The sequence below is a fragment of the Eublepharis macularius genome, chromosome 15, assembly GCF_028583425.1.
Source record: "Eublepharis macularius isolate TG4126 chromosome 15, MPM_Emac_v1.0, whole genome shotgun sequence".
In the NCBI taxonomy this organism is placed as follows: Eukaryota; Metazoa; Chordata; class Lepidosauria; order Squamata; family Eublepharidae; genus Eublepharis; species Eublepharis macularius.
The window spans coordinates 36,758,553-36,830,641 of NC_072804.1; the positions used below are offsets into that span (position 1 = coordinate 36,758,553).

General features: G+C 45.9%; 1 protein-coding gene across 1 annotated transcript; it reads right to left on the reverse strand.

Moving 5' to 3' along the window:
- Window positions 1–16,583: 16,583 nt before the first annotated feature.
- LOC129342916 (SPOC domain-containing protein 1-like) lies at window positions 16,584–43,266 on the reverse strand. The gene is made up of 6 exons (XM_054998876.1): window positions 43,247–43,266; window positions 40,230–40,383; window positions 39,071–39,160; window positions 36,987–37,173; window positions 31,929–32,371; window positions 16,584–16,721 (listed from the first exon to the last, which is right to left on the reverse strand). The coding sequence occupies exons 2-6, from the start codon at window positions 40,296–40,298 to the stop codon at window positions 16,584–16,586; spliced, it is 927 nt and encodes a 308-aa protein (XP_054854851.1). The 5' UTR covers window positions 40,299–40,383; window positions 43,247–43,266.
- Window positions 43,267–72,089: the final 28,823 nt, after the last annotated feature.

Genomic DNA, 72,089 nt, shown 5'->3' on the forward strand with positions numbered 1-72,089 from the left:
TGTATTTTTGGACTTTTTCCTGCAATCTGTATGCGGTTATTGATTTTTACCTGGAATTTGCAAGTGTATGTACTACTATTTATTTACAAGACCAAAATTGTTACTTATTACTCTATATGCTTATGAATTAATAACATTTCTTGATGAAATTGAATTGTGAGCATGTTCATAAGTTGGCTCTGTATGGTTGTTGTAATTATTTTGGATATTGGCTTGAGTTGTATTAGTTAGGCTGTTACGGTGCGGTTCCTTTGTTAATTAGTGCAGGAGGTTTCAAGCCGCCTGGCAAATACCCACCACCATAATAGATCCAGAGGAGTTAGCCATATTAGTCTGTAGTCGCAAAATAGTAAAGAGTCCAGTAGCACCTTTAAGACTAACCAGATTTATTGTAGCATAAGCTTTCGAGAACCACAATTCTCTTCGTCAGATGCATGGAAGGTATGAAGAAACTGGCCAGAGATATATAGGTGATGAGTATTTGGGAGGCTAAAGTACCCACCAAATGAGGCGAGGAAACAAATTGACAGGGCCAGACTAGTACCCAGAAATGGCCTGCTCCAGGACAAACCAAAAAGAACCAACAAGAGAACACCACTAGCTGTCACCTATAGTTTCCAGCTCAAACCTATCCAACGTATCATCAGCGATGTACAGCCCATCCCGGAAAACAATGCCTCTCTCTCACAAGCCCTGGGTGGAAGACCTCTCCGTGCCTACGTACAGACAGCCCCTCAACCTTAAACAACTTCTCACTAACAACCATGAACCAGCTAACAGAGTCACCCACACAGGGACCAGACCCTGCAACAGACCCAGATGCCAACTCTGCCCACATATCTACCCAGAAAATACAATTACAGGACCCAATGGCGTCAACTACACAATCTTTGGCTCTTATAGCTGCTCATCCTCCAATGTGATATATGCCCTTATGTGCCAACAATGCCCCTCTACTCTGTACATAGGACAAAACAGCAAACCTCTGCACAAAAGAATAAAAAGATACAAATCTGACATCAAAAATGGCAATATCCAGAAACCAGCAGGAGAACACTTTAATCTACCAGGATACTCCATCAAGGACTTAAAGGTCACCATAGTTCAACAGAAACATTTCAAAAGCAGAATCTAATGGGAAGCTGCTGAATTGGAATTCATATGTAAATTTGACTCAATCAGACTTGGATTGAATCAAGACTCTGGATGGTTATCTCATTATCAGAAGTAACTGCCTTTCAGGTATTCCATTCAGATTCAGCTATGGAGGGGAGGGGTCACACTCAGCCTATATTGTGCACTCCACCTCTTTCATGACTTTTGCAACTGATTTGCATCTACTCCCCCCCTCTTCTCACCACCTATTCTTCATACCTTCCATGCATCTGATGAAGAGAGCTGTGGTTCTCAAAAGCTTAGGCTACAATAAAGTTGGTTAGTCTTAAAGGTGCTACTCGACTCTTTACTATTTTGCCACCACCAGCAGGCACCCCAGGCACAAGGACAGCGCACACACTCCTAGCAAACGGGACGACGTCACTTCCTGAAGTGATGTCATTGTGCTGACCATGGGAGTGCTCCCATATTTTGCTTAGGGCTGATTTTGGCCCCAAAGGGGCTGATTCTCCAAGAATCGGCCCATGCAAAGCACAGGAGAATTTTTGCAGGAGGCACGATGATGTCATTTCCGGGAGGGTATACATAATAGGACAGCTATAAAGACCTGGCAACTCTATTTCAAGGCATATTTCATCCAGTCTCCCCAGGGAGAGTTAAATTCTGGAAAAAGGAGAAGTCCAGCTTGAAATACCCAGAGGCAAGATCTTTGGCAGAAGAAATGTGGCAATAACACCGTCATGTAAGTCAATGGAAGCTACCAGTCCATAAAGTTACATGTTGCCCCACAGAACTATGCTCGTTATTGATGGGGGAAACCTAAGTTTTAGAAAATATTCCTGTTCAAAAACACAGAGGCCAAGTGAATGACTTCTTACTGAGCAAATTGTCACCTTTTAATGGAGCTTAACAGAAGCTCAAGATCTTCTGCTTCCTAACTGAGGCTCTTGCTAATTGGTCAGGGGTCCCAATCGGAGGCTGCAAGTGTGGATCTCTGAAATCTGCTTTTCTAAGCTCAACATACAAGCTGTGAAGGGAAGGCAGCATGGTATAGCCCCATCTCATTAGATCCCAGAAACAAAGCATGGTTGGTACTCAGATGGGGGACTAACCACCAAGGAAGACTCTGCAGAGAAGAGCCAGTGGCAAACCACCTCTGCTTTTCAGTTGCCTTGAAAGCTCCTTGCTGGTGTCACCATAAGTTGGTTGCGATTTGACAACACAAACATACACATATACAAGCTGCAACATCACCAAAGAGTTTGTACCTGGCTCTAACCATAGAGCCCTGGGGCTAGAAGGGGTCTCATGAGCCATCTAGCGAAACCCCTTGCCCAGGGCAGGAAATGCAAAGTTAGAACATATAAATTTATCCAGCTTGAAATGTACAGCTACATGATGGATCCAGCCATGTTTCCTCAAAATGATCTCCTGGAGATGCCAGATCATCCATGCAATGGGTACCTAAAGCTGCATGATCCCAAAGTCCCCAGCATCTACGATGTGGACATTGCAGTATTCAAGGAGGGAGGGAGGGAGGAACAGAGACCTCTTAGAGAGGTTTACCTCAAGAGCTTCCTGTGGCAACCACCACTGTTGCTGCCAAGTTAGGGAGAAGAAGCAGTGGGGCAGGATATGGGTTTCAGTGGGGTTAGACATTTTCAGACCTCATCATGTTTCTGATTGTGTCACCTAGGAGCTTAGTGGGGTCAGAATTCTGAGTTTAGGCTTAGGCAAAGCAATTTCCTGATTTGCTGGGAAATAATTCCATCTGCTGAGCCTGGTTGCAATGTCACCAAAAGGTCTGCATGCACCTGGCTCAGAGCTGAAAGGAGTTTAGTTATCTCAACCTGCATGCCCATCCACCACTTGGAACTGCAGAAAAACTGGATTGCATTTGTTTCCGCTGCTGCAAAATTACCCCTTTTTGCAACATCTGTTTGGATGTTCATTTCCCAACTAAAACTCAAAAGTGAACTGAAACAGAATCCACCTCTTGCCTTTTTATCCTGCCATTTCTCCAAAGATCTCAGGGTGGCATTCATGGATCTCCTCCATTTTATCCTCTCAAGAATCCTGTGAGGTGGGTTAGGCTGAGAGCCACTGGTCCCAGATTTTCCAATGTGCTTCATGGCTCTCCCCCACACCTACCCTTATACTCAAACCACTTCCTGGATTTAATAAGAATGAATTGCTTTTTGAGCTTCCACATTATACATCATCTGAAATCAATAAAAAGATGGCTAAAAATCCAAGTCCCTTCTCCATGAAGCACTTGTTCTAGGAAATTTTGAAAACTGAGACAGAAAGCTCATGGTTCGCTATTGCAGTCAGTGTGGTGTAGTGGTTAGAGTGTCACAATAGGATCTGAGAGATCCAGGTTCAAATCTGCACTCTCCCATGGATGCTTCCCAGGTGATATCGGGTCAGTCACACACTCACAGCTTAGCCTGCCTCACAGGGTTGTTCAGAGGATAACATGGAGGAGAGGAGAACAACGTAAGCCTCTTCAGGTCCCCCCACTGGGGAGAAAGACAGTATAAATGAAATATATATAAAATAAATGTGTAAGTGTATAGAGAAGCCTTCGATTCTTTCTGCCCGTTTCTTGAATCAAGAGAGTACCTATTTAAGATTCAATTCATGTGAGTCAAAGAACATCTGCCATTCCTCCATGGTGTCAGACTTCCTGGAGAGATGTCAGTTATCCAACACAGCATGTGTTTCCCAGGCTAAGAAAAGAGAGTCCCTTGGGGAAGCAGGTTCTGGAAAGGTTGGCCAGTACAAGTGAAGGCTGCCCGAGCATTATGGTGGTGGTGGTGGTGGTGTGTTTGTGAGTCCCACAGCTTAGCTAGTAGACAATTGTCTCTAGAGAGGAGCCTGTGAACTTGACAGGAAGCCCAGACGAGAGAGCATACGCCTAGGACTTGACCCATGAGCAGAATACAAAGGCCATAAGAACAGTTATAAGGGCTTTGGCTTTGCTCGGTTTCAGGATCAACAGCAGAATTTTTTTGCTTAAAAAGAGGGCCTGTCAATTTCCCCTCTCTACAGAGCTGGCAAAGATGGTTGCTCAGAGGGTTTGTTAATTTCCTCATCCCCTAGAAGGCTCTGTCAATTTCACCGCAAAGAAGAAATTAACAAACCCTCTGAGCAGCTATCTTTGCCAGCTCTGTAGAGAGGGGAAATTGACAGAGCCTTCGCCTCTGCCTTTTTAAACCAAGCTTCCCAGCTAACAGTGCATCTCTCTACACTTGAGCGTCCTCGTGTAAGATATCTTCTGTAGAGAGACTCCCAAGTTTTGACTGGATATTATTTTAAACTGTCCTCTCTCTGTAACATCCCCCTTGCCGCTCCCTTTGTTTTCTGCAGTTCTAAATATAAATACTTCTTCCTAATGGATGAAAACTCCCGTGCACCTGAGGAAGCAAGCCTTGACCCACAAAAGATTCTGCCAGAATAAATTTTGTTAGTCTTGAAGGTACTGCAAGACTCCATTTCTGTTTTAAGAAACAATGAGTTTTGAGCTGGGGTCTGAAGGTGGATAGAGAGGTGGAAGCATGCCGTGTCATGTTCTGAGCAGGCCTAAAGGACAGCAAGGGAGAATTGATGAGGCCATTTTTTAGACCTCCTGGTGGCCAAGCTGGAGGAGCAAGGTAAAGATATACAAGGGTAGAGAAATAGAACCAAGTGTCATTGCAAAAAAGTTGCCCCACTGAGACACAGCATCCCTCTTCTGAGGATGGGCATGTCTGTCTTCTCCATCTCCACCCTTTCCCCATCACAGGCCTTCCAACAGCCTCTTCATCAGAGTTTGGTGCTCTGGACTTACACGTTCTGTCTCGGTTACCCATGGCCCATCTTGATGCATGCTCTCATTTCTTGCTTTCTGTTTTGTTAATTTTGTGCTCCTTTTGGAAACTTCAATTTCACTTTGTTTTTTTTTTTTGTTTGGTCCCTGCAGTCTCTTCTGCCAGATCTTGACGTTCTCCGAAGAACAAAAGATGCCTTTTTCTTCCCCCTAATGTTTCCTTTCTTTGATGAAGGCACGCTTACCCAAATCAGACCCGGCAAGGCCTATAATTACCTGCCTGCTTCCGAGAGCTCTCTCTGCTCCTTTGTTTCCATCAAATTGTCTCTTTGGAAGGGGGGGGAGGGGAAAAAAAGAAAAAATGCAGGGCATTCTTTCTCCTCCCCTCTTTATATTTTCAAATCCATTATTGAGACGTTGGCGAACAATCTCCTGTGCCATCCCCTTCCACTCCTCTAAACAAATTCATCGAGGCGGCTTGTGCGCACGCAGTCCTTTCTTCCTCCTGCACAGAAATCCCCGGGTAACCCAGTTCAGTTGCAGTTCTTCTACAGAGATCACACTGCCTTCAGATCTCATTCTTGGGCAAGATGCAGTTGGGGGGTGGCGGCAGAGGGAGGGTGCTCTTTTGAAAACATTATTGTTTCAAATATTGTGATCCTACCCACCAGCTTTGGGGAGGGGGACAGAAATAGTATTAGATGAGAACTGACAATGTACTCACACACATACACAGAGAAGGAGATGTCAGGCAAAGAAGGTTTCGCTGGCTTGCTTTCTCCTACAGTATGCAGCGGCATGCAACATTGAGAGTGGTGGGAGCAATTTGGAATCAGGGTCACATTGCTCCATTAAGACTTACCTTTTGTTTCCCCAGGGTCAAGTTTGAAGTTTGCAGCAGACGTCAGACTTGGATTGGCCAATGAGGCTCTACCCAAGTGCTGGTGCTTGCCAGCCTCTGGCACCTGTGCCTGCCCCAGGTAGCTGCTCAGTAGCTGCCCTGGGTTGCAATGGCATACTCACAACCAAGAGACTTTGCCTCCTTCTGGAGGCAAATGAAAACATGCTTGTTCCAACAGGACTTTGGAGGCCTGGCCCTGGGGAAGTAAATTGGAAATCTGATCCTCCACTGCTGGTTTTCTACTGTCAGTTGATTAGTGGTTGGATTTTAATTGAATGGACTTATCTGGTTTATTTTTGTCTTCTTTGTGAATTGCTTTGGAAATGTATTATAAGGCAGAACAGAAGGAAGGGGGGAGGATAGATCCATCAGTGACAACCAGCCACAATGACCATGTTCAGAGGCAGCCAGCCTCTGAATCTCATTCCCACTGCTAAAATGCAACACCGGGAGAAGAAGACTTTGACCGCTGTGTCCCATTATTGGGCCGCCAGGGCAACTGGTTGGCTGCTGGGCAAACCAGGATGTTGGACCTGATGGGCCACTAGTCAGATGCAGCGGAGGTCTTATGTTCTTATAACAATAGCAATTAAGAATATTTATCCCTGCTAGCATGCCTCACTGTGTTTCCAGTGTCAAAATGTTGGCTGTAACTGTTGGTCGGAGGAGCAATGTACCTTTAAGCATTTCTGTTTGCAGTTGCACATTAGTATTTATTGGGGTTGGGGGGAGGATCCCCCAAGACCATCTCCATAGTGCGTTGAATTCTTGCACATGAATATATTTGGTCCCATTATGGGTAAGCGATTAAGATGGCATAAAGATGGAGTCTTTGATAGCAAACTTATTCATAATAATGTTTGTAATTTATAATTGGCATTATTATTCTGTTTTTAGAACTTTATGACTGTTTTGGTGGTACAAGAGCGGCCCCTGATGAAGTGGACGTGTTGTGAAACAAGCTGAACGATCAAGCCGGCAGCTTATAGGGCCAGGGGAAGCCCGTTGGGGTCTCCCCCCCCCTTTTTTCTTCTTGACCTCCACCTATATTGAGAAGAACAGAAGATCATTAGTCAGTTTCCTTTTGGCTACTACGCCGTACGTACCTGCAGTTTGCTACTTGGGAACCTCCTCATTGCACATCGGGTTCCCTTGTTCATCTGTACCTGCTTTGGATAAGGAAAGTCTTGAGCTCTTCAAGCAAGAATGCACGCTATTGAAGGACTTATAGAGCTCTCAGGGACTACCTCAAAGGGACGTTGTTGACGTTGATATTATGTTTTGTTATTCAACATTGTATTTCTTGTACATTATTGTGCAAGGCACACTTTGGCACTGAGCACTTTAAAAATTTTGATAGACTTACAATAATTGTGTGTTATTTATAGCCGCAAGTGCTATTGTTCGGATAACCTCCAGGTAGGGCCTGGAGCTCTCCCGGAATTATAACTGATCCCCAGGTGACAGAGATCGGTTCCCCTGGAGAAAATGGCTGCTTTGGAGTATGAACTGTATGTAGTTGGAATTCCAGGAGATCTCCAGGCTCCAACTGGAGGTTAGCAACCTAGAAACCTGAGATTCCCACTGCATTGAGTTTCAATTTCTCTTCCCTCTCTCCCCTCCTCCTGAGTGCAGGAAACCGTTGTGCGCCTTTTTGTCATTGCCACAAAAAACGAAGACGTGATGTTTCAAGCGGGCAGAAACTTGGGCTCTGCCATCGTGCCATCTCTTGCACGCATCCATCTTAAAAGCAAGGGCTGCAAAATTTTCCCAGCAAACTCAGACCTAGAGGAAATGCCAGCATCCCTCGAGTGCCGAAATGTTTTCTTTCCCCCTGCTGATGGCTCAATTATCAGCATTCAGCTCCTGTTTGCCCGCAGATCCCATAATCAACGTCTGCGTGTGTATTCTGGCAAAATTAATCATAATTGCTGAAAGCAAGACACATCACACTTGTAACTTTGGTCCTTTAATTAGGATTCCGTAATTGGATACAGCACTCCCTGTAAATCCAATTACTCAAGATTAAAAAAACGGCAACCGGTCGGACAGGAGCTGGCTGAGGATGGGCAATTCTCTGGCTTGGAGGGCTTGGAACCTAGAAGCCCATCCACCAGGGCCAATGGGAGCCCTCCCAGAACTCTGACCTGGACTGCGCATTCTCCAAGCCAAGCACCCTGCAAGTAAGAGTTGGAACCCAGGGCTGGTTCAAGGCCCCAAGCTTTGTTGTCCTAAGCAAGGCACTTCCTTCGGGAGGGGCCGGAGCCATGGCTCAGCGGTAGAGCAACTGCTCGGCATGCAGAAATGGCCACCTGGGTTGCAAGCTTGCACGGGTAAACTGTTTAATAGCTAAGAATATGGATCAGCATCAGGAAAGACTTAATTCGAGGTTTTTTGATGACAGCTAAATCATTAATAGCTACCAAATGGAAATCGTCAAAAATCTCCACAATTGAAAACTGAATGCTGAAAGTATGGGATCACTAGGTTCAAGAGAAAATCTATGACAGCTTGTATCAATCACAACACTACCCAAAAGAAACTGGGGTTTTTTTCCCTAAATGGTATCCGTTTTTTGAATATTTAACACTCGATCTTCATCCCCCCAAGCGCCTTTCTTATGTATCTTTAAACTAAAAGAAATTGTTGCACTGTAATCACCGTTGTTTCATCTGCTGTTAGACATTACGATCTTGTTGCACCGTCTCTTATCTTGTAGATTATACTAGTGTTAATGTAAGCTTTAGATTCATATTTATAAATAATTTTTCCCCTTAGTCGATGTTAATATTATAACATGATTCACAATATTGTATCTTATAGCTTCTTTGTATTCGTAATGTATATAAAATTAAAAAATACATTAAAAAAACCCAATCTGGATCAGAAAATCCTAGGCTTGAACCTTCTCTCTGCCATTCATGCAAAAAGGAGCCACTCATTCTCAGCAACAACCCACCCCTGTCACAATCAGGGGGGGTCATAATGCTAACCACAGAGGGTTGAATTGGGAGGGGGATTTCAGGCTAGAACAGGAGATGTGCTCGGAACCAGAAAACTTCCCCTGTTTGAATCTTATCTCTGCCCTAAGCTCTATAGATGAACCATTCTGCCTTTTAAAAAACCCAGCTGCAATGGTGGGGATGAGGAGTTAAAACTGGTGAGATGGCTGTTGAAAAAATTACGAATCGATGTACATCATAGATCAATTGAATGAGTTCTGCCCGGTTCTCCTTTTGGTCCAATTCCCTGGCCCAGCTCACATACTACTGAAGTTTGCCAGGACTTATGGGAAGGCATCAACATTCCCTGCCATGCAACAACACTCGCACTCCCCCCACCTGCCAGTTATAAAAATTAAATTGAGGGTTTTTCTAAGCCTATGCACTTTTAAAAAACTACAACGAACAATCTTTTTTTTTTTAATATCCAAAGATAAAAAGCGTAATTGTTTTAAATGAGCGCTAGGTAATTTGGAGTACGTTATATGGGGTTTTGGACTATAAAGTGCTGCTCCTGCTGAAATCTCTTGGCAACGTGTTCGGAAGGCTGGTATGGGGTTGAGGGAGGGTTTGCTTTTATTTAACATTATGTTGGGAGATGGGAAGCACTTGCGTTCTTAATTTATAACATCCGGAGGGTTTATTTTGCTTGCTCTCAATTACTTCCCACTAATTTAAAAAGAGCAGAGGGAGGAAACTTGTTTCATAAATGCCACACTTCTAAGAAAGCGGCAGTGAGCTTCCAGGTTCAAGACAGCATCCCCAAAGCATGCAATAATACTCTGCCAGTGTTTGGCAGACCGGCTAGTTTGACCTCTTGGGTTATCAGATTACTGTTATCAATGTTCTGCTACCACCCCAATATAAGTGGTGCCTTATTATTGGTTTCATGGTTATTTCATTTGAATTGTTATGAAACACTTATCCCCTCACTGTGGATTTCTGAAACAATCAGAAAAGCAGCTCAAGCTTGCAAGATGAGCACTGCAAGAGCTGAGCTGCATCCAGTCAGTTATTACAAGAGCTCATCTGCCAGAAAGACTTTGCAAGAGATAAGCAGCCCGGTTAAATTTTGTACATATACAGCACAGTAGCCAAGCACACCCTACTTCAGACAGCATGACAGGCTTACTCTTTTGAAATCTCATTTGATTTTCAAAATTTGATTCCATTCAGTATTTCAGGGCACTTCTGCTCTAAAAAAGAAAGCCCAACGTAATCTAGTTTAACCGTCATGGCTTCCCACAAAGAATCCTTGGAACTGCAGTTCGGTGAAAGTACAAAATGCAACTTTTTCCCCAACTCCAGCAAAGAACTAGTTTTCAAAGTTCCTAAATGGGGATCCATGACATTTCTATTTATTCATAGCCTCCCCATTGCAAAGTCTCACCGCTGGTAGCAAAACAGGAGAAAATAGAAAAAGATAACAATCTTTACTCAAACAAAAACTATCCTCAGGATTCCTCCCCATCAATTTCACCTGTTTAGGAGCTAGCGACATGTTTGCCTTCGTCACGTGAAAAGAGGTCCCGTGTCCTTCAGCCTCTGACTGTTGAGGAGTCCCGAAGCGCCCCTGGAGACAGGCAGAGATAGCTGCAGGGGGTTGTATGCAAACTCTCATTCCTTGGTTGCCTGCCTTTCTGCCTCTGCTTAGCTTGTCTCCCTTTCAGTAGCTAAGCAGAGCGCAACAAAGGTGGGTGCGGCTTCTCCTTATGATCCCTTCAAGCTTGTCTGCTAGCTCTAGTGGGAGCATCAAAATCAGAAACTGGCTTCTGCTTTAGGTACAATTAGTGTAACAGGAAGCCAAGTTCCTTATTTACTTTATTTATCAGGGCTTTTTTTCTGGGAAAAGAGGTGGTAGAACTCAGAGATTGCCCTCAGAGAAAATGGTCACATGGCTGGTGGCCCCGCCCCCTGATCTCCAGCCAGTGGCACGGAGGGCAATCTAAACTCCCCTCTGTCTGGAGATCAGGGGGCGGGGCCACCAGCCATGTGACCATTTTCAAGAGGTTCCGGAACTCCATTCCCTCACGTTCCCCCTGAAAAAAAGCCCTGTTATTTATACCCCACCTTTTCCCCCAGTGGAGACCCAATGTGGCTTACATCATTCTCCTCTCCTACATTTTATCCTGACAACAACCCTGGGAGGTAGGTTAGGCTGAGAGCGTGTGACTTGCCCAAAGTCACGCATTGAGCTTCCATGGCATAGTAGGATTCAAACCTGGTTCTCTCAGATCCTAGTCCAGCACTCTAACCACTACACAATACTGGCCTTGAGCCTCAAAGAACAGCCTCATCAAGGAGCTCTTATAGTGTTTCCAAGACATGTTCAACAACATGAGTATTCAGGGTGCCAGAGTTTCATGACTTAGGCACAACTTCCAAGAGTGCCCTTCTTTTCAGCAGGTTCGAAGCTTTTCAAAATGTGTGTGGCAGACACTCCCTTGGTCCTAAATTGTATGTCACAGGGAGACATACAGGGGGGGCCTCCTCAAAGGGACCCTCCGCCCCCTCTTGATTGCCTGTGCAATCTACCCTTGGTGTGCCACAATATCAGGAAAGCAGGCTTATTCACACTAAATTGGGTGGCTGTTCTCAAGATAACTCTCTTCAAACAGCCAGGCCCTTTTAGATGGCCATGTGTCATTCTCAAATCAACTTTCCATATCAACATGTCAGTCTCAGCCACCCTAGAATTGCCAACTCTAGGTTGAGAAATATCTGGAGATTTGGGGAAGGATCCAGAGGTGGACAGGATTTAGTGAGGCAAAGGGACCTCAGCAGGTATAATGGCATACTGATCTTGGTAATCTGGAGATCAGCTGTAATTCTGGAGGATCTCCAGGTCCCACCTGGAGGCTGGTGACCCGACAGCCACCAAAGATAATGATCCTGCTTTACTAGAATGATCACCAAATCCTGGGTGAAACAGGGGGTCCGTCAAAAGTCTCTGGAAATGGAGGGAAGTGAGGTAGGTGGATTCCCTGCCTGTCTGACCCCACCACCACCACCAGCACCCTTGACTACATCACAAAAAAGATACTGACATGAGTTATGGGGTTATTTTAAGATTGTGTAAAGAAGCTCGAAGGCGCTGGCAGAACAGATTCTCTAGATTGAACAAAGTCATGGAAGAGAGATCGATCGTTGCCCACAGGAACTACACACGCCTTCAATTTCACAGGCAATATACCTCTGATGACCAAGTGGTAGGATTAAATGGGAAGGACTGGTCCTTTAACTCACAGGGTGGGTCGCTGCCCTGGAGGTTCATTGACAGCCAGGGTGAAGCTAAGTGGCCTTTGTGCTCATATAGCTGTTGTTGCTGCAGCCCCTGCAGAGGTGGTTCACCTTGCTCTAGAGTTGTTTCATTGTCCCAAAGCATGCATGGGGTAAACCCACAGAGATGGTTATGATTGTTATGCTGCCCTTGAAGCTTCCCAGGAGATAGCTCACAGGTAGTGTATGTGCTTTGCACACAGAAGGTCCCAGGTTTGATCCCTGGAATTTCCACTGTAAAAGATTGAGGGTTATCCAACTAGAAAAGACTTTTGTCTGGAGGTCTTCTGCCAGATGTAGGTGGGCAAACATCCTCACATGCACATGAATGCACATGGAGCTGCATTATACTGAATCAGACCCTTGGTCCATCAAGATCAGTATTATCTGCTCAGACTGGCAGCAGCTCTCCAAGGTCTCAGGTGGAGGTCTTTCCCATCACCTACTGCCTGGTCCTTAAACTGGAGAAACTGGGAATTGAAACTGGGACCTCCTGCATGCCAAGCAGATGTTCTACCACTGAGCCACAGCTCAGCCTGAGCCCTCCTCACTCAGCACAAGGAAGCTCATAAGAATATTTGGCTAGCACCATTTGGGAAAAGAATGCTAGGCAAGAGAGTGTGCTCCAACAACGTGCTTTCTCATACAGTTAGAAAGCTCCAGCAAGTGAGCCAAGCTCTATATTCCAGGCCAGGCAAGATCCCAGAAAAGCACTGATAGAGCATCTCTCTTCCTCCTCTCTCAAGTTAGCCTCTCAGCAGGATATGCCACTCTGTCTCCCTCCCCACAGCCACCTCCCTCTCAAGCAGTTATGGATGTCCTCTGCTGCGGGATAATGATTTTGACATTTACATTTTCAAGGGAGGAAGGGAAGCTGGGGCCGCCTTCTGCTCGTGAAGGATTTGTTTCACATTTTCATGATGAGACAGGACTGCCATTTGCTGAATGCAGAGGAAAGGGGGGGGCTCTCCTCTCTCGTTCTGCTCCCAGCAAAGCACAGCTTCACATGGAGCTGCCCCAATCAGGGAGGAAGAGAAGGGGCAGATGTCCACCCTGCCCCAGCAGTATCTCTTTTCCCAGAATGCTTTTCTCGTGGTCAAGCTCCCAGATTGGCAGTGACCTCGGCGGGGCGAAAATGATTCAGTAGGAAGTGGCAGGGGAGAAAGTGATCGTTCCCAGGGGTGGAGGGGTGCACTGTTCATTCTGTCGCCTTTTTTGGTGTTCAGATCAGGCACACACACACACACACACACACACACACCAGCTCCTTCTTTCCATATGATCGGGGCAGTTCCATTTTCAGCACACAGAACAGCCAACATTCTGTCTAGCTAGGCTCTTGGACTGAGCAGCGGCTCAGGCACTTCACCACTTTTGAATACCAGGGCCCAGGCTAAGTATCTGAACCACTCGAGTTTCTGAGCATAGGCAGAGTATCCTGGCAGTGTCTTGGGGAACATACACCCTGCAAAGTGAGCCAGTAATGTTCTTGGTGGATTTGCATTCATAGTGTGAATGATAAGAGGCATCCAAATTCCAGTTTCCCTGGTTTAGGGCTGGGGAGTATGGGATGGTTGGACTCATAGCTCAGCTTGGAGGGTGCAGTCTCCACCTTTTAGTTTCTTTAGCCAAGCACTTGAGCTGGTGAACCTGGAGGCAGAAGGGAGTCTGATGTCAGATGCCACCATCCCCTGCCATCCAGAGGCTTCCTCCCCTCTACCAATCATAGGGGTCAGTGTTATGCATGCACACACATACACACATCCCTGTTCCTAAGGCCTGGACTCACTATGCCAGGTTCCAGCTCCAGACTCTGAAGCTCAAGTCCTGGACCATGGAAGCCATGGGACAAAGCTAAACGTTAGGGAGAACTTCCTGACAGAGCAGTCCCTCAGTGCAATAGGCTTCCTCGGGAGGTGGTGAGCTCTTCTTCTTTGGAGGTTTTTAAGCAGAGGCTAGATGGCCATCTGACAGCAATGCTGATTCTGTGAACCCAGGCAGATCATAAGAGGGAAGGCAAGAAGGGTTACATCAGTGCTTAGTTCTCGTGGCTCCTTCTTACATGCCCAGGATAATGCCAATCACCACTTTCAGATCAGGAAGCAATTTTCCCCAGGCTAGTTTGGCTAAGGATCCTGACAGTGTTTTGCCATCTTCTGGACATGCAGTAGGGGTCAATGGGGGTGTGGGAGGGGAGGTAGTGAATTTCCTACATTGTGCAGGGGTTGGACTAGATGACCCTGGAGGTACCTTCCAACTCTATGATTCTATGATGCTGGGCATTCTCTAAACATGCAAAAGCAGCTCCAGGAAGGGGGGGGGAGTAGAATAGAGCCCCTGCACTATTGCACAATTCTGCCATTACTAATTCCATCCCCAGGCTGTTTTTAAGCCACTGGCAGAGAGATCTGTTTCCAGCAGTACAATGTAGACAACTGCCTTTTTCACCCTACCAAAGCTAAAAAGTAAACCAGGGCAGCAGGGTATGTGTGTAGATTTTCAATCAAGGAAATGGAGCAAAAGTGAAGAACTGGCCCCCCTTTTCCCAAATAGCAGGGCTCCAATCCATGCCCCACACCCCAGCAGCGCCTGGCTGTTGCAACCAAATTCTCAGCAGAGATCCCAAATGTCACCTGTGCTTTGGCCTTAGTCAACACAAGGCATGGGGATTTTGATCTGATGTTTTCATTAGGCTAAACAAATTTTTAACACAGGTTCATTCCAGATTAGCTCACCAGAGATCACCTTCACCTTCCTCGTTGAAGGATAGTTTATTCCAGGGCCAAGTGACAGACTGCCAGCAGGAGATGAGAAAGGTCTTAAGCCCACCTGATTACTTTCAGGGGCAGAACATGGCAGAAGGCCTTACCAGGCAACCCAGAAGGGCAACACAAAAAGAGAAAGGGGTTTTTAGAGAAAGGATAGGCAGCTAATACCCCAGAGGCTCAATCTAGCCTCCCCAGTTTTCCCATCCGCCCCCTAGCAAAGCTGCCTGATGCAAAGAAACCCCTTCCCAATAAGAAGGGTTGCCAATTTCCAGGTGGGAAAGTACAAAACCTACCTCAACTTCCAGGTGGGGCCCGGAGATCCCCCAGAATTAGAACTGATCTCCAGACTACCAAGATCAACTGCCTTGGAGAAAATAGCTGCTTTGCAGAGTGGACTCTAGGGCATTACATCCCTGCTAATGTACCTCCTCTCCACAAGCCCCCCTCTCCAGGCTCCACCTCCCAAATCTCCAGGAATTTCCCCACCCAGAGTTGGCAATCCTACCAGTAAGTGGCTGATATTTTTTTCCCCTCTCACATAATAAGACAGCAAATTAGTGAGAATTCATGCTTCCAAGAGCCATTTCCCTGAGCCTGGGTTCTAGTCTATATATTTAAAATATCAGGTGATAAAGCCTACCTGTACTACTGAGGGCGGGGCGGGGGGAGGTTGCATGTTTGACCTGGAATCAAATCTCCTCTTAGTCATGAAATTCACTGAATGACTCTCCCTCTCAACCTAACCTACCTCACAGAATTGTTGTGAAGAAAAACAGAAGAGAGATCCAAGAACCTCACCGCCATAAGTATCCAAAGATGGTGGCACCATTATAGATACAGCCACACATCCACTCCTCGCCTACCAACCACCAGAAATCTCTCAGGCTACTGACTGCCATCTCTGGGAAGGGCAGTGCCTCCCCCTTACTAGCCACTGCAGGATTCTTTTGGCATGATGATTTTAATCACACAAAGGTGACCTAAAGAACCTACCCATGCACCCTTTCTTGCCATTGCACACACCTTAACTGAAAGGTTGTTTTGTGAAGCTCATTTTTGCAGGGGTGGGTCTTTTCTGTCTCTTGCTCAGAGCAGGCAACCATGCAGTTTGCCTGGTCAGAAAAAGGGTCTCTTTCCTTACCTCACTTCACCCCTAGGATTGGTAGCAGCCTATTCATTTGACACACCTTTCAGTCTCTTGCCCCCTCCCTCCCTGTACGTTGCACCCTCAGAAACCAAGCCATGCCATTTATCTGCTCCTAACTGGATGCCATTTGGCCTGCATGCCCGGGAGGTTGCCTGCCCATGTACTGCACAGCGCCCAAGAACACAGAAAAATCTAAACAAAGGGCTAGGCAAGCCTTCTCCCTCACATTGTAGTTTTGAAAGAGTCAACACAGATCACCAGACTTGCACCTAAGTAGGGCCACTCAGCACCAGGTACATCCTAAGAGGTGGCGGGCTGGCCATGTGTTGCCATCCAAGAAGTGGAGGGCATGGCTGGAGGGAATCTGCTTTGAGATCCCCATCCACCAGCAGGGAAGTGAGTGACAAGAAGTGGCTGGTCAAATCTCTCTGCAAGAGCCCCCTCCCACCCCCTGGCACTCACCTCCAGTCAAGAGAAACAATTAGCAGGCACCCTATTGACATCCCACTCACCTGCTCTGATTCTCATATAATGACTCTTCCAGACTCTTCACCAGCCATTAAGTGCGGTTCAATGACTGTAACTGGCTGCCACTTGGGCGCTGTCCAAGGTGCTGATTAAAGGCTACCCGAAAGCTGCGAATTGTTCCCGGTGGTAGATCGGGCTCTGAGAGGGTCACCACCTCTCCGCTCCGGAGCTGGAGGGAGGGGAGGCACAAGGGCCAAAGAGCTCAGGTCCAGGAATGGTGTTTGCAGCTCAAAGGGCTCTTGTGCTGCAAACGCAAGCTGAAGTTGACCTGTGGGTCCCGAAGTAAAATCCTTCAAACTAGAACAGGCTCCACTTAAGACCATTTAAAATGGCCATCAAGTCACAGCTGACTTATGGTGATCCAGTAGGGTTTTCAAGACTGGAGAGGAAAGGAGGTGGTTTTCAAGGCAAGAGAAGTTCAGAGAATGCTTTACCATTTCCTGCCTCTAACTTTGGACTTGGTGGTATCCCATCTACATACTAACCAGGGCCAACCAGGCTTAGCTTCCAAGGTCTGACAAGACCAGTGATAGTCCAGTGATGGTCCAGCAATATCCAGCCATATCCTCAGAAGCTGCAGAGTAGTAGTCTTGGCCTCTTAAACTGTGGAGTCCAGAACAGGACACAGGACTCTAGATGTGGTCTCACTAGCACAGAATATTGTGTCCCATGACTTGGGTACAATGTTTCTGTTAACACAACCTCAAATCACATCAGCCGTTTATGCAGCTGCATCACACTGCTGACTCATAGTCAACTGGTGATTGACTACAGTCCCAGGATCCTTTTCATTCACCCTCTTTAAAGAGACAGCAGTGATAGCCCTTCTCCCTCTTTTAATATCCCCCTTTCTATGCCTTCTTTACTTCATGTATACCTTCTTCCCCACTGGAGACCCAAAGCAGCTTCCATTGTTCTCCTCTCTTCCATTTTATCTTAACCACCACCCTGTGAAGTGGTTTAGGCTGAGAGTGTGCAACTGGCCAAAGGTCACCCAACTAACTTCCAGGGAAGAGTGGAGATTCAAACTTGGGTCTTCCAGATCCTAGTCAGACACTCTCACTGCTACAACACATTGGTTTTAATACTAGCCAAATACATGCAGAAATTAAGCCCTCTCTTTTCCAGCCATTTATTACCAGAAAAATGTGTTTAGTGTCAAGGTGTCTGATTGCTGTTAAAGGCGTGTGTGTGTTGTCAAGCTGCAGCTGACTTACAACAAACCCTGGTTGGGTTTTCAAAGCAAGAGATGAACAGAGGTGGCTTGCCATTGCTTGCCCCTGCATAGCAACCCTAGACCTCCTTGGTGGTCTCCCACGCAAGTACTAACTAGAGCCATCCCTGCTTAGCTTTTGAGATCCAATGAGATCAGGCTACACTATGCCACCTTCCCTACGGGCACAAAAGTAGGACCAGTGTAAAAAAAACAATGAAGATAACCTGCTCTAAATCTGTCCTTGTACAATAAACCCAGAAAAGACTGCAAGGCCCAGGCTAACCCAAATCCTTTTGCACATGGCCAACACCACAATAGTTTGACATGCAAATTTACCTAGAGTCCCAGAGAAGCATTTCAAGGTGAAGGGAGTTTCTTTACCATTAGTTGAGCTGGCATATATAGTATGTAAAGGTGGGGAACATGAAATACAAAGGGAGACAGGAAGATTCCAAGTGAACACACGCCCGTTCCTCGGTCAAAGCACCTGAGGTAATACAGGAAGGAGAGGCCAATGCACCACTAGGTTACACTAGGCCTCTGCTCAACTTCTCCTCCTCCTTCCCTTTAAAAAATGAGGAAACCCATTTTCTTTTTTCCCCGCTGTTATCTGAAAAAGTGAGCTCTGACTCACAAAAGTACTGCTTTGTATGTAGTTCATCTTTTAAGGCACCACTGGATTTGTTTTGTTTTGCTATGACAGACTAACATGGCTACCCTGGTAGAATCAGCTCCCTCTCAGTCATCAGTGGCACATCAGGGGAGCGGCATCTCCTCCAGCGCCCATCTTCCCAGCAGCAGGGTTCAAGCAAAGACCCTTGAATGACTTTTGCCCAAACAGGCTCCGGTCATTTCATGGGCAGTCTTCAGGGTTGGCTGAATTGTTTCCAGTGAAGTTTAGATTGGCTTCAGTTTCTCGTCTGGGCGGCGAGATTATTCTGATCACGTCTTCACAGGCCAAAAGATTTATTGACCAGTCTCTTCTCCATCAAAATCCAGGCAGAATTTCTCCCCAAGTTTCTCGGCACAAAAATGGCAGGAAAGAAGAGAGACGAGGCAAAAGAGGGAGAGAGAAAGAGACACCTTCAATTGTCTCATAATTAAGTGTCTGGAATTGGCCTGGACTCTGTGCAGCATAAATGGGGGCATCAGAGAGCATGAAAAGGAATGGATTTTGTGCAGGTTTTTGTCTGGAGGCTACACAGAGTGAGCAGACCTATTGTAACACCCCACCTGCTCCTCCCACCTTCTTGTCTCTGGGATGGCAATCAAAGGGCAAGCAACATCAATTGTGGGCAGATATGTCCCTGGGGACTACCGGTGGTTGATCCTTGTGCATACCATTTTGCCAAGATCAGATACTTCCAAAAGCATCTAGGTAAGAATTATTACCCTACAGAATCTGCTTCCCCTCAAAGATTTACCCAACCTGGAGCCTCGACTAGGAGAGCTGCAAAACATTTCTATTTGGTAGACAGGGCGGAAATTTTAACGGCATCATTTTGTTTTGCTTGGTTTTATTTTGACTGTGGTTTTCTTCCCCTAGCAATTAATTGCTGAGAGCAGATTTGCCAGGGAGCCACATTCTTACCTGGAAAGTTCGTTACACCCTGGGTCACGATGCTGGGGGGGGGGGGAATGCCCTGGGCATCTGTTCCTCTTTTTATTCCTAGAGACGGTATGGCTTTCTAAAATGCCTTCCCTTGCACATGTGCCTCTATACCTGAGATCTAGGCCCAGTTCCTGCATCTCCAGCTGTAAGATCATGGACAAGAAAGGACATGGGAGTTGCTACCTGCCAGAGTAGACAGTAGCAGGTTTGAGAGACCCAACTCTCAGCAGGGGGCAGCTGCCCAAGGGCCTTCAGGGAGCTTCATCGTTCAGAGACAAAGCGCATGCTTTGCGCATACTCTGTTCAGGTTCAGCCTCTGGCTTTAAAGGACCTCAGTAAACAGGCCTAGGAAAAAGAAATGCTGCCATTCAGCACCAACACCACAGGCCTTGCCAGAGCAAATACTACTAGGTAAAATATGGCAAAACGACATACCCTTAAAATATCCTGTGCTGAGGAATCAAGCCTACTTAGTTATCTCTGCCAGGCTGTCGGCGCTATAAATTCCATGTGAATTGCCGGCACTGCTGGCCCCTTGTCCTCCTGTATGTTCCATTCTTTCAGTCCTGCTTAGCTACAGGAGTTTAGCCCCAAGGTTTCCAGGGCTTAAGCTCTGTGCTCAAATTAAGTAGCATAAATAAACCTTTCCAAAAGGCTGTGTGCAAAGAGACCCAAATAGGCTTTTTTTTTTGGCCCACCATCTGCAACAATCACAAATGCAGTGTTATCTTCCCGTAAGGCACCAGGCAGTTGGATTTTAAAGGAAACAAGATTCAAGGACTCCGGGTAGGTTAGCTCTTTATTCTGGAGAATTCACTGTCTACAAATCTCCCCCGGGATTGCTTTACATTTTGAGCTTTGGAACCGGGAGGTGGCCGGGGTGGGGGAGGGAAGGCCTGCCTGGTACACCTTAAAATGTTTGTTTTCTTGCCCTACACCCACCACCTACAGAAAAAGTGCTCTAGATTTGCAAGCTCTTCCACCAGTTCCAGGCCCTTTGCTGGACCGGTGCTGCCCCCTGCTGTTGTGAAGAAGGAAAGACACATGGATTTCAAAATAAAAATCCTAGACACCTAGATAGAGCTCATCATGAGAGCTGCTGCTTCAATAACGCTGTTAACCTTTAAGGTGCCACAAGACTCCTTTGTGGGTGCTGCAATAAAAAAAACGGCCACTCTGCTGGGATTTGTGTTCATTAACAAACAAGCATGCTACAGTGAGCGATTAGCTACGACCACCATGGCCTGTGATTTGGGTTGGTAACCTCAAGTATGGTTGCTCATTTTATCAAGGAATTTGAAGAAATAAACTTGCCTGTGACACTGAGAGATCTCTGACTTTTGGTGCTACACCTCTGAAGATGCCAGTCACAGCTGCTGGCAAAACGTCAGGAACTACAATGCCAAGACCACGGCAATACAGCCTGGAAAACCCACAACAACCATCGTTCTCCGGCCGTAAAAGCCTTCGACAATACAAACTTGCTCCCACTAAGTCCCAGGGGGAACAGCCCAGTAGATTGCTGCCCCCAGCCCACCCCCAGGATCAGATCTGCCTGTCCTCTCTTCAAATCACCAAGTGCTGCATCTGTGACGGTTCTAGGGAAATCCAGCAAGGGCCAGGGGCCAATGGGAGGTTCCTCCTGCTCAAGCCCCATTGAAAGCAACAAGAGAAACTGCTCGGATGACGTCCTTAACTGGGAACGATGCCTTTCAGCCTCCAGCCACCCCTCTTTCCATTGGCATTAATCACAGATACAGTTCCCTCCATGGCAGCTGCCAGATGCATTAACATAATTAATTATATTAGGGGCTGGTAGATTAGCTAATTATGAATGTGCCGATGTTTTGATTTTCCTTTAATTAATTTGTTTTGTTTACAATGAAGCAACATCTGCCTCTAGGCCCCACTGGACTGTACCAGGAATAAGACAGAATGTGTCCCTGGGGGGGAATGGGGAAATCTTCCACAAGAAGGAAGCATCTTTTAAATCCATCTCTCTTTTTTTGCCCTGGTGTTTAAATAGAGATTTGGAAGGACCCAGCAGCTCTGGGATGCACCATCTCTCTCTTCTACCCATCACTACATCCATCTTATTTTCTATCCTAAGAAAGCGAGTCAGCAACAAACGTTGCTTTAAGCTGCTGTCCATGAAATCCATTAACGCAGCTGAGAGGCTAGAGTACTCTGCAGTCAAAAAAGACTGTATGTTCTCCATAGTCTCAGTAAGGTCAGGGCAACACCAAAGCTGATGATGGAGAGGGGAGGGCAGGTTGAAAGAGGAGTGGGCCTGCCCCACCGCAGCTTTGGAAAACAACGGTGTACCCTTGGCCCAGCAGCAACACAAACATACATATAATTCCTGTGCTTTTCACCACTGTGCTTTCACAAAAAAGGTAAAACAGGATTGCACCTACTTGTAACTGTTGTTCATCAAGTGTTCTTCTGCGCAGACACACATGGGAATTGTGCATGCGCAAGCCAGCCTACACATGCACAGTTCCCCATGTGGGTTCTTACAGAAGACGTGATGATGAACAACGGTGATTGTGCTGTCTAGAATCCCTCACCCTTTCCTCTCATTTTCCCTTTCAATACAGAGCTAAGGCAGCCACTCCCCCCCCCCACACACACACAGAGTTTCCCCTGGGACTGTTACCTTACAGGACAAAAACCCCACCCAGCTCCACCCACTTGCTAAAAACACTGGTTGGGAGCCAGGAAAGGTGTTGGCAACCACCATGGTGTCCACAGTCAACCCGCTGGGGATCCTCGATCTAAGTTATGACAAATATTGTGATATGATTGGTATATATAAATCAACTAGTAAGAAAGCCTGTTGTGTGTGTGGGAATACAACGGGCTCTAGAAAGGGCAGGACAGGCATTGCTGCCTCTGTTGTGCCCCAATCTGGTTGGAGGGAGGGCAAGGTGGCCAGGCCTGGCATTGCCCCCTCCCCAGTGCCATGATGTGGGAGCAGGCGCTATGGCAGGTGCCTGGTTCTGGCAGTGGCCTGTTCCAACCCTGTTGGGGATGGATTGGGCTGCCACAGGTGGGGAGCATCACCAGAGAGGCAGTGCTAGGTGCCCTGGAGGGCTCCTGTGCCCAGCAGTGGGCCATTCCGACCCCGTTGGCACTGGATCAGGCCACCCCAGGCTGGGAGAGCCGCTGGGGGGGGCGAGATGCCCTGGTGGGCTCCTGTGCCCAGCAGCAGCCCATTCCGGCCCTGTTGGAGCTGGATCGGGCCACTGCAAGCAAGGAATGCTGCAGGGAGGTGTTGCACTAATATAGATAAAAGCACATGACAATAATCAATACTGAGCAATACTAGGCCAAGCTCTTGTATTCTCTAGATGAACTTTCAGACTTTGCATGAACCGTCTGTGTGTTTTTTTCTCTGTGTTAGGTAATTCTAACAGGTGTGCTTTAATTTTTTGACAGTTAATTAAAATAGTGGACTCTATCGAGATTAATGTTCCTCTATCAGAGATTCAACCAATGGTGATCTCTCGACTTAACTTTTTCTGGCACTTCTCAGAGATTTATAGTTTTGCTTTGTAAGTTTGAGTATAACGTAATTTTTTACTAATTGGAAGGTTGTACAATAGAAACTATGAATATTCAATGAAGCATCAGACCAATCATTGTTTGTGCTATCATGTGAATAGACCTTAAATATTTGCATATGATGATGTATAAAATTGCAAACTCAGATAGAATGGCAGAGCTCTGATGGAAGAAATCTCTTGAGAGAATTTTAGGTGAGAACTTATTTTTACCTATGCATTTCATAGAAACTTGGAATTTATTAAGAAATGTTAGCAAACTTATTTCTTATTGCCTTCCTGTGTTCTGTTTTTATAGGATTTATATTAATAATCATTTATATTTTGATTACTTGCTTCATTAAAAAACTAGGGTGTATTTTCAATAAAGTGAAATAAACTCTAGACAGGTGTCTGTGTGTTTGATAAAGTGTTGCAAAGCAAGATTGAACCCTATATAAATAAATGTACTGATAAACAGGTGGTTCAAAGAACTTATCTGTTTGACAGGTCTGAGAACTAATAGCTGAAAGCTTTCCAGGAGAAAGATACATCTTTCTTTTGGCTAGTAGAAGCTTAGTTTCAGACACGGGCAAAAGCTCGTTACAGAGGCACCAGGCGCCCTGGAGGGCTCCTGCTTCCTAGCAGAAAGGAGCAGATAGACTGCAGCCAGGGGAGTGAACAGAATCAAATTTCTAGTGTAAGCAGTTCTAGAACCAACATTTAAAAGTTCCAAAGGTACATGAATTTTTTTAAAAAATATATTAAAGTGACTGAGTGCAGAAATATATAAATGTAAGTGCAAATATACAGCAGACAATTCCAAACATCAGACAATAAATATACAATAAATATGCCAATAAATATGTATCCAAAATATATCCTTAATGCACTACTTAATCAATGTGGGCCGCAACAACACTATATATACTGCCCAGCACATAATAAAACAGTCCTTTTTCCCCCTTATTGGTCAGTTCAAGAGTGCTGGGCACCAAAGCTCCAGGGAGAACCAAATTCAAGGGGAGTAGATAGTAAGACAGATCGTGACATGAGTTCTGATCTCTAATAACCGTTTCCTTTTTTCTTTTGCAGGTGGAAAAATGGACAAGCCAGATGTGAAAGTCACAAGCCGCCGAGCCCTACAGGGGGCTGGCTAACAATCCACGAGTTTAATCTGCTGACTTCTTCAGGGGCATGACTTCGATCTCACTATATTTCAAAAATAACCAAGGAGTTACAAATTTCCCACAAAGCGGTGGACGGCCGTAGCTTGTGGTGGGTAGGTGTGGGGCATGCGCCCCACTGCTTTCTCCCCTCCCCACTCCCCCACACACACCCGCTGCTTTCTCCCCTCTCCCCACAGTGCCCGCACGCCCTGCACCTGCCAGCTGCCCAGTTTCCAAACAGCTGGCAGGTGTGGACGCACACCCCGTTGCCCCTGGTGGGGTTTTCATGGCAAGAGACTAACAGAGGTGGTTTGCCATTTACTGCCTCTGCAACCCTGGCCTTCCTTGGAGGTCTCCCATTCAATTACTAACCAAGGCCGATCCTGCTTAGCTTCTGAGATCTGATGAGATCAGGTTCACCTAGGCTGTCCAGGTCAGGAGGCATCCAAGGAGAGAGCCATATGGATTAACTGCTCCAAATAGAACTTCACACCCTTTGACAGCCATAAAAACTTGGGATTATTCTGTGCATTATGTTGCTCTTCATCCAAGGAGCGTTGTTCTCCTCTCCTACATCTTACCCTCACAGTAAGTCTGTAAGATAAGAGATTGAAACTGGCCCAGAGTCACCCAATGCCCTTCTTGGCTAAGTGGAAACTTGACCCCTCCACAGAGAAGGGCTGTGGCTCAGTGACAAAGCATCTGCTTGGCATGCCGAAGGTCCTAGTTTCAATCCCCATCATCTCTGGCAGTAGGCGATATGAAAGGCCTTTGCCTGAGACCCTGGAGAGCCAGTGCCAGTCTAAGATCCAGAGGAGTGAGCCATGTTAGTCTGTAGTTGCAAAATAGTAAAGAGTCCAGTAGCACCTTTAAGACTAACCAACTTTATTGTAGCATAAGCTTTCGAGAACCACAGTTCTCTTCATCAGTGCTAGCCTAAGTAGACAATACTGACGTTGAAGGAACTAATAGTCAGATATAGCTTCATATGTTCACAAACTCTTAGATTCTAGTTCAAGTATACCACAGTCTCCAAATGACCTGGAGAGGTATCCAAAGCTTTCTCCAAGTCCTCCAAGAAAGAATCCTCCTTCCCTTTAGACAAAGGAAGTGAGAGAGAAGCAACTCTTTGATAACTGCTGTGGTTGAGGTTAGTGGGTTCAGCATTGGAGGCTGACCTTGTGTTGGTGGGAACTGAGCTCTGAGTTTGGAGTGGGTGGGTTGGTCCCAGGGATCCTGAAACAGGCATTACCAAAGCGCTGAAGTTATTGACAGAATCAAGAAAGCTGTTCCCTCGGTGGTGGTAACTTGATCCTGATGTAGTTTGCCCGTAGCGGTTTAAATGGATTAATATCTGGAAACAGTGGCTGTCATTCACAAGGGTGGGTCCAGCTCTCAGGTCTCAATGAAGGCATTGACTTGGAGGATGAACATACTTGGAACGAGGTGAGTGAACTCAGGCAGAGATGGCTGAGTAGCTGTCCGAGTACAAATTGTGACGTCTGTCCCTATCCCGTTGTTGGTAAGAGCGGTGAGAGGAACAGGAGCAGCAACAATCCCAGGGATATTAATCCCAGTTTAAGCACCAAGCAGCTCAGTATTGTTTGGAGTGATACTCCTTAGCACTGGGTGACTCGGAGTAGCTAGAGTAATAATGGGGATTAGCATTGAAGATTGTGTGGCAAACAGGCCCTCAAAGATTCCTGTTCTCTAAGGCTTATTAACACATCCTGCTACGTATTGTATAATTGTACCTCAGGAGATGTTTCCTGATCTATTTAAGGTGTCCTGGGAATTAGACTCAAACATTGTAGGGAATGTATCTGGTACTTCAAATTCCACGCTTTTAGTTCCCATATGAGATGCTGGCAGAGAGCCAAGACCTTAATATCAGGCAAGTCTGATGATAGTGGCAGCGTATCAAGGGGACCAAGACTGGACAGATAGGTCCAACTGCTGTCAACGCTGACAGCCTGAGCCATCAAACTCAACATCAAACACAGAAAAGTGGTTCTCGGAAAGGTACAGCTGTTACAGTGTGCCTGTATGGTGAATCTCTGGCAATGAGAGCAGAATCCAACATTATGTTCCTCGCGCATCAGAACAAGCAGTTATCTCAGCCATCTGCAGAGAGCAGTTTGCTGCCACATTGTAAACGTTTTTTTAAAGATAGTCTCCTGGCCCCACAAATATTCAGACCAGCGGGGGAGCCTGAAGAAAGACACCCACAAGGTAAGAAAGGAAAAGCAGAGAAAGCTTAGCTGAATATTCAGTGATCCAAGGAGAAAGTTTCAAGAGATGCAACTGCTGCGCCAGTCCAAAGAAACCGTTTCCACACACATTGAATAACGCACTTTCAATGCACTTTAGCAATCCTTTGGAAGTGCATTTTGTGTTTCACACATGAAAGCCCAGTTCCAAATTATCATTAAAGAGCATTGAAAGTGCATTCTCCAATGTGTGGAAGCAGCCTAGATGGGAAAGCACTGGTTTGTCCTATACATATGCAGTCTGGTGTCAATCTCAGGGAGCTTAAAGCCACACCTCAACAGTCTGAGCTCTAGAAGATTGTGAGCTGTGTTCTGCATAGGTACAAATCCCATAGGGTATACCTTCACAGAAACCACAGAAGTAATGTATTTTCGTTAGCTCACTCCCCAAATTAACCAGAAAGTCCTATTGCAAACTAACTGAAGCCAGTTTATAGCTCAGCCAGCTACAACTGGACATAACGGGCAAGGGTCAGGCAAACAAAACGGCTGCTTAACACCTCCAAGAATTCTCTCCATTCACACACCAACTGGAATTCGTTCAAGTGACTGTGACCAATAGAAAGGGCTGTCTCCTGAAAAGCTCTTGGAAGTTTCTTGCACCTGATATACACTCAGTACGTTACCCATGTTAGAATGGATGCTAGTGACTTCATCCACAAAGTGCTCAGCAAACATATCTTAGAGAGACACCGTAGATTCAGTTTGATCACCATTAGGAACAGGTTGTACTAGACTTTAGTCCTACCTTAAAGATCAGTTGGGCAGCAGGACATGGATTCAACAGGTCACATTCTAAATTCACGCTTTCCACCAATTCCTTCTATAGCAGGCCACTTACCTGTTCTTATTTAAGATTTCAGCTCTGGAGAGGGAATGGTTTCAGAATTTATCCCTCTTTCCCCCCTACCCCGGCCCCTAGCAGAGCAGCCAGTGGAATTCCTGCCAAGGCTGGAACAGTTACCTAGTTGGGAGGCAAGTTGCGCTGCCCTTCATGAAAGTTGGAGTTACATCTAGCTTCTGATACAATAGTGAACTAAGATTTCTTCACCACCAGCACTGTCATGTAATAGGTTTGCAAACAGTCTCCTGCCTGTGTTTGGTTGAACCCAAGATGAGGTTTCCGCCATCCAACACTGCAGCTACCCATTGTCTGATGCTCCCTGGAAGACTAGACACAGTACCTTGCAGCTATTCGGTTGGATCCAGACTAATTCTTCCATTAACAGAGTAGCAGTCTCCTGCTTCAACACCCCCTTCAAGATCTACCTTGGACAGGGAGTCTTCTAAGGCGGTGAGATGGCCAGGACACCAGCACAGCTCATTGTCTGCTGAGACTAGGCTAGCTAAAGTTTGAGATCCCGGATGAAGGTAGCATTTTTTAAAAAAAATGTTCCTTGTGGCATCCAACTTGGAAAGAATGAACGTGTCAAGGATATGCATGCTTCCATCCTGCTTGGATTGAGTCTGACACTGAAAGAGCAGCATGACAATGATACAAAGCGGTTCACGAACACCTCTAAAACAGAGGATTTCAGGGCACTACACAGGAAGACGCAAAATGGATTGACTCAATAAAGGAAGCTACGGCCTTCAGTTTGCAAGACCTGAGGAAGGCTGCTAACGATCGGACGTTTGGGTGGTCATTAATTCATAGGGTTGCCGTAAGTCGGAAGCCACTTGACAGCCCATAACGCACACAAAGGAGGCAATTCTTGGATCATGCGCAGCAACATGAGATACAAAGGCTGTACCCCATTAGTCTGTGACAATGCCAGAAATCCTGGTTTGCACCTCTCAGATTGCACATCACAGGGGCCCCAGAAAACATCGATGCTCCAAGCAATTCTCAGGTTGCTTGTGGAATCAGCCTGGTCCTTGAGGTGGACTCTGGACAAGCTGAGGACCAGCACTGTACACCCAAGACCCCGGGTCTTTTCTAAGATATCGGAGTCAGCAGAACCTTTAATAGAAGCTCCATGTGCAACATCCAAGCCCAGCTTGATCCTGCTCCCTCCCCTCCAAGGAGCTCTGCTTCAGTCACTGGCAAGGTCATTTTGCTTCAGCAACACAACTATGCCTAGTGCCTCCAGGATACAGCACTCTCGTGCAACTAACACTGGCCAGGAATGAAAAATGGGTACTGCTCAGCTTGAAAACCCATTAATTACAAATCAAATTTTGGATTTCTTGTAATAAGCTCATTTTTTAAAAACATCTTTCCATTGTATTGTTTCACCAGCATTGTGTTAAAAATAACCCTATTAAATAGCTTGCTTTTGTAATTACGGATAACTATCAAGCCCAAAGAGGATTATAAAAGTCTGCTTTTTTTTTGTTACCAAATGAACAAATTCATGCTGTAAAATTGCAGAACTGTTTTTTAAAGTTATGTTTAAACAATTCCAGCAAATTGAATCCAAGAGCTGAAAGATGTGGTTCTCCTCACCATTTAATTTGTCCCTCCATCTTCACTTTAGTTTATCAAAAGCAATAAAAAGTTGAGATTTTCCCTTTGGCCTTCTTCCTGTCTTATGGCATTTTTTCTTATAAACGTTCTATGACTTCACAGCAATTTAGTGGTTTCAGGAGCCAAAGGAGGCTAGCAAACAACTGACAGGACACTTCCTACCTGTCTCCACCCTTTGGCCTCTCCGTATACTTCCTTTATTTCTTGGGCCTCCTTCTCTTATTCACAGGCTCAAGCCCCTATGACTGGCACCCCTTCTCACATTTATGAATTTCAGCCACCTTATGGTTCATGGTTGCCCTGACCTGAATAACCTAGGAAAGCCTGATCTTGTCAGATCTCAGAAGCTAAGCAGGGCTGGCCTTGGTTAGTAATTGGACGGGAGACCTCCAACAAAGACCAAGATTGCAGAGGCAGGGCAAACCACCTCTGTTAGTCTCTTGCCATGAAAACCCCACCAGGGGTCGCCGTAAGTCAACTAGGACTTGTGGGCCAGATTTCATTTTTTCTGAGGCATGGGCATCAGTCCCCCAACCCCTATCAAATTTTTCAACCCTCCTGGAATCTTAAGGACTGCCCCAAATGGGTAGGTGGTGGGAAGTTAGTAGCATGCCTCCTTCTCTTTTGAAATGTCCATTCGGGAGAACTCGTTCTTCTCATGTTTGAGGTCTAACTGTTGTATTCAGGGTTGGTAAACTATTTTCAAACAGGGCAGTTCTTGTTCGAGGCATCCACAGTTCTTTGCTATGTAGGTATCTTTCTTTGGAACATCCATTCTTTTTCTGTGACATGCCAAGGTCTGGTTTATGTAGGATGATTATGCGAGTGAGTTTGCTACTAGACAAGACAGGCCGCCCTCCCCCCCTCCCATGCTAATGCAATGCTGCTTAACTAATATAATGCTATTGGCTAACTAGAAAGGGTATGTGCTGCTGAACAGCTTTTTCCAAACTTCTCTAGAGCTCCAGGTCTGCCTGCAGCCTTTTAATACACAATATGTCTAGAGAATAACAAATCCTCATAAAAACACAATAAAAACTTTATTGCATTTTAACTCTTTAGAACTGTATAACATAAAAACAGAAAATCTGCTGCAATGGCATCTTGTATTCAGACAACCAAACTAGTACCAAGCATCTCAATTCACACTTTCCTATTGGGGTTTTTCTCTCTCTCTGGCCCAACACTTTAATTCAACTTCCATCATTATAAGATACAAAAACAGCTAAATTTCTACTGTGCACACCTCTCCCAAAGGAACGCTTTTAAGCTCAGGAAGATGCAAGACTACTAAGTGACCATTTTCATTGCCATCATGGAGAACGATTGTTTTCAACCAAAGCTGGCAAAGTGCTTGTGGTGAACTGTTCAGATGAGTGGTTAGTCACAGATGCTGACTAACCAGACCTAATCAGATGTGAGGGCAGCAAAGCCCTATTTTTAAGCCTAAATCTGCCTTTATCATGTAGGAGGGATGAGTTTCAAGTTAAAGAATGTTAAATGGATGAGCTTATCTCCCTGCAACACTTTGTTTCCCAAGGTCATTCCCCACCCCCAATCCCAGTCCAAAACACTCCTCTTTCCTTGCAAACTGGAACATACACAAACACACGTCCTCTTTTCTGTGTGTCTGTGGCAGATCCCAATTTTATAACTACAGCAGTGCAATTCTATGCAGAGTTACTCCAGTCTAAACCCACTCATTTAAATGGATTTAGATTGAATAACTCTGCAAAGGATCGCACTGCAGCTCTGCCACCATAGTATTTAATTTGGCCCTAAGGAAGAAGTAGACATGACCTTTTAACAAAGCGGTGTAGCTTGCTGATTTGCAGCCAACCAGCTTCCCTATCAAGCGCTTCTCTGAACTGCTGACCAGGTGGGGAAGCAGGGGATCCTCCTCCTCACTTCTTCAGCCTCGGCCAGACAATACAGCTGGCTGGCTGACCAAATAGTTAAATGCACACTTGATGCAGTGTGTGCAAAATCATCACCGTGCTCTGCCACCATGAGAACGTTCTGAACTCGGCCTCACCAGAGTAAAAGGTTCTTGTGAACCGACTGTGAATCTTGAATTAACATTTAAAAGAAAGAAAAAAAACTTTTTTTTTAAAAAAAAGTATTCTTAGAAGTTGGCAAGACTAATAAAAAGCACAGATTCAATATTGGACCCGTTATTTTTTCATCTCCCTAAGATAAAATTTAAACAATGTTAAAAGACAGCTGGCACATTTCCAACTCCTTTCCATTTGGTTTTTAAACTATCATCTAACCCTCAGGCCCCCAGTACAGTAATGCCAAAAGGGTTATTTCTGGGTAGACCTACCCAGGTCATGTTTTGTTCCACGGAATCTTCATACATGTGCCCTGCTTTGCTTTCTCTCTTGATTACTGCTTTCAGCCACGTGCCAGTTAAAGTTCTAGATGATCCTGACCACTCCTGTGGACAGATCAAATCCCCCCTCAAGCCACTCTGCTTTGCATTCTTTGCAGCTCTTGAGCATTTTGGGCCGTGTCCAGACAATGTTTTTAATCCTGATTATGCATTCCTAAAGTACACTTTGCTTATCGCAAGGTTTAGAGTACTGCTTACAGCTCAGATAGATTAACAAGTGGAAGGGGGCTGTGTTTGTCCCCCCAGAGTAGACAAGAGCAGCTGCAGCTGGGCACACATGTCGTCCTCACTCTGATGAACAGCTGGAAACTCCAGCCCTGCCACAGCTGGGGACAATACAGAAGTAGTTTCCTGTGACATTATAGGAAAGCTGAGTTCAAGGACTGGCTGAGTTTCCTGATTCAGAGTTATATGGGGCTGCAACTGTGTCAAGTGCTGGATCAGAGAGACAGCCTCTTCCACGAGTGAGTTGGTATCTCCAGCAATAGGTGTGGTGCTAGGAATCTGGGGTGCCAACGGAGCCTCAGATGCTTTGGCAGGCAGCACCATTTCCGGACAAAGCATATTCAGCAGCAGCGAGGGGTCCAAGACGTTTACCCCTTGATCTCCATCCACTCTACAATGATTTGGGCAGACAGACTCAGAGGGCAGAAGAGGGCTCCAGATGTGTAATGGTTCATGATCAGTGCAAACCCGTACCTCATCCCCTGGCTCCTGGGATTGTGCTCCCAAGGTTTCTGGTGTCAAATTACCCAACTGTCCCATGAGCCAAGGAGAATCACATTGTGAATGGAGAGTAACATCTAAAAGAGAATGGCTGGCTCCACCTCCGGCCGTTTTGTAGTGTAAACGCTCCTCCTGAAACATCTCACTGCCCAGCTCTTCACTGATAAGCGGGTCATGTCTCGGAAGAACCACTATGGGGTAATCATGACAGCAGAGAGGCTCGCTTGGGGACAGGTGTTGTGGTGGCTGCATCTGACAATTGTCTGCTTGCGAGGGAGGAGGAAAGTACCAGGTTTCGACGTTGTCCTTAAAAGTGACGGTCTTTCTTCTGGCTTTTGGTAAGGGGTCAGGCCCTGTGGGAGGTCTCTTGGGTAGAATTAATCCCAGCAACAAAGAAGGGTGGCACAGATCCAGCCCTAATAGAAACAAAACAAAAGAGACCAAGGAAAGGTCTATTTACAGCCCACAGATAAAACCCGGAAGATTTTTAAAATGCATGCCGTGACTCCTTGTGGGGGCCCCCCTCCAACCCTGAGACAGGAGGGGGAGCAGTGAAGTCAAACACAGCACAGGATGCTTGAAAGCACCACCACGGCCACTGCAGACAAGGGCACCTCAGTCACTCTGCTGCTCATTCACCAGTCAGGGCAACAGGTAACAGCTGTGCCATTGCCCTGGCAAAGGTAAAGCTGCATCCAAAGCCATGGGATCACGAGGCCTCACAAGACTTTTCCCAGAGACTAGAAATCGTGATGGTCAATTCAAAGCCCTGTCGGCCAACAAATGGGGAGGAGCGGCTGAGGAATGCCAGGTTCAAGTCAGGACACGTCCTGGGTGAGAGGAGAGGGTTGTTTTGACCGCCTCATCTCCCTAACTCTAAGGTGCCCATAAGAAGGATTCTCAATTTGATCTTCATGTATTTGATCCAGAGGAGTTAGCTGTGTTAGTCTGCAGTAGCAAAATAGCAGAGTCCAGTAGCACCTTTTAAGCTTTTGAGAGCCACAGCTCTCTTCGTCAGATGCATCTGACCAAGAGAGCTGTGACTCTCAAAAGCTTATGCTACAATAAAGTTGGTTAGTCTTAAAGGTGCTACTGGACTCTTTGCTATCATGTATTTGAAGAAGTGAGCTATGACTCACAAATGCTTATATGGAAATAAATGTTGCTAGTCTTTCAGGAACCCTTGGACTTTTGTTTCATAGAGCAGGATAGGGAAGGGCAGTAGCAGCCAACCCTTAGGAAGGACAAAGGACAAGAAGTTATTCTCCTAGGCTAGAGAGAAACCTGCAATCATGTGACTTCAGCATGTACCCCATTTTTTTTCATGGTAAATTGTAAAAACCTCAAACTTTTCCAGATTTTTAGACCTCAGAATTTTCAAAGATTGCCACTCCATTTAAAGACTATTATCTACTTTCTGCTTGGGGGGGGGGGGCGTAAGTGGCACCACTTTAGAAAATATAACTCTTTACTGGGCTTACTTTTCAATGCTTTCCCCTCCTGTTTAGTTGAAAAACAGAGCAGTTAAACAAGCAGCGCAATCCTCCTCCTCGTGAAACTCCATTTATATGAAAGACCAATTTGTTGTTCTCCATCGCCTGGTCTGCCTGTTCCCACAACAGCCCTGCGTAAATAGCATGCTCCATAGATACTGGACATATTATCTTCTGGCCTTCTTCCAAATGTTGACCAAAGACATTTTAATATCCTGCTCCAGCAGGATGATCAAATTCTATCTCACTCAAACAGGCACATAAAAGGTCACCTCAAAGAACGTATGATGAAAAAAGAATGTGAGGCCTCCCTACTTTGAACGTGGTCTTTTTCATTGGTGGCAAGACAGGGTTAATCCTCCCACTTGCTCCGAACAGACAGGGCTAATTTAAATTACCTTGCAGGATTACTCCTTGCAGAGGGAGGAGGCCCCTCTACTTCCTGGATACAACTCAACAATCAAGGTGAAGAACAGAAAAGTGCCAAGAGAAGACAGGGGAGCACCTGTAGAAAAACCTATCTTGGCGTTAATTAGAAAACGAGGAACTTTCAGGGCTGCACGATACCAGTAGATGTGGTCACCTTCCAGCCACCAATGAGGACCATTCATGATAGGTCAAACGTTCCTTTCTCCAACGGTGCTGGAACGTGTCCTTCAGAATGGGATTTTTTAAAAAAAAACTCTGCATATGTTTATTTTGGGTCAGATTATTTTAAAACTGTTTTTATTTTAATAATGTAATGTAAGCCACCTTGGTTCCCTTTGGAGAGAAAGGCAGAGTATAAACAAAGTAAAAAAAAATTAAAAATATCCAGCAAGATTGGTGCACTTTCCAGGGATCCATCCTGCCTGATGCTGGGACATGGGAACTGTTGAGAGCAGGCCCAAAGTTGCAGCACAGACAGACCCCACAGGGGTTTCTTGAGGCAGCAACTGGCAGGGCTTCTGCAACGAACAGACACACTGGCCCACGAGTGAGATGAGACTTGCCAAGCCTCTGCAACCCTCAGGCACTTTCCTGTCTTGGTGCATTTTCTCCTTGATGAAGACACTAGTGAAGCCCCCAGCATGGAGGCAGATGGCTTAGCAGCAGCAGATGGCTTGGATGCCATTCTAACATTTTCCTTTCTTAGCGGCTCACTAAGAGTAGAAAGGAAAGAAGGGGAATAAAGCCAAAAAAAAAAGTTAAGACTAAGAAAGGAAGAAAACCAGGGATCAAATAAGAAAAATGGAAGCAGATTGGAAGACAGTTGTTGGGGGGGGGGAATCTGAGGTAACTTTCCGGCCGTGAAAGCCTTCGACAGATTGGAAGACAGATGGGGGGGGGGGGGAATCTGAGGTAACTACAGCAAAACCACTGAGGGGGGGCAGAGCCCTAGTGTCATATGCTGCTGGTGCTAGGCATGGAAGGAGAGTGTGGTGTAGTGATTAGAGTGTTAGGAGACCCAGGTTTGAATCCCCACTGTGCCTTGGAAGCTTACTGGGTGGCCATAGGCTAGGCACATACACTCAGCGTAACTCACTGGGTTATTGTGAGGATAAAATGGAGGCAAAAAGAACTGTGCAAGCTACTCTGGATCCCCACTGTGAGAAAAGTGAGTTATAAATGAAGTAAATAAATAAATAATAGGTAGAAAAAAAGAATTGGGAGGGGCTTCTTCCTCCTGCAAAGGATATCATGCAAGGAAATTTGAATTATTCCTGTCAGAGCAAGTGGAGGGGGGCGGGGATTAGCCATTCTGGACCTTCCACCACCAATGTAAAAGGTAAACATAACTGTGGGAGAAGTTAGTGCATGATGAATACTGCCAGAACTCAGAATAAATTCTGCCTTGGTTCTGCTAAAGGTCAGAGATGTCCATAAATAAATTCATAAATCAAGTTTGTTTTTAAAGCTCCTAGCCCTTCTGTTTGCAGGAGAGGATGAAACTATGTGAGAAATCACTCTAGCCCATGACCTCCAATACTGGCAAAGGGGTTTCAACCATGAGCACATGAGCTCCATGCCACCAGGAATAATCCCATTCGCTTTATATGCAAATCCTATGCCACATGTGCATAGGTCTGCACATGCACACGCACGCATACCAAACCAGGGTCAAGAGGACCCAGAAACCCCAGGGACCGTTCAGTAAACACTATATCCTCTTCCCAGGGCTAATAATCTTTGCCAGGTTAAATTATGCAAAATTAATCCATTGGTAAATATGGTCGGTTTTCTAGACCCATGAGAATTCCAGCCAGAGTTGCTGAGTTCCATCCGGGAGACCAAGCACGAATAGGACATTCATACAAATGTAGAGTGACTGCTGTGATTGTATTTACTGCCCTCCCAGCTGTGGGCATGAGCTGTGATAAGACAGGGTCTCACTGAGTCACCCCTCTTAGCACATTCCGATATCCTCCTTCCATGACTAAATCCCCACCCGAAGATCAAGGAGCAATCAATTAGCACTGGTAAGTTTATAATTTGTTCCTGGGAAGATGCTGTTCCTATCTAAATTCATCCACTCAGCTCCGGGGAGATTCATTAGTAAACTGCCCCTTTGTGAGGCAGCAGGAGAGATTTTGCATTTCCTTTCACACACCCTGGCAGCAAGTAATCAAACCTTTGTAACTCCCAGGAGTTACCTTTAGGGTCTTTGTTCCAACAGCTGAGGGGGCTCCCCAGCCTCAGGACACATTTTGCCCTATAAGAACTAGGGCTCTCGTCCCATTCAAACTGTGCATGCTTCCTGGATCCAAGCGCTGCTCCTTTAGGGCCACTTTCCCTAAGACTCTCTCTCCTGGCTGAGAATGCAGGACGTTTGAAGCTCTTCCTCTGTGGACTTCCCTACTCTCTGGATAGGTAATTATCACCCTGAAATCCCTCAAATCTATTCCACCTTCACCCCTGCTTTTCTTAGGCATCTTGAGCGTTTATGAACAATCTCGTGTGTGTGTGAGTGAGTTTTCCCCTTTTAATAAAAATACTCTTTCATTCAAGATCACTGGTCTTGTTTGCCTCCTTGGGGAAGGGCCTCCATAAATACTGGTGGAGATATCCCATCGTTACCCTTCTCACATAGCCTTCCTCCTTGCCACTAATTGCCCCATTTATTCACAAGGAGACCCATTCCCAGTAACACATCCAGCATAGTGAAAAAGTTTCCCCTTTTGTCTTGTGCCTTCTGCCTATAAGGGTGATCAGATGACTACCAGTATGCTGACAGTGAGTTTTTGTTTACTCCCTTCCAAGCCCTGGTACTCATCATCTTAGAAATTTCCAGCATGCCCTCCCCTCCCCAATCTTCTTTCTCCCAATCTACCCAGAGTATTCAAGCCTTTCATCATGAAGAGGGGGAACTGGTATAGAACAGTAGTAGACAAGAAACATTACTATAGCAACAAAAGGAATACAGTGTATGCAGCTCTGGTGTATCGTTCCCTGACATGTGTATTTTAGATGGGTATCCCTGATGGTTATCTCAAGGCTTCTTCTAACCTAGCATTAAAAACCTCAAGAACGGAAGAAAGATTTGATCCAGGTTCCCTACCTGGGCCACCCAGTGGGTGGAGTTTGGAAGGTACTGGTTGGTAAGCTGCCAAGGGCACCATGAACATCTCCATTTCGTTGCTGCCCACAATGCCGTATCTCTGTTTCTTGTTCAGATAGGAATACAGCATGTTGTAGGAATTGCTGCCTTTTGTCAAACTAGGGTGAAAACGTATCAAGGCCATCTCCTAAAACAGCAAGGGAAGAAAAGAAGGGAGGCAGTGAATGAGTGGAGACAGCTCTTTGGGAAGGGAAGTTAATCCTTAGTTGACTCACTGCTGCTGTTTACGCCACAGATCATGATGAAAGGTTATTCATCAGGTAGGAGAATTGCTTCTGGAATCTGGGGCTTGAAAGCTCTCACTCTCTGTGCAGTGAAGATAGGGGTTAGGCAGAGTGTCTTTCCAGGCTACCTGCTGCTTTCTCACTGAGGGTGGAAGTCAACTGCTATGTCGCCCTGGCCAGCAGCAATTAAGTTGGAGGGTTCAGGTTTTGCTCAACATAAGAGAAACACCTGAATAGTGACGGTCCTATCTATGACCTCCCTGTCCCTCCCCTTGATGGAGTAGGTCAAGAGACTCAGGGGCAAGAAAGCAAGAGGCTTCTAACTGATGTGACACTTGTAAAGCCCTTCTGGTCTCTCACTGATCTTCTACATTTTCTGCTGTTTTCTTTTCCTTCCTTTTATTTTTGTTTGGGTTTTTTTGTGTTTTGCAGCTCTCAGTTCCTTTAGGAAACTCTGTGAAAGCCCTGCTTTCTCTGGCTATGGCAGAAAGATGACTAGAAATCTAGGGAGAGACCCTTCTTCCTCAGGAAGTGCCCATTAAGTACTACTTACCTAGTCCCAGATGTGGCACCCTTCAAAGCTGAATGCTTTCCTAAGGGGAGAACTGCAACACTAGAAGTGAATCCACACGCAACGGAAGGAAATCATGGAAAAGGATCACTACACTTAGAAAAGAGCAAGAGTCCAGTAGCACCTATAAGACTAACAAAATTTGTATCTGAAGAAGTGAGTTGCAACTTATGAAAGCTCATACTCAACCACAAATTTTGTCAGTCTTACAGGTGCTACTGGACTCTTGCTCTTTTCTACTGCTACAGACTGACACTTGATCTAACTACACTTGATCTAATTACACTTAGAAACGGGGATATCTAATATAAAGAAATCAATATTGGACCATGTGGCTGCTCTTATAAACCTACACAACCACTGTGGTCATCTTCAGAGGCCCTGCTTCTGGTGCCCCCACCATCTAAGACTAGGCAGGTGGCAACCTGGGAGAGGGTCTTTTTAGTCATGGCACCAAAACTCTGGAACTGTTTCCCTAAGCAGATTAATCTGTTCCATCGCCATCTTCCACCAGCGAGTGAAAACATTTTTGTTTCATTTGGTGTTCTCTCAATGATCCCTCCTCCGTGCCCAATGTTTAATTGTTTTTATGCCTTTATATGCTTTGGTGCTGGCTGTAATTGTTTTAATGGTATGTTGTTATTTTGGTTGGTTTTAATGGTTTTAAAATGTAATTTATTATGTATGCTTTCATTTGGTTAGCTGCCTTGGAGACCTTTATGAGGGCAGAAAGGCAGGGTATAAATTTTGTTTTAAAATAAATAAATAAGCAGCAATTCAGCAGAATTCAGCCCAGCACACAACAACTCGACATTTTTTCTACTGCTAACTGTCTCCCTCTCTCTATAGCACCTCACAGCTACTTTTTCTCACCCTGAGGAAAAGATCCGGGTACCAGCACAAGTTAAAGCAGCAGGGTAGGTAGAAGGTAGGAAAACTACATGACGGAGAAGGGTTAAAAAGCACCTCCCTCCCCTACACTAGCCTTTCATTTCAAACTACAACTTCAAATGTTGCACCGTACAAAGGAAAAACATCTCTAGAAGGAATCACCAAATGATCTTTAACCTCCAGCTCCAACCTACACTCTACTCTTTACAAAAGTGTTTGATATTAACACACACACCCCACCAGATGTTGGCTGGAGCCTCAGCCTACCGGATGAAAGGGCTTTACCATGTTAGAGCAGCAGAGTGTGAAGAAAATAAGAGCCTTTTAGAGAGGGGTACCTTGGTATTTGCTGGCCATATGCTGTCTAAATAGGCCCAGACATCCTCTGGAAGAATACAGCCCCTTGATTGAAGTAGATCAGGTAGAGCCTGGATGAATCACAAGGGGAAAAAGCAGAGAAGCCTGCATCCCTGTAATCAAATTGGGCTTCCCCCCACCCCTTACAATAACACCACAGCAATTGCACACGTGTGTAGTGCCACATATATGTATATATACGTCACACATCACACTAATATATATATATATTATTACAGTAATGCTTACAGAGTTATCACATGGGGCTCCCAGGACTGGGTCTGAGAGAAAACTAAGATCTCCAGTGACTTCTCAGTTGAGGTGACACAAGAACTGAGGATTTCTCACCTCACAGTGTACAGTCTTGGCAACTACACTGCTCTAGTGCTTTAGAATACAAAAGCAACAGCAGAATAAGTGGGACTTCAGCTTCCCTATTCTGAAAAGGAAAACATCCACACAAAGCCAAGTTTCTAGCTTTCCTGTTTAGGGAGGACAGCATGCAGGTGTTGGCTGGCAACTGCTTCAGGGGATGGCAGAAAAGAATCTTAGGTTTGCTCCTCTGTTTTGCCAACTGCCTTCCCACCCCCATCAAACCAGAGGCATCGAGCAGCCAGGCACCCTCCACTGTGCTGGATCTGGTTCCAGCTGACAACTCTCCTCCCGTAAGCTACCAATTGCTGTTGCTAAGACCAGAGACAGGATAGGTTGCAGTCAGAACTGCCTCCATCACCCTTGGACTGAGGCATTTCTAAAATTATACTTTGATTTATTACCATTTATTAGCTTTTATTCGTTTTTAACCACTATCAGCGACTCTGTGGGCCAATTCTTGGCATAGAAAAGACTTCTGTAACGGCTGCTTATCCCTCACCAAGAACTACGGACACCTGCTCCACCCCTCCCAATCTAACAGGTTCCATTCAAAGCACACCAAAAATTAACTCAGTAGCACAGATTGAAGTATATCGTTTAATGACTGCCTCAACAGTTTTATGCGGCTCAGCGGAAAAGAACACGCTGTTTAAAGAAACAGCCAAGTCGCAGCTAACCTAACAACAGCCCTCAAATGAAAACCGGTTTGGGGGGAAGGAGATGACAGAAAATGTTGCTCTGCAGCCAAACCAACTTTGTTCATACCTGAAAGAGATGACTGCCCGAGCCGGAAACAGGATACGCTTCTGCCGCAAACTGCTTCAGACTGAACATTTGAATAAGTCCTTTCCAGATGACTGAAGTCTTAGACTTTTTCTCAACCTGCAGAGGTTTCTTGGGAATGCTGGGTGAGATAGGGCTAAAGCAGAGATGAGTACAGATGTAGATCCTGTAGATTTTTATTTCTTTTATTCCTTGCATAGCTGCACCTTTTGTGTTCTCCCCATGTTTGGCAGGGACCCAATCTGATGAAGGGAGGTTTGACTGGCGAAAGCTTATATTCTGGAAATCTTGTTGGTCTTTAAGGTGCTACTGGACTTGAATCTTCTCTTCTACTTCAGACCAACATGGCTACCCACCCAAAACTAGGGATATGGAACCAATCACACTTCTGCTTTCTAGAAACTAGTTTTTAAATTTCAGAACTTGGACCTCACTATGAGTTGTAAAGTGGGCACAGAGCGCAGCAGAAGTGGACCTCTGACCTCAGCATACTGCTTGTGACACTTAGCAGTTCACAAGAAGACAAACCACCAAAAAGGTAAGTTTGCCACGCTGCACCAGTTTCCTTTTCACTTTGGTGTCAGCATCCTGAGCCTGGGACAACGCTGTCTTTAGCTAGCAACACTGCCTGTTACTCAAAATCTGCTAGGAGCAATGAAGATAGAGCTAAATCCCATGGCTGGAGGTCCAAGGGAGGAAGTGTATTGCAGTCTACTTGTACTTAAATGTCTGTAATCAATACCCTATTTACAGTGATTTTGAATGTTTGGTCATATTGACTGACACTGTGTAATCCTCCTTGAGTCTCAGTAAGAAATGTGGACAATAAAGAAAAATGGACTATAAATAATGTGAGTAATTATGTCCCCAACTGCCCCTACAGATTACAGTTTTTCCAAACTCCTGAAAAGCTAGAATGTCCACAGACATTCCATAACACCTCAGAAGCTGAGTCAATAATTAACAACCTGTGGCCCTGTTATGTGCCCTACCAACAGAACTGTCACCAGTTTGGGATATTTTTTTGGGCTCACTGCCTGCTTGAAATTTGTACTGGGCACCTGTTGTTTACATTTTTGTTAACTATATTTTTAATGTTAGCTGCTTTGAGTCACTGGTACGGGAGAAAAGCAGGATAAAAATATTCAAAATAAATAAAAGGGAAAACTCATTTCACTATACTAGAGCTGTTCCTGCTGTCATCAGCTAAGGAGGTTTCAAAGATCGCAAACTACATTTACTTGAGAGTTTTTGTCTTTTGTTTTCTTTTCCCAAGTTCATCTGATTTTGGAGGGAAATGGCAAAATTACTACTTTCCTGTAAATCTAAATGTTCTATGCCTTAATGGGATACCTCATTTGTTTATTTTCTCCTAAAGCAAGCATATAGTAAAAGATTTCCCAGTACTAGCGTCCCCTAACACTGTTTTGAGTAAAGATCACAATGGACATCAGAACTGATGCTATGTTGAACAGCTATTAGAGGCCACTGTGGTGTCCCCCAAACTAACAGTGAAACATCTTTGGGTATCTTCCACTAGGGCCGTTTCCAGACGGCCCCCCGCCTCGCGAAACGTCGCGCGTCGCGCGTCGTTGCGCAGAAAACGCGAAATATCGCGTTTTCTCGCGCGAGTTTTGCGCGACGTCGTTTTCTGCGCGACGACGCGCGACGTTTCGCGAGGCGGGGGGCCGTCTGGAAACGGCCAAGGGTTTTTTTTGTCTGTTAAAAGGGTCATTTTTACAGAGTTTTATTATTTTCAGAGATTGCATTTTCCATGCAGGGAGTTGCGAAGTATGAACCCAACAGACCTGTCTTCCTGCAACCATCTTTCACCTCTGATTGAGTACACGGCGTTTGACTGCAAACATTTGGAGACATTTGCTTTCTGTTTTAAAATATACTCATGTGTAGGTGGCTTATATCCTCCCTTACTGTCAGCAGCCATCTGTCCTGTAAAGCCAGAAGGAACAGGTCTTATTTATATTTCATTTCTACTTTAAAGGAGTCTAGATAAACTAAACAGAAACCGTGTTGTCAATGATCAAGTCTAAGTGACAGTTCTTGGATCTGAACATAAATCCTCACATTTGGGATTAAAAAATTATTTTTCCACAATCAAATACCAAAAATAAAAGCCTCTCTGGCTAAGTGTCAATCATCATCCAGAACTTCAAATACTCTTATTGCCCCTACCAGAAAAGATACTCAAAGCAGTGCAGCTTCTTCAGCCAAAGCTCTTGCTAAACAAAGTGGCATCATGTCTGGATGAACACAGACAACTCCTCTGGCATCTTCTCCTGTGTAGACCCTGCTGAAATGAATACCAGGGAGCTGGGTCAAATCCCAAGGGTCTTTCATTTCAGTGGGTGTTCAATGGAAAAGATCCCAGCGCACTGTGCCTGCTAAAACCTGAAGCCTCTTATTCAGAACCTCTTGGTACAAAATTCACTGGGCCCTGGGATGATGAGAAGCGACATAATCTGGGTCTCTAATCAGAGCCTATAAATCATCGTTACTTCTACTCTTTCACCTTCCAACCATCAACCTATTTAGACTCACATTATCTCCTTACAAATGTATGAAGCTGCCTTATGACAAGTCGGACCATTCATTGATCTAGTTCGGTCTTGTCTGTTACAAGCAGCAGAGCTTCCCCCAGGTTTCAGGTCCACTACCTCAGATCCTTTCATGGGAGATACCAGGAATGGACTCTTGAGCGTTCCGCAGGTAAAATATGTGCTCCATCATCTAGCTGCAGCCTCTCTCTCTTTATCCAGCTCAGGAGCCACACTATTTTGGCAGTGATGATCTACTCTAACCGTAACTATGTGTCATGACAATGCTGCTTACTGTATTCCCCATTCCCACATACACCCTTTGCTAAATCCATGCTGGAAAATACAAACGTTTTCCACAAGATGATGGAGAGGTTTTGAGAAGGAGGGAAGGAGGAATATTCCCAAGATAAATCAACAAACACCTTGTCCAAGCTAGCTTACCAGTGTCACTGAAGCAGCCAGAATTCCTCGTGTGTCTTCTGTGGTTATCTCTAGAGTATCTCATAGATGGCGCAGGAGCATCAAGAGGAGAGTTTTCATCCTCTAGCAACTGTGATCCCTTGGGGAAAAAATGCAAGGTAATAAGCAACTGTACCCTTAACATTCAGCTGCGCTGATTAAAATTGACCCACTAATCAATTAACCCTTGCTTTAGTTGATTAAGCTACTGATGGAACCAATTAAGGCTTGCAACTAGTAGCGTTACTTCTTGTGCCTATTCTATCTCCTTTTAGGCATCAGGTTAAATCATTTCTTTTTACCCAGGCTTTTAATAGACGGTTTCTAATGGTTGTTAATTTTTAACAATTTTTATGCTACTTTACAATTTCATCATGTTTAATTTGTAAACTGCCTCAAGCAGGTTCTCTGGAGAGGCACCAGATATATTTTCTTAAAAAATAAATCGCACAGACTCCATTTCCAGGTTATGGCCAACATCTACTAGAATGTACTGTGGCCTTCACAGCCAATCCAGCAGTAGACCGTGTCCAAAGCAGTGGTGATGAAATCATCAAAGGGAATTCCAAAAGAGTGCACTGTGGTACACACTGTCAGCTTTCATGCCTCCACCCTGGATCTATAGTATGGGCACAACCTTTATTTTTCTCTTTGCATTTTAGCAAGATGAAGGAAAATGTCATGATGAGTGGGGCAGAGGAGCATGGCCTCAAGATAGGGGAAGGCAGCTATTTCATTGCCTCCACTCCTCAACCGCTCGCTGTGCAGAACTCCTGTAAGCACCAGAAATTCACCATGACAGCATCGGACTGACAGCTCCCGGTAAATCTCCTGATCTAAGGAGCCCACATACTTTCAGCCTTAAATAAGAAAAGACTTGCATACAGTTGGCTATGCCTGCTTGAACAATTGCACCAACTCACAAATACTTCTTGGAATGTCAAGTCCTCGTATGTTTCTCGGTCAATCTCAACAATTCCTTTATGGGTAAACTTCGTGAAGCAATGCCTTGGTGCTTCTCTTTCTTCTTTCTCTATAACTTGTAGAGCCTGTAAGGAGCATTGTATGTATCAGTGTAGCTATAAGTCAATGTCTTGCATGTTATGTTTTTAAGTATACATACCTAAAAACATGCCATTCGAAGGTGATATTTTTTATTTACTTCATTTATATCCTGCCTGTCTCCCCAATGGGAACCCAAAGCAGCTTTCTCTTCTCCTCCACATTATTCTCACGACAACCTGGTGAAGTAGCTCACGGTAAGAGTGTATGACCAACCCAAGGTCACCCAGTGAGATTCCATGGTAGAGTGGGGATTTGAACCAAGGTCTCCCAGATCTTAGTCTGACACTCTAACCTCTATACCATGCTTGATCCCTGAATTTTTGTAAGGGAAAAGGGATTAGCTGCAGCTCAGTAACACCCTCAGCAGCAAACCTGAATCTGGTACTTCTTAACATATGAAACACATGGAGAGAAGGAAGCATGGTCCAGACTGGTTTCATCAGATCTGGGAAGCTAAACAGAGTTGGTTCTTGGGTGGGAGACTGCCGAGGAAGGCTGGGGTTGTTCTGCAGAGGAAGGCAATGGCAAACCACCTCCGCTCCTCACTTGCCTCGAAAGACCCTTGCTGGGGTTGTCAGAAGTTGGTTGCAACTTGACAGCACACACATGCATAACATGTGAAACAGTTCTAAAATAAGGATGTTTTTTAAAATGGCACTTCAAGGACTTTGCAGAAGCTAAAAATCCCTCAGGTGCTAAGCTTCTGTCTATTTTATTTATATCCCTCCACATCATGACACCCAAGGCACATCCCCACCCAGGCAGTGACAAGACCCAGACCCAAAGCGGTTGCATTTTATGTCTTCCAAACATATTCTGGAAAATATTCTTCCTCTTCACTGAGTCAGAGGTCTGAGGTCTAATTTTCCAAGCACAGAGAGAGCAGCAATCCTGGTGACAATTTCAAAAGCCAAGGAGTCATTCCATACTGTCTTCCCCTGGGTACAAAAGGGCGACTTACATGTTTCCGTTCTCTGGCTCGCCACTCTGCCAGCTCCTCAGGCGCCAGTTCTAGAGCGTTCATCTGAACTAACCTCTCCGGAGAGATCAACCCAAGTATTACCTTGTAGAAAAGGTGCTAAAACAAAGGTAAAGTAAGAACGACACAAGTAAGCCAAAGCATCCTTCTACTGGTCTGTTTCCTTATGAGGAGACAGTATGGAAGATATGCAAGAAATTGTATATTTAACCAGAAGAAAGCAAGTGTACATATGACCCCCAAATCCAGGACTTTCTTCAGGAGGTACATGCTGGTACGCTGTACTGCCACCTCTTTTGGTTGGTGGGCTTGGGCCCCCAAGGCAGCGAACAACGTGAATATCAGCACCTCTTTTTTTAAGAAAAAAAGCTTTACCCTAATCAATGCCAGATTGACATCCCTGTGCTGCTCCTATCAGCCAGAAACCCTCTCCAGCCATCTCAGAACTTAGAAGTGTTCTCTTATGACAAACAAAAGACTGCATTAATTATTCCTTTCTACCACCCCCATCCCAGCATGTGAAGCTATGACACACGTTCTAGGAACTTGGAGTAGAAAACAGACATCCAATTAGAACTTTACTGCTACATGTCAAGTATTACACTGTACAAACACTGAGGATCACTTTGCTATCTCAAGGATACCAACTAGTGCAGCTACTAAAGAACTCGGCTCATGCAGCTAATAAAGAAATTCATGGTGCGGTCCTAAGCAGAGTTACACCCTTCGAAAGGTGTACATTTGAACTGCACTGCAGGAGACTTGCAATGAAATCCTAAGGAGTTACTCTAGTCTAAGTCCAAATCAATGGGCTTGGACTGGAGTAACTCTGCTTAGGATCAAAAAGAGTCCAGTAGCTAAGACTAACCAATTTTATTTTAGCATTGGTTAGTCTTAAAGGTGCTACTGGACTCTTTTTGATTTTGCTACCACAGACTAACACGGCTAACTTCTCTGCATCTGCTTAGGATTTCACTGTAAATATAGCTGTAAAGAGTCCAGTAGCACCTTTAAGACTAACCAATTTTATTTTAGCATTGGTTAGTCTTAAAGGTGCTACTGGACTCTTTTTGATTTTGCTACCACAGACTAACACGGCTAACTTCTCTGCATCTGCTTAGGATTTCACTGTAAATATAGCTGTAAAGTTTAAAGAAGGAACCAACGATGACTCCAACAAAGTAATGAATAGCCCAAAACTTTTTCTTACTAGCCCTTCATCACAATTTTGTCTTTGCTTACCGAAGAGGATTATTAAACAAGTCATAAAGCAAACAACGGGAAATTGGTTTACTGGTTTATTCATTTATGCATTCTCTATCTGACCTGGTTTTTTGTAGACTTCAGGTTGAAGAGCAAGCTGCGATACTTGTTTTTGTAATGTTGGTCAACACAGCAAGACAGGTTGAAGAGTGCCTTCTCCACCTTCTTTGCTATCCTCAGTATAGTATCTTCTTGCACGACGAGGTCAGGAGAATCATCCAACCTGGCGAGAAACATGATTTTGCCCAGAAAAGTACCCTCACACATAGGTCAGTCTGCAAGATGTTTGGTCTTTTTCAATTAACTCACAAATGAAGCAGCCAGAGTCATTTATGATGATGATGCTTATCTACGACAATCAAATTCAAAACGCCGGTACTTACATTTCAAGCCCTAAATGGCTAGGGACCGTGGTACCTCTTGTACACAGCCAATTCCTGTACTCCTCGCTAGTTAAGAGATTTACACATTTATTACAGGTATTGAGCAGCTGCTTTTGTACTGTACATGCCATTACACAAAATTCTGCTACAACACAGGCTTTTTCTTTGCAGGAGTGTGAAGGAAGGAAGCATAGAACTGCTCCAGTCTTCTTGGGAAATTTATTAAAATCAGCGTACTATACTGGTAGTGTATGTCATTATAGTGAGGCCATTGTAATAACAGATGATGAACTCTCTCTACCTTTCCCATTTGACAAGGGCAAACCCATCAGGAAGGAGGAATATGAAGATATGTGTCTTCCAAGAAGGCTGATGGCAAGGTGTTAAAGCGTGCCAGAGTAAAAATTCTCCGGTGCTTGGGAATCTCTAGAACACTGAGTTAATCTGCTGGCAGGAAATTTTTAGTACGGTGCACTGAGACAGAGTACCACTGTAAGCAGGCCCTACAGGACTGAAGAGCCTAATCCCAGATCCATTGCTTAGTTATTTCTAGCTTTCCAAAAGCCTAGATGCAACTGGACTGGAGGGGGGAAAGCCACACACTTGTAGTTTTTCTTTGATCGTTCTCAGCCATCTTGAACACTAGGTATCTGTGAGAATAAGGGAAGTTAATCCCAGAGGGTTACCGTTTAGTTGTAATGACTAGGCGGCCATTTGAATTCACAAGCATACTTCCTCAAGTGTCATTTTTAATTCACCCTTCTTCCATCACAGGACTCAAGGCAAAAGAGGCAGGAAGATAGTTTACCTTCTCTGTAGGACCTCTGTCAAGGATTCAACAACTTTAATGCGACTCTCTTCTGGGGAAAGTTGAGAGCTGCAAATCAGTGTTAGTCTCTTGTTGGGTCTCTGAGTCCTCCTCTCTTTAGCTCTGCTGTCATCTTAGAACAAGAGAAAGGAACTTTACTGAAGAGAAATTTTCATGATGACCTAGCATCAATTTATTAAGAATTTAGGACTCTTAACTGAAAACTGAAAATTCTTTTTAAAAAATTTGCAACATGTTCTCTCACCCAGCTCTGCGCAGTGGACTTCCCATTTCAATTACAGTGTTTTAGAATATTTAACTCTCTAAAACCAGCCTCAAAGACAAAAAGACAAAACCCAAGACACAGTGGTTTTGGTCTATTTTTTTTAACTGTTCTAAGCCACTTTGTACTGGCCGAAAACAGTGAAGACTTGTTAGCCTAATATGGGACCTTCATATGTACAAACCAATAATAAAACACAAGGGACCTAGTCTGGAAGGAAAAGCAAAGATTTAATGCAATAAAAACCTTGCAAGTTTTTCCCAAGGTAGCTAGCTTACACACACCGAGATTATATGTTTTGAGGTTTCACTGGAATGCGACAGAAAGGGTAACAATTCCCATACCTAATAGTTAATACAGCAACTACAAAGTCTAGCTTCACTGCTTTGGAGAAAACATATTTCATGGGAACTTAAGATTCTTTTTCATCTAGTCTCTTGTACCAAATCACCGTGCTTTATTTATTATCTCGTTTGATCTTGTTTTCTCACATACCATTCCATATAAAAACCAAGCCCAGATCAGCCATTAGGTCAGGCAGCACACTGCTTCTACCCAAAAGTCTTTGTGGTCTTCCACAGGACCAAACTCAGGTCCATCAGACTTGAAATGACTACTGACGAAGGTTAAAGAAGAAAGTGCCAAAGCAGGATTACAGCTGAACATGAAGAAGACAAAGGTAATGACTAGGGATGTGCGTTTCGGCATTCAGAATGCCGAAAGAATGCCGAAACAAAAGTGTTTCGGCTTCTTTCGGGGAATGCCGAAACGTTTCGGGGAATGCCGAAACGTTTCGGGTAGCCGAAAGAAAAAAGCCGAAACGTTTCGGGATTCTTTCAGCTTTCTTTCGGCTTTTCAATGGGAAAATGCCTCCGTCTTCCCGGACGTCTGGGGGAGGCATTTTCCCACCGAATAAGCCCAAAATTGGTGGGGACCTTCCTCTAACCCTTCTCTAACAACCACCCAAGTTTCAGACAGATTGGACTTTGGGGGGCCATGTTATGGCCCCCCAAAGCAGGTCCCCCCATCCTCCCATAAGAAAGCGAAGGAGCAGCATATTGTTAGCATGCTGCTGCTCATCTTCTTCATTATTTCCTATGGGGAAAAAAATGAAGAGGCAGGCTTCCTTTGCCAGGGGTGGCATTTTGCATGCAAAATGCCCCCTCACCCTCAGGGGCCCTTCTCCCACCCCTCCTCCCACCCCCCACCAAGGCTCAGCCTGCTCCCACTTGGGGGGCCATTTCATGGCCTCCCCAAGTAGGTGCTCTAATCTCTACCACTGACAGCTGGGGGAGGCTTGTGTTGCCAGGGGTGGCATTTTGCATGCAAAATGCCCCCAAGCCCTCAGGGGCCCTTCTCCCACCCTTCCCCCCACCCCCCACTCAGGCTCAGACTGCTCCCACTTGGGGGGGGCATTTCATGGCCTCCCCAAGTAGGTGCTCTTTTCTCTACCACTGACAGCTGGAGAAGGCTTGTCTTGCCAGGGGTGGCATTTTGCATGCAAAATGCCCCCCAGCCCTCTGGGGCCCTTCTCCCACCCTTCCTCCCACCCCCCACCAAGGCTCAGCCTGCTCCCACTTGGGGGGGGCATTTCATGGCCTCCCCAAGTAGGTCCACTCAGCCCCTAAAGTCCACCCCTTACAGCCCCACACAAACCCAATTCCCCCCCAGCTGCCACACACAGACCCAAATCCCCACATTAGCCCCTCACAGACCCAAATCCACCCCCACCTGCCCCACACCCATAACCCCAGGAACAGGCTGGCAAAGGCCAGCCCTCTCCCTTTGTTCCCTATGCTGGGAACTTCTAAACTCTCTTTCCCTGGGCAATTCTGCACAGCCCAGGGGTGCCACAATGGTGGGCACACTTCTGAGTGCCAGCTGGTCCCTGTGAAAGAGCACCTGAACCACAGACACCCTCCCTCAAATTCCCCCACCACCTACAGAGATGGCTGGCCAGCCAGCCCCATTGTTCCCTATGATGGGAACCAACTGCACAACAAAGAATAAAACAAGAACAACACAAAATAAAGTTTTAATTTTTTTTCTCCCTTCCAAAGTACAAGTAGGCAAAGCATTATGACACATTACACCAGCAGTCCCCCACACAGAAAAATAACACAACTCACTTAACATCAGAGAATCACAAAGCATGATTCCTGTCAAAAACACTTTATTTCTTGAACAGCTTTAGGTTACACAGCAGGTGGGAACACCAAAGGGCATGGCAGCACTATCTTACACAAAAATAACACAACTCACTTAACATCAGAGAATCACAAAGCATGATTCCTGTCAAAAACACTTTATTTCTTGAACAGCTTTAGGTTACACAGCAGGGGGGAACACCAAAGGGCATGGCAGCACTATCTTACACAAAAATAACACAACTCACTTAACATCAGAGAATCACAAAAACACAATTCCTGGCAAAAACACTTTATTTCTTGAACAGCTTTAGGTTACACAGTAGGAGGGCACAACAGGGCATGATAGCAATGTACTACAAAAAATAATACAACCCACTTCACCGTTTTTGACAGCAATTGTGTTTGTGTGATTCTCTGATGTGAAGTGAGTTGTGTTATTTTTGTGTAGTACACTGCTTTCCTGCTCTGTGGTGCCTTCCTACTGTGTAACCTAAAGCAGTTACAGAAATAAAGTGCTTTTGACAGCAATTTTTTGGGGTGATTCTTTAATGTGAAGTGAGTTGTGTTATTTTTGTGTAAGATACTGCTTCCATGCCCTTTGGTGTTCCCCCCCTGCTGTGTAGCCTAAAGCTGTTCAAGAAATAAAGTGTTTTTGACAGGAATCGTGTTTTGTGATTCTCTGATGTTAAGTGAGTTTTTTAATATTTCTGTGTGGGGGACTGCTGGTGTAATGTGTCATGATGCTTTGCCTACTTGTACTTTGGAAGGGAGAAAATAATTTTTTTTAAACTTTATTTTGTGTTGTTCTTGTTTTATTCTTTGTTGTGCAGTTGGTTCCCATCATAGGGAACAATGGGGCTGGCTGGCCAGCCATCTCTGTAGGTGGTGGGGGAATTTGAGGGAGGGTGTCTGTGGTTCAGGTGCTCTTTCACAGGGACCAGCTGGCACTCAGAAGTGTGCCCACCACTGTGGCACCCCTGGGCTGTGCAGAATTGCCCAGGGAAAGAGAGTTTAGAAGTTCCCAGCATAGGGAACAAAGGGAGAGGGCTGGCCTTTGCCAGCCTGTTCCTGGGGTTATGGGTGTGGGGCAGGTGGGGGTGGATTTGGGTCTGTGAGGGGCTAATGTGGGGATTTGGGTCTGTGTGTGGCAGCTGGGGGGGAATTGGGTTTGTGTGGGGCTGTAAGGGGTGGACTTTAGGGGATGAGAGGACCTACTTGGGGAGGCCATGAAATGCCCCCCCCAAGTGGGAGCAGGCTGAGCCTTGGTGGGGGGTGGGAGGAAGGGTGGGAGAAGGGCCCCAGAGGGCTGGGGGGCATTTTGCATGCAAAATGCCACCCCTGGCAAGACAAGCCTTCCCCAGCTTTCAGTGGTAGAGAAAAGAGCACCTACTTGGGGAGGCCATGAAATGCCCCCTCCAAGTGGGAGCAGGCTGAGCCTTGGTGGGGGGTGGGAGGAGGGGTGGGAGAAAGGCCCCTGAGGGCTGGGGGGCATTTTGCATGCAAAATGCCACCCCTGGCAAAGGAAGCCTGCCTCTTCATTTTTTCCCCATAGGAAATAATGAAGAAAGATGAGCAGCAGCATGCTAACAATATGCTGCTCCTTCGCTTTCTTATGGGAGGATGGGGGGACCTGCTTTGGGGGGCCATAACATGGCCCCCCCAAAGTTCAATCTGTCTGAAACTTGGGTGGTTGTTAGAGAAGGGTTAGAGGAAGGTTCCCACCAATTTTGGGCTTATTCGGTGGGAAAATGCCTCCTCCAGGCGTCCTGGAAGACGGAGGCATTTTCCCATAGAAAAAAGCCGAAAGAATGCCGAAATAATGCCGAAAGAATCCCGAAAGCCGAAAGAGATTCTTGTTTCGGGTTTCGGCTTTAACGATAGAGAATCTTCTTTCGGCTTTCTACTTTCGGCTATAGCCGAAAATTTTTGGCTTGCACACCCCTAGTAATGACTACTAAGGAATTACAAAATGTTACGGCTGACAACGAAGAAATTGAAATTGTTATAACGATTTTCTATTCCTTGGCTCAATCATCAACCAGAAGGGAGACTGCAACCAAGAAAGCTGACGGAAACTGAGTCTTGGAAGAGCAGCCATGAAGGAACTTGAAAAGATCCTAAGGATAAGGATGTCTCTTTAGAGACCAAGATCAAGGTAATTCACACTATGGTATTCCCCATCCCATGTGAGAGTTGAAGACTGAAGAAAGCTGATAGGAAAAAAGTTGATTCATTTGAAATAAATATGGTGCTGGAAGAGAGTTTGCGGATACCACAGGTGGACAAAAAGGCAAATAAGTGGGTTCTAAATTAAACCAAGCCTGAATTCTCCCTAGAAGAGAAAATGATGAAACTGAGAGTCTCTACAGATGAGACATCTTACACGAGGATGCTCGAGTGAAGAGAGACGCAATGTTAGCCGGAAAACATAGGAGACAGAGCAGAAGGCTTCATCACTTTTTCACCTCTCTACAAAGAACCAGGAAATTGCTCTTAGGAGAGTTTATTTCTTCTTTGCCTCCCCAACCAGGAGATGAAATTAACATAGCCTTCCCCTCCCCTTCAGGGAGGCGGCAAGAAAATAAAACAAACCCTCTGAGCAGCGATCCTGCCCTGCCAATTCTAGAAAGGTGAAAATTACAGAGCCTTCTGATCTGCCTTTTGACACTACAATTCCCAGCTTACATTGTGTCTCCCTTCACTTGACCACCTGCGTGTAATGCATCTCGTTTAGAGAGACTCTCAGACAGACTATCTTACTTTGGTCACATCATGAGAAGACAAGACTCACTGGAAAAGTCAATAATACTAGGAAAACTGGAAGGCAGTAGGAAAAGAGGAAGACCCAAAATGACTCAATAAAGGAAGCCACATCCTCCAGTTTGCAAGATCTGAGCAAGGCTGTTAACGATAGAACATTTCAGAGGTCTTTCATTCACAGGGTCGCCATAAGTCAAACGCGACTTGATGGCACAGAACACACACACACAAGCCACTTTGAGTGCCTTTAGAGGTAAAAGTGGCTAACAAATATCTCAGTGAGTATCTAAGCAAAGGTCAATTAAATAGAAAAGTTATCTGTTTTCCAAGATTTAATCCAGGATGAGCAAACTGATCTGTCATGTATTACTGAGAAGCTTTAATACAAGTATTTTAAAAGAGGGGAGCAAAAGGGTGATCAGTAGGGTTGCCAGGCCGAGCCTTGGTATTTTTTTCCTACCACTGCTGCTTAGAATGGCAACAGGCAAAGGAGTTTGCCAGTGGAAGGCCTGACAAGTCTTGTGATCGGCATGGGCAAGGCTACCAGGCTTTTACTCTCAGGACTGTAAAATACGGCTGCTTTCATTCCACAGTATGGAATCCATTACAAGATTTAAAAAAAAAAACTTTGCTACTGCAGCAAAATGCAAATTCACTAGTTAGTTTGTTAAAATATTCCAGCAGCTCCACTGGAGCACAGAATTTAGGTTTCCTTCCCTCTCTTCAGAATTCCAGTCCCTTCAGAAATTAAATGCAAGTCCTAAAAACAGCCACTGAATGAGAAGCAGAAGCCGCAACGTATCTTGACAGTTGTTCTTCTGGGTATAGCATGACTTTCAACAGTTTAGTAACTGTGATGGGCTTCTTTAGCTTACTACCAGTATGGTGATAAAGCATTCAAACAAAGATATTGCCCTCTCGCACTTCTTTCCCCAGGGAATCTAGTTGCTAGCAGCTCCTCTTCACTTGGAAAAGCATTGCAGCTGAAAATATTTCAAGTATAGGAGCCTCAACTGTCTCAGACAAAGTGAGTCAACGTTTCATCTGCACCTTTTTTTTTAAAAAATGCAAATTCTGCCCTGATAAAATGCTGGCTCTGTTATTCCTGACTGCAGGACACAAAAAAGTGGCTTCACAACAGCTGGCTGGCGAGGCAGCTGGGCATCTAGGCCAGGATTCTCATTCAGACCAAAAAAGCCAAATGCCCATTCAACAATGGGACAAGGAACTGGATTTTTTAAGACTACTTAGGATGGAGGAAGCAGACAGAAGTCCGAAATATGCATCACCAGATAAACAGGGTTAACATACCTGTAACTTATGTTCATCGAGTTCTTCTGTGCTGACACACATGGGGACTGCGCAGGCGCAGGCCAGCCGCCGGAGAATTTTCTAGAGCTTCCATGGCTCCGAAGGGGCCGTTTGTCGCGCGCCTCAGCGCCCGTTTTCCCGCCCAAACCGGTCACGTGATCCTCCAGCGACCAACGGCCCCTTCCCTCAGTTCTCCTTTGCCGCCGCTTGACCAACACACTCAGCCGTAACACCTTAAAATACATCAGATTCCGTTACAGCCACCACATCTTTGTGCATTGGAATTCACAGCGGGGTAGGAGGGAGGGTTGTGTGTCAGCACAGAAGAACTCGATGAACATAAGTTACAGGTATGTTAACCCTGTTTTCATCTTCGTTCTTCTGTGCCTCCACACATGGGAGTGTACCAAGCTTCATACAATAAGGAAGGTGGGGTGAAGTCCAACACAATTTTATTGAACAAACAAGAACAACAACAAATAGATATGCATATATACATCTATGTAAACTGTGCAGAGATACATCAGTACCCAATATTTACACATATATACACCCAAATATACATATATACACTCTTTCACTCAAGGGTACCTAGCAGGTACGCCAAGAAAGTCTTTCCAAGACTCCCTCAGGAAAAAAGGGAGTGTAGGACAGCCTTGGCCACAGATACATCCTGCTCCGCATTGACATCAATGGCGTAATGCCTGACAAAGGTGTCTGCAGAGGACCATGTGGCTGCTTTACAAATGTTAACCAGGGGCACCCCCCTGAGGAGTGCCGAAGAGGATGCTTGGGACCGCGTGGAGTGGGCTCTAACATGAAGCGGGCAAGCTACCCCTGCCAGGGAATAGGCCCTGCTAATGGCCGTCACAATCCACCTAGACAGGGTCTGTGAGGAAGCCCTGTTACCCTTGTCCTTGGCCCCAAAACATACAAACAGGTGAGGACTGGAGCAGAATCCCTTCGTCCTATCCAGGTAATAGGCTATGGCCCTCTTCAAGTCTAAGGAATGGAGGGCCTTCTCCCCTTTAGAGGAAGGGTGAGGAAAAAATGCAGGCAATGAAATATCCTGTGAGAGGTGGAAAGCGGACACCACCTTTGGCAGAAAACCGAGGCAGGGACGCAGGACCACCTTGTTGGGATGAAACACAAGAAAGGGAGGGTCAGACCGCAGTGCAGACAGCTCACTGACCCTTCTGGCCGATGTCACAGCCACCAAGAATGCCACCTTGTAAGATTGCATATCCAAGGGGCAGGTAGCCATAGGTTCAAATGGAGGCAACATGAGACGTGAGAGTACCAGGGACAGCGACCACTGAGGCACCGGCGCCGACACAGGTGGGTAAAGATTGTACATGCCCTTAAGGAACTGGCGGGATTGTGGGTGAGAAAACACTGTAGCACCCTCAACTCGGGTGTGAGCAGCTGATATCGCTGCCAGGTGGACCTTGAGGGAGGAAACCTTCAAGCCCAGGCCACGCAAGTGGCACAAATACTCGAATACAACCCCCAAGGGACCTGCTGTCAGGCACCACTCCTTTAGCAAGTGCCCAAAGTTCAAACCTGCGCCACTTGGCCGCATAAGCGCGCCTAGTGGATGGCCGACGAGCATTCAGGAGGACTCTCTGTACCTCGTCAGTAAAGCCTACAGGGGAGGAACGATCCGCCAAGCCGTCAGGTGCAGCTTCCTGGGATCGTGGTGGACCAGGCTCCCGTTCAGGAGAAGGTCCTGCTGAGGGGGCAGACTCACATATGTCCGTTGGGACATCCGCAGGAGCTTCGGGAACCAAACCTGCCGTGGCCAAAAGGGGGCCACCAGGATGCAGTCCGTCCTGTCCTCCTCTATCTTGCACAGGACCCTGGGAATCAAGGGGAATGGAGGAAACATGTAGTGCAAGCCCTGCGTCCACGTAAACTGGAAGGCATCCCCAATAGAGAGGGGGTCGCTCCCTGCCCTGGAACAGAACGTGTGGGCCTTGGTGGTCGCCGCAGTGGCGAACACGTCTATCACTGGATGACCCCACATCTGGAAGATCGGCCCAACGCACTCTACGTTCAGTTCCCACTCGTGGTCCAGCAAAGGGACCCTGCTGAGGGCATCTGCTCGGGCATTGTCTGACCCAGCCACGTGTATAGCACGGAGCGACACGCCGTTCCTGATAGCCCACTGCCAAGTGAGCGTGGCTTCCCGGCACAGGGCCATGGACACTGTGCCCCCCTGCTGATTCACGTAGTACATGGCAGTCATGTTGTCCGTCTGCACCAAGACCTGACGATTTCTCAGCAGTGCTGTAAGAGACACAAGTGCGAAACGAATGGCCCTTAGTTCAAGCACATTGATATGGAGGGTCTTTTCCCTCTCAGACCAGACATCTTGCACAGACACATCACCACAGTAAGCCCCCCATCCCAACAGAGAGGCATCAGTGGTAACCGTGACGTCATGGTGCTGATACCCAAAGGGGGTCCCTTTAAACAAGTTGTCATCAGACAGCCACCAGTCCAAGGAGGAGAGGATGACCCTCGGGATAGAGAATTTGAGGGACGGAGGGTGCAGCAGAGCATCATACCTCCGCACAAACCAGTTCTGGAGCGGGCGCATACGCAGCCTAGAAAAGGGCACCACAGAGGTGGCCGCTGCCATATGCCCTAGTAAGCACTGGATAGTGCGCACAGACTGGAATCGGTTCCTCTTAAACATGGACACTAGACCCCTTAGGGACCGAGCCCTCTCCAAGGGGAGCAGAGCCTTACCCTCCACAGAGTCTAACAGTGCACCAATGTAGGACACCTTGCAGTTGGGCACCAGTTTGGATTTCTCCAAGTTCACCAGGAGCCCCAGGCGTTGGCAAGTGCTGAGTACCAAGCCAATGTCCTGCACCAGCCTAAACTCCAATTCAGCCACGACGAGCCAGTCATCGAGGTACGGAAAGATGGTACAGCCTTCTTCCCGCAGGAAGGAAACCACAGGGGCCACACATTTCGTGAACAGTCGTGGGGCAGTGAACAGGCCAAAGGGGAGCACCTTATACCGGAAAACCCTTTGCCGGTAAACGAAGCTCAGGTATTTCCTGTGCTCCTCCCGGATCCCCACGTGAAAATATGCGTCCTTCAAGTCAAGGACCGCAAACCAATCCCCGTGTTTGAGCAAGGCGATCACAGCCGCCAACGTAACCATCTTGAATTTGGTCACCTTGAGGAAGGCATTAAGGCCCCTCAGATCTAAAATGGGACGTAAGCCCCCATCCTTCTTAGGGACCAGGAAGAACCTAGAGAAGAAACCCTTTACAGAGTCCTCATAGGGCAACTCTTCCACAGCACCCTTGGCCAAGAGCAACACGATCTCCGCATCCAGCTCGGCTATAGTGTTATTGACAACTGTCAGGGGTGAACTGCATCTAGGCAGCTCCATGAACTCCAGCCCGTATCCCAGTTCAACAATCGTTAAGACCCATGAGTCAGATGTTATTGACTCCCACTCAGAGAGGAATGGACTCAGTCTGTCCGAAAAGTTCGGGGATACGGCTAGCGCGACACGTCAGTACTGCCTCCCGGCGCCCTGCTGATCCCTCTGCTGGGCCGGTTGCTGTGCCGGACGAGGCTTGAAGGGCCTACGCCTGCTGCTGTGCGGGAGAGTAAGGCCGCTGCTGGTAGGCAGGATACTGGTGGAAACCCGGCCGCTGTTGCTGGTAGCTGCCCTGGAAATGGTAAGGGCCGGACCGGGGAGCGTACCGTGGCCTGGAAGAGGGCTTGTCCGCAGGAGCCAGCCCCAAGGACCTAGCCGTCTGCCTGTCCTCCTTCTTCTTTTTCAGGGTCTCGTCGGTGGACTTGGAGAACAGCGAGTCCCCTTCAAAGGGCATGCTCTCCACCCTGGAACGCACCTCCTGAGACAGGGCGGTCGACCGCAACCAGGAATGGCGCCTGAGGACCACCGCCGAAGCCATCCCTCTAGCAGCAGTGTCAGCAGCGTGGCTCCCAGCATTCATTTGCTGTTTAGACAGCCGGACAGCCTCTGTTTGCAGCAGGGAAACCACAGCCTTCTGCTCAGGTGGGAGGTCCCGGGTATAGGATGCCAACTTCTCCCAGAGGTACAGCTGGTACCCTGCCATGATGGTCTGGTAGTTGGCAATCCTCAGACCCAGCGAAGCGACGATGTACTGGCGCCTGCCCATGGCATCAAGCTTTCTGCCCTCTTTATCGGCAGGCACCGAGGAATGACCCGACCGTCGGGGGTTGAATTCCTCCGTGACCAAGGAGGAAGGTGGAGGGTGCTTCACCAATGCCGGCCAGGTGCCGTGCTTGATCTTATAAAGCTGCTCGATCCTCTTAGATGTTGGAGGCTGGTCACAGGGCACCTTCCACACCTTCTCCACGATCTCCTCAATACCCTCGAGCATGGGGAAGCCAATGGACGCCGGGTTGTCACCGTATATCCGCTTGAGCAGCTTGTCTTTGGTCTGTGGGGTCGCCGAGGAGATGTCCATCTCGAGGGCCTGGGCCATCCTCGCCATCTAGTCGGCGTAGATGCGGAGGTCCTCGTACGGGGAGCCCGTAGATGGCACCAGATCATCAGCCGGCGATGGTTCGGACCAGGATTCCGACTGGTACTCGGCCAGGCTCTCCACTTCTCCTTCCTCGGAACTGTGCTGGGAGTCCTCACCCTGGACTGGAGGGGGAAACCATGTTCGCCTCGACGTCGATGGCCCTGGTTCCGACTTGGAGAAACCAGCAGGTGCCCCTTCCCACTGGCAATGGTATGGCGAGGGAAGGTAGGAGGCTTGACGATGCCGGGACGCAGTGGATCGGGCGGATCGAATGCTGTCCCCGGACCGACGTCGCTCACGACCGACAGCAGGCGGAGATGGACGGGCAGGAGATGGACGGCTCCGACGAGGAGACGGGCTCGGTTCTAACCTCGGCGACCGAAGGGCAGGTGATGGTCGACTCCGACGGCGCGGGCTCGGCTCCGGCCCCGACGAAAACTCTGCGGGCACCGTTTCGAAGGCCATCGGATCCGGCACCGGCACGGAGAGTTCCTCTGGTTCGGGGGAACCCAAATGAGGGGAAGGCGTGTGAGGAAGCACGATGACTTCCTCCTGGGGAGCGGGATGCGGCGACCGATGATGTTTGGTCTTCTTCCTCTTTTTTGCCGGTTCCGAAGAAGACCTCGGAACCGACGCGCTCCTCGCCTTCGAAGGGGACCTCTGTTTCGACCTCTTAGATTTAATAGGGATTGAACCGGTCGTCGGTTCCGACCGGGGACTCGGCACCAGGATCCTCGGTTCCGATGTTGGTCTCGGATCCGACCTGGTGGATGACGCGCTGCGGGGCGGCTGCGCCGGGCCCTGCGCTGGGGAGGCCGCTCTCGACGCCGAGGCACTCGGGGGACGCGGTTTCGACCCCGACCTCGCAGAGGCCACAGAGCCAGCTCTTGAGCGCCTTTCGGCAGAGGGGCTAGGGCCGGCCTTAGGTAACGGGGTCCCCTCGGCCATGACCGACTGCCACAATGACGAATTTAGTCGGGCCCTCCGATCCTGCCGGGCCTTGTTGGTGAAGCCCTGGCAGATTCTACAGGCCGACACGTTGTGGGTCTCCCCCAAACAAAAGAGGCACAGCTCATGGCCATCGGTTTTGGCCATCTTAGTGTGGCATTGGAGACAATGCTTGAAGAGAGCCGTTGAGGCCATCTTCAGGGGCAAGCGAGAGAAGGGTCAAACAGTCCGAGTCGTATTACCGAGTATTTCGTCAAAGTCCAGAGGGAGATCCGATAGAATAGTCGAGGTCCGAAGTCCGAAGTCCAAAAGCCAAGATTAATCAGTCAGAAAAGCACGAAGCACAAGCACAGAGCGCGAAGCTCAAACGTTCTCTCCAAGCAGCGGCAAGAAGAGAACTGAGGGAAGGGGCCGTTGGTCACTGGAGGATCACGTGACCGTTTGGGCGGGAAAACGGGCGCTGAGGCGCGCGACAAACGGCCCCTTCGGAGCCATGGAAGCTCTAGAAAATTCTCCGGCGGCTGGCCTGCGCCTGCGCAGTCCCCATGTGTGGAGGCACAGAAGAACGAAGATGAACTATGAGTTCTAACATCATTATAATTATTAATGTCCATACATTCTTATTCTACGTGGTAGCCCCCACCTTCTAGAACGACTTTGCCTGAAGAAGTCACGAAAGCTCCCACTTTCCCAGCTTTCCACAAACTGTGAAAACTGAATTATTCAGGAGGGCTATTTTACACAGATAATAAGGCTGTGTTGAAAGGAAATAGTTCAAAGGGATGATTTGATAATTGGCTACAGACTGTAAATCGTATACTGTCTGTTGCTGTAGGTATGTTCCTACTGAGCCATTTTCATATTGATTAATATGTTATGTCAAATTGCTTATGTTTGGTTTCAGCATTGCATCAACTCTGCAACAGGCTTTCTGCTCATTTTCATTTTCTGCAATCTATACACTATTGCATTGTCTATCTGGATGTCCCAGCCATTTATCATGCTGATGTCCACTGCATACGGGACTGTCTCTCCCCATATATTCCCCAGAGGACACTCCGATCAAGGGACAAACAGCTGTTTGTGGTCCCTGGTCCCAAGGAGGCCCGCCTAGCCTCGACTAGAGCCAGGGCCTTTTTGGTCCTGGCTCCCACCTGGTGGAACGCTCTGTCTGCTGAGATCAGGGCCCGGCAGGACTTACTATCCTTCCACCAGGCCTGCATGACAGAGTTGTTCCGCCAGGCATATGGCTGAGGCTGGGCCTCCGCCGGCCTGAAAAAAGGGATGTATATAATCTTAATCCTCCCTGTGAAGGCTGTCCACCATCCTGTTTTAAATGTGTATGGATTTTATTGTATTTTAATATGCTGTTTTTATTGTATTTTGTATTTTAATATGTTGTTATCTGCCTTGAGTCCACTCGTGGGGAGAGCGGAATAGAAATCTGAAATAAATAAATAAATAAAATAATTCACCTTGAGTCTCAGCTGAGAAAGGCAGATCATAAACAACAGTAACAATTAAAAGGCCATTTACTTGAGCATCCTACTGGTGGCAGAGGTCTGTTCCTCAGCTGGTCATGCGGCAGCATTTTTGGTTCTGCATCAGCGAGGCCTTTCTGTGGCAACCTGCTTCGTCTTCTCTCAAGTGACTGCTTCAAATGGGAGCTACTCTGCACATCAGAATCTGAAGACTCGTCCAGCTCTATAAGCCTATCCAAACAGAGCATTTCAGAATTCTCTCTAGGAGTTCCAAGGAGTTTGACTGTTGATCCAGACAATTCCTGAAGGAGGAAGGAAAATCAGAGTTTTAGAATAAAACAAGCTGGAAAACGTAAGACTTTGGACTGATATCCTTCATGACCTTTATAGGAGTTCCGTGGATCTCATGGGCTAAAATCCTACAAAGAACTCCCTATTTGACACACAGAGTTATTGCTTGCCATGCAAGTTCAGGAGTTTTTCACATGTGAGCATTAAAGCACTTCTTGTTTCATCTGGGACTGTAGCACTAACACTTTTCCTCCCCAGAATGCTCAAATGCCCTCCATCTCCTTTTTCTCTGGACATAAACAGAAGCAGAGAGGCTCCAACATAACCTAAAAGTCATGGGTGCAAATGTTCTGAAGGTGGATTTTGCTTTTCCTTTGACTATAATACACAAGTAAAATCTACATTGGCCAGAATGTACAGTCCATTTAAAATCTCTTCCACTTGCTACCATGCATTACCAATAATTAAATGTTCACACAAGTACTAAGACAGAGGTCCAACGTATGTTTAGTGTTATAAACAAAAACATACATCAATACAAAATAGCTAGGCTGTCTAAAGACAGTCAGAACCTTCAGTTAATTAATCTTATGCCTTTTTACCAACTGACAACTGTGCTTTTCACTCACAGACCTGCCAATTAAAATTGGCCTCCACCAATTAATCCACTAAAGCTTTATTTGATTGCCAGTTAAATCAATTAAAGCTTGCAGATTTTCTAAACAGCTACAGCAAAGGCTTTCATTCTCTTGCACATCTTATCCTTCACATAGCAATGCACCAGCTACCTATTTCATTTAATGAACCATTTTGTGTATAATTTCACAGCTCAATTTCCTAAATCCGATTCTAGCGTCTTGCAGAAGCCAGCATGGTGCCAGCTGATATCCTCTCACCAGAGCAAATGCCACTGAAGATCCAACTCTGAAGAGCTGAGAATACTGCAAATGAACTGGAGATCACAGTGACACTGCCAACGTTCACCAAGCACAAAGCAGAATGCTGACACCTTCCCTATCTTGTGCCAGCCGTATAAACAGCCAAGCAGCACACACTGACAATGGCATATATAGGCTTCACAGGAAGTGGCCAGAGCTTGGCTCTCCCCACCTCCCCATCAATCCTATTGCTGCCACCACAACTTGTTCCACTTCCCATCACCTTTAGCATATCTTGAAGCCAGCTGGAGCAGTGGTGTGAGGTAGTGGCTAAGAACACAGAAGCTCAAGAGAGAAAGGGGGACAGAGAAATAGAAAGGGAGGAATGCGAAAAGTGACAAAGAAAAGAACAGAAAAGGAAGGTGTATGTTGGAGAACAAAGGAGGACAAAGAGAAAAAGGAAGTGTGAAAAAGGGATAAGACAGGAGTGTGGAAAGGGTCAGAAAGCAAGGCGGCTAACAGGCACCAAGAAAAGTATCAGATTTGGGGGGTTGCTGCTACACAGTATGGTGGACTGTGGTTGTCAAAACCACAGCAGGGCATATGGCAGACAAAAGCATGGTGCTGGAACAGCACAGGCTTGCACGTAGGAGGTCAAACTCAGCATGGAACTAACCACCAAACAATCCTGGAAAAAAGTCTCAGGCACTGCTGAGATCTTGCACTGTCAGTCTTCATCACCAGGGATGGCCAGCATGCATGGGAATAGCTGCCCCACACTCCAATCATTTTGTTTACCACCTTCCCACAGGGCCAGCCCTCCACAGAATTCATTAGATTCATTGCTGTGCCTGCTGCTATTTAGTTGGGGCTGTGGCTCAATGGCTGTTTGTCCTCATCCTGGGCTGTTCGTGCAAAGTGCTCCATTTTCCCACCCTCTCTTCAGGGTTCCTATCAAATCTGTGTTCTACGTGGACGTGACATAAGGCCAGAGAGACGTAGCCCCATGCCACATGCCTTATCTTTGACATATGGATGTATTGGTTGCAGTCTATATAGTGCTTAGGACAGCTGTGACTGGCTGCAGCCTTAGTTGGTACTGTAAGCTGCACAGCAGCTGCATGGGTGTGGCAGGGGACACACTTTACTTTTCCCATGGAAATCAATGGCAGCCTTTTTATTTACACCAGCATTTTTGGTAGAGGCAGGAGCAGGGCTGAAAGGGCTCAGAATATCAACAGAGACCCTAACAGTGCACACGCACACACCTCAGCACTGCCCATTTTTTGCCCCTATGCTGACACGGCCACATCGGCACCCGGTTTACACTGGAACAGCATCAGCAGGGCATTGCACAGGCCTCTCTCGATATACTAGCATATCTACACATTACGCTGCCATGAGGCTGGACAGCTGGACTCAGGATTGCACTGTCAAACACCTGCATACAAGTCAGCAAAATGCTGCTGCATATCCCTATTTGGCCACAAGAGCCTTCTTACTTTATGAAGCAACACCCAGTCCTTTCAAAGTAACACAGTACCAAACTAAAGATTTCACTCTACTAAAGCTATTGCTGCCAGAGTGAAAATGATAGCACAACATCAAACTAATGGACATCCCTTGAACTGCAAAGAGTGGAAGGAAGTTATACTGACACTGGATGGTCTCCCCCTGTCCGGCACCAACCCACTCCTGATTTAAGAGGCACAAATTATCCCAACTGTTTCGACTTGCATTTTGCCACATCAGCAAAATCCAACTGAATGAGCTCTTGCAGCAAGGCTGAAATCCCTCTTCCCAAGACCCTGGAGAATGTTAGACAGATCACAGTGCAAATGTTGTATCGGAGAAAGAAGTCAGATTAAGCAAACGAGGTGAGAAATCTGAACAGCACAGAAACCATCCTCAAGCCTGCTGAGATAGATATTTATAACTGATTATGATAAATCTGATCAGGGTTGGGGGGGGGGGTCATTCATTTCACTTAGTCATTCTTTGAAAGTTGCTGTCTTTTTTTTCCAACTCCACTCACATCTTCCTCAGTCTATGCACGTGGCCTCCAAGCACAGCAAAAATGCATTCACCTCCACTGTTCTCTTGCTCTCCTTCTCAGCACAGGAGCAGAACTCAGAAAACATTTACTTTTTTATGACTGACACAGTACACATGCCAATAATCAACGTGTTAACCCCCAAGTTAATGCTTATTTCAAAATCTGCAATCAACTAAATGGTAGCAGTTTAACAGGGTCAAATATGTACCTGCCTACACAAAATGCAAAGCTCAAGGCATCATATCCGTTCAAGGACCATTAAGGACAGGTCAATGGAGTTCCTCAACTGCTTTGAAAACAGGGCTCATAATTCTTCACTAATTGAACCAGGTATGAGAACAGGGGTTTTTTTTCTATATATGGAAGGGGAATTCAGTGCGGTTACAAATTTCAATCCAAATTAAAAGGGTTTTCTTGCAGAAGAGTATTCTGCAAGACTCTTCGGTATCTAAACATGCATTACCAACATAATGAACTGGCTCTGAAATGTGTGAATATCTTCACACGTGAGCTGCATGCAGGGCAACTGTGGAGAACCTTATTCATAGAAGACAAAGTAGCATGCAACAGGAGCACAGAAATCCTAGTCACTCAGTCACCTATGAGTTTCCCCAGCATTGCTGCTCACACAAACAGACCATAAAATAGTTGAAGGTATTGAAACCTACACACTGGCTCTTAGACTCATTACGAAATCAAAGGAATGTAATTTTTTTCCAAGCAAACCTTCAGGGTTCATGCAGATGAACTCTGGATTTATGGCAACTGCTTATGCACACAGTAGCTCCCAGATGGTGGAGAGCTATTCATAATTTGTGAAGACCCAAAATATTCTGCACACCATCATAAACCCACACTGAAGTGTGCTTGTGGGGGTATGCGTATTGTCCCATTCTAACTTGGGAGCCATGTCACAGAGACAGCTTGCTCTAATCAATCAAATTTAAATGGCTTCCATGAGCTTTTATCCCCAACTGCACCCCAGAGCCATCTACATAGCTCCCAACTGCACCCCAGACACAGTAAGTCAGAACCAAAAAGATGCACCACAGAAGGAGCGTATCAATGCATTGTGCAGGCATAGAACCTTCCCCTGTTACTGCTTCAGGCGTGGGATGACTTGGGTGATACAACTGTTCACTTTCACCCTGGTTCCTACATACGTCCCAATCCAAAAAGCTAATAACCCCATTAGTTTGCACTGGGCAGTATTTAACATGGAATCAGCCACTGACGTTATATTTGTATTTGATGAATATGCCTTGAGTCTTTGGGAGCAAGGCAGACTTTAAATGAAGTAAAAGACAAATAAATAAAATATGGAGAGCATTTTTCTCCCACTTGTAGGATAAAGGCATGCCACACAGCAATTAAGATGTTAAACAAATCCCGTCTAGTGAAAACAAATATATCCAGCAATACAAACATAAATAAATAAAATGAAGCTCTGTCCCATCTTACTACATAAAAGGGTAAGTGTGTTCGAGACGACTCAACCATTTATCCTGGCGCAGGCACAGTCAGGCAAGCCTCTGCAGCCTCAAAAGGGCCTGCAGGTCTGCCCTCTCCAGCCCCAACTGGGCCAGGCCAGCATGGAGCATGACCAGCTGGCCTGCGCTCCCCTACCCACAAGTCTCGATTTGTGGGGGGAAGGGGCACAGCTTGCTTCCACTCCCCCCTCCCAAGCCTTGCCCCCCCAGCCTCAATTTTCGGCAGGGGGAGGCCACGAGGGGGCAGTGCGGCTTGCCTCCACTTCCTCCTCCCAAGCCTTGCCCCTCCAAGCCTCGATTTGGGACAGGGGACAGCATGGCTGGCTTGCACTTCACCCTCCCAAGCCTTGCCCCCTGCAAGCTTCGATTTGGGACAGGGGCAGTGCGGCCGGTTTGCACTTCAACCTCCCAAGGCTTGCCCTCCAAGCCTTGATCTGCAGCGGAGAAGCAGCGTAGCTTGCCTGCGCTTCCCCCCCCCCCAGCCTCAATCTGGGGTGGAGTGGGGGGGGCAGCACGGCTCGCGTGCTTCTATCCCCAAAGCACAGAGAAGCGTGATAGGCCCTCAAGTGCTCCTGCTATACATACCAGTCCAATTTCTGCCCGATGCAGGAAGGCTGCCAGGGCCATGCACCGGGCTCCTGGAGCGCTCCTGCACTCTGCACCAGCCTGATTTCCTCCCATCTGAGGCCGAATCAGCCCAGTGCAGGGCATAGGAACACTGTTGGGGCGGTGCATGCAGTCACCATTGTAATGTCAAACACAATGGACTTTGTTGCCAGTATATGAATAAAAGCACAGATAAAGATTAACAGACTTCACAACATAAAAGGTCCTCTCTCTAGTTCTTTTCTGCATTTTGTTTAAGCAGAATTTTATCAGAGGCAGCTTCTCCCCCATGAAACAGCTGGGTGGGAAATGGTGCCTTGTCCAAAATACTGTCTCTTGCAACTCTTCTAATAAAGGAACTCTGTCCATTGAATTCATAACTATTCCGCAGCCTAGAGATGGCAATACATACAGAGGAGATCAACTTATGTATTTGAATGTAGGCACAATTTCCTTTATCTTCATCAAACTCTCTCAAACTGAGTGCTCCAAAGGAAAGAAAGAAAAAAGCGGACATACATAAACGACTATTTGTACACCATGAGACTGATGGAGCGGCAGCCGTTCTTCCTCCTTTGACAGAAAAAAAACACACTCAATTATAAGCCATATCTTTAAACTAGTCCCAGTCTAACAACAGAAACAGCCTACAGATTCCCTCTCTATCTTGAGGACAGGTGAAGTTCAATCAAGAGCATCCTTTCAACTGTTCCATTTCTGCATCACTGATTAAGTAAAATTAAGTCCAGTGGCACCTTAAAGATTACAAAACATTTATGAGCCACACAGCTCTCAAGATGAGATTCTGAAGGATTACAGGATACACCTCCACAAAGGAATTCGCTCTGTTCCTTAATACCTCCTTCCTTCCGCCACCTCTTGTAATCTTCCCCAATAAAATTCCCAGATTGAGCTGTGACTCACAAAAGCTCAAACGGGAATAAATGCTGTTAGTCTATAAGGTGCCCCTGGACTTTTGCTTTATTTTGCTACACAGACTAACGTGGCTACACCACTGGAATTGTCTCATTGGTTGCCCCTCAACTGCAAAATCCCACCTTTAAATAAACACTAAAGTTTTATCCTAAGGGACTTCATGTTGGTCATTGGTTGTTGGATATTTTTAACTGAACAAGGTTAATGTCAGAAGATATAAGATTTTTAAACTGATGAAACTGGACATAGTGTTACTATGGTGACTCATATTTTAACATGTTATGACTAGCTCTGACTGTTGTGATAAGAGAAAATAAATGCAACATCTTTAAAAGAGTCGAAAGATTTAACTCATGTCATGTTTCTCACAAATTAGGCAGACTGTGGAGTTCTCTGGTCTGTATTTGGGATGAAAATTCTCTTAAGGATATAAAGGATAAATACCCTTTCTAACAATATAATTTTAACATGAATAAAATATTGGTGTGCCTGGGGGGTCACTCGCAATGGAGAACATTTGTTCTTCAGGATTCCAATTTGGTCCTGTTCCCTTTTAAAAAAGTAGACTCCATATATAGATGTGGGTCTTTTCAGGATCAGAGTTTAATGAAATGGTTCAGTGAATGCACTTAATTGATTTTTTTAATGATGACAGTATTTATGGTCTTAAGAATGATCTCCCCCTTACCTTTGAATGGACTTTACATTGACTCTGTACCTGGTGGTTAACTTCACGTGTTAAGATTATGTTGGAATCCAAATAGTGAGTATTAATTAGTGCATTTGGATATTGTATTTATGATTGTTATTGTGGCATGGTCTATGATGGACTTTTAATGATAATTTATAGGTTGGTGGCCTGATGAAGGTTTTATCCTGAAACGAGCCAAATCGAATGGGACCGGTAAGCTCGTTGCCACTCAGCGTTCCTGCCACTCAGCGTTACTGGATGCCTTCAATTAGCTTCCACGGACTTTGGGACATTATGCATTAACAGCAACGTGATTACCACTTACCTGTTGAATGTTCAATAGGATTTGATGAAACTTTTCTTGCTCCTATGATTATTGTAAATATTGAACTTTTCTTGCTCTTACGATTATTGTAAACAATTGTTATTGCACCCATTGTTGTAATTTTGAGTGTATCATTGTACATAGGGCAATATAATAATTCTTGGCGTGCTTCCTTTATATTTCCTTGGTACAGTCTTCTTGAGGAAGCCCTTTCCCTTTTGGTGTTCGTTGTTGTTTGCTGGGCAAAATGACTGATTATAGGGATACTTTTGCTTTTTCTGTTGATGAGCGAGAAAGAATTTTGTCCATTCTTCCTTCCCTTTCGGAGGGACAGGGAGGCACACCATCCCAAGATTGGGAATATTTGACCGAGCAGTTAACGAAATATACCAAATTGACTTTGCATGCTGCCTCACTTATAGAGTATAGTAAAGAGAACATTATACCAAGAGGTTTACGCATGAATAAACCTCCAGGGATGTATAAAAATGATGAGCTCTTTAAAAAGAAATGGGCACAGATTTTGAACAAGTGTTCTTTCGACTTAATATTGCTTTTGATTGAACGGATAGCTCAGGAGAAGGATGAAGTGGGATTGGAGATAGAGAATGTGCAAAAAGAACTGCAATCCAAATATTCAGAGGAGGAATTTAAAACTAGATCTGGTGAAATAAATAGATTAATAAAGGAATGTGAAACTAAACTTAAGGAATTGAAATTAAAAAAATTGAGCAGAGACAGACATGATTATTCGAGTGGGAACATTTACAATTGGAAAGATCAGGTCTCCAAGAAGCGAGTAACTTGGGCTCCATCCACCACGGATGGTCATGATTTTGACACCACAGATCCATCGGACACTGACCATTCGGGTGATGAAGGGGGGCGAACCCTAAGGAGCCGTATTATACCTAACCAACCCCAGAAGCGCTCTTTTTTAGCAAGGGGCCGCCCCCCACGCAGGGGGAGATACCGGACCTAGTTTTCAATTTGTCCCACCGGCGGCTTTCAACTATTGAATTACAGGTTCTGAACAAAGGATTAGGCTTCGTTCCCTCCCCCAAATACAATATTCTTAACACACGTATTGACTTGTACAAGCTATTTCGTCAATTAAGATTAAAAAAATTTTTTGGAGATACTAGTGTGACTTCCGTGATTCCTGGTCTGAAAAGGAAATCCACCTTTACGCCACCAGTCTCAGACGTCCAATTAGAGACCTTTGAGAAACTAGTACTTAAAGAGGTAGAACTTTTGGAAGGCCAGCCTAGAAACCAATGGCAAAATATGACCAGGCTAGAGAAAATAGCTTTACGGTCACTACAGGAAGATGACACCGTGGTTATTAAACCGGCGGATAAGGGAGGGGGGATTGTACTTCTGGATCGCGAGGATTATCGACAGGAGGTATTGAGACAATTGGGGGATCGTAAGTACTATCTTCCAATTGATCACGATCCAACCTCAGAAATTCAGCGTATCATCAAGATTATTATAGATAATGCACTCGCTGATAATCTGATTGATTTGCCTATGCATCATGCCTTGTATAATCAGGACCCTCGGACTCCTGTATTTTACTGTTTACCAAAAATTCATAAGCCTGATCGACCCCCTCAAGGTCGTCCAATCGTCTCTGCATGTAGTTCCATTTTGGAACCACTGGCTATTTATTTGGATAGTATTTTACAGCCCTTTGTGATGGAGGTTAGATCATTCATCAAAGACACCACGGACTTCATTAGACTAGTGGAAGATATGGAGATTCCTGTAGGGGCTTATTTGCTCACCCTTGACGTTCAGTCACTGTACACCTCGATTCCTCATAATGAGGCCAGAGCCATCATTGAGTATTATTTGGAAAAGAGATCTTCGAAATTCCCCCCCACTAGCTTTCTTCTAGACCTTGTGGATCTTATTATGGAGAAAAATTATTTTAGATTTGAATCCCAATTTTACCTCCAGGTTAAGGGAGTCGCGATGGGTTGCCCCGCGGCCCCGAGTATTGCGATTCTCTTTATGGCCGCATTAGAGGAAAAATATGTTTATAGTGTTGAGAATAACCCTTTTTTCGAACAACTGGTTTGTGTAAGGAGATTTATAGATGATGTCTTTTGCATAATAAAGAATGCCTCGATGGTTGAGGGGTTTGTAAACTGGCTTAATAGCCTAGACCCTAATATACGGTTCACATCCCATGGCAGTTTGGAGAGTGTGCCTTTTTTGGATGTGGTTGTCTTTAAGCGATCTGCCACTTCCTTGGGGGTAAAACCTTTTAGGAAGCCGACTGATAGGGCGGCTTATTTACAGTATACTTCCCATCATCGCCCTGTCTTAAAGAAAAACATCCCAGTGGGACAATTCATGCGCATTAAGAGGAATGCGTCATTCCACTTTGACTTTTATAGGGAGGCAAACAGGATGGGAAGGGCTTTTAAAGCACGAGGATACCCAGATTGGGTGATCTCCCGTGCTATGAAAAAAGCTGATGGATTGACCCGACCGCAATTACTTACTTATAGGCAAAAGGATCCTGCAACCACGGGCATCTCTTGGGCCATTGACTATTCTCCTCTATCTGGCCCGATTACTAAGATTATTAGAAAGTATTGGCACATCCTCCTTGAGATTCCGGGATGTGGGTCTCCACCAAGAATAGGATTTCGCCGCACTAGGAACTTAAAGGACTTACTAGTTCATTCCGATTTTAGAACACCTTTGGAAGAAAAATCCTTGCCGCAGGGGCATTTCCCCTGCGGACATTGCAGTGTGTGCGCCCTGTCTTGTGATCTTAGAGATATAAATTATCCGTCATCTAGTCAATCAGCCCAATCAAAAGGGTTCTCCACTTGTAATACTGATAATGTAGTTTACCTCCTTCAATGTGCCTGTCCCCTCCTATATGTAGGCTGCACTACCCGGCCGATCCGTCAGCGGATCCAGGAACACGTTTCACGGGTTAAAAACTGTAGTGAGATAACAACACTCCACCAGCATTTGTGGCAGACGCATGGTAGGGACAAAACCTTCAAATTTTCAGTATTGGAGGTGTTACCTAAATTGGGAGCGAATAAACGTCGCCTCTTGCAGGCAGAGATTAGATGGATTTTTAGATTAAAAACCATGGTACCGCAGGGTCTGAATACTGAAATTGACTATTCAGTCTTCTTGTGATTTCCGGGATAACTTAAACCGGATAGGGACGGGCTCCCCTGACAGCTGTCACTATCTCTTGCTTTGACCAATTCTTTCTCCGTTTTTAATGAATGTTTTTGATTCAACACCCATTGTGGTGTATAAATAACTTGGAAAATTAGGCAGACTGTGGAGTTCTCTGGTCTGTATTTGGGATGAAAATTCTCTTAAGGATATAAAGGATAAATACCCTTTCTAACAATATAATTTTAACATGAATAAAATATTGGTGTGCCTGGGGGGTCACTCGCAATGGAGAACATTTGTTCTTCAGGATTCCAATTTGGTCCTGTTCCCTTTTAAAAAAGTAGACTCCATATATAGATGTGGGTCTTTTCAGGATCAGAGTTTAATGAAATGGTTCAGTGAATGCACTTAATTG

What these genes read in the sequence shown, in the direction of transcription:
- LOC129342916 (XM_054998876.1), bottom strand. Translation starts at nt 40,298, where the DNA reads ATGTTCAGTCTGAAGCAGTTTGCGGCAGAAGCGTATCCTGTTTCCGGC. An exon ending in CCACCCACTGGGTGGCCCAG is followed by an intron (nt 32,372 to 36,986) that starts GTAGGGAACCTG and finishes TGTTTCTATTAG; the next exon opens with GGCTGGATCTGTGCCACCCT. An exon ending in CCCAGGAGCCAGGGGATGAG is followed by an intron (nt 16,722 to 31,928) that starts GTACGGGTTTGC and finishes CCCTCCCTCCAG; the next exon opens with CTCCGGAGCGGAGAGGTGGT.